This window comes from Suncus etruscus, chromosome X, assembly GCF_024139225.1.
Source record: "Suncus etruscus isolate mSunEtr1 chromosome X, mSunEtr1.pri.cur, whole genome shotgun sequence".
Taxonomy (NCBI): Eukaryota; Metazoa; Chordata; class Mammalia; order Eulipotyphla; family Soricidae; genus Suncus; species Suncus etruscus.
In genome coordinates, this window is record NC_064868.1 from 26,539,351 (window position 1) to 26,611,439 (window position 72,089).

The 72,089-nt window shown below is 36.0% G+C and overlaps 1 pseudogene; it reads right to left on the minus strand.

The window, feature by feature from the left end:
* Positions 1 to 23,006: 23,006 nt before the first annotated feature.
* On the minus strand, positions 23,007 to 23,766 carry LOC125998795 (profilin-1-like; annotated as a pseudogene).
* Positions 23,767 to 72,089: the final 48,323 nt, after the last annotated feature.

Below are 72,089 nucleotides of genomic sequence, written 5' to 3' on the forward strand. Positions count from 1 at the left end.
TTACTTATTAAAATTATCATAAGAAACAGAGAGCTGCTTTCAAAGATTGTGAAAATCCCTTGACAAATGTAAAAAAATGAGTAATCTTATGAAAATAATATTGAGCAAAAGAAGAATGACATAAAAGAATACATTCAACATGATTTCATTTTTATAGTTCTGAAACCAGGTAAAACGAAACTATTTTATGAAAGCACACATATAGAATTTAATTATAAAGACAACTAAGGATATAAGCATCATAAAACCCATGTGTGAGAAAAGTTGTTATTTGGCAAAATGTATTCGATGGTAAATGAAAAAATTTTAAATGCTATATCAAACTAGGGAGGCCTGTAAATAGCTGGCCTGCTATTCACCTGACAATACACCTCTCTGCATTCTCATAGCAAGATACTCTGGTTTCCTTTAATGTTTTTATAGTGTTTCAAACCCCATGCATATGTAATGTGTCAGTGCTCATTATGTGTCAGGTTAGAACAGAAGTTCTTTACCTAATTAAGAAGTTATAACAACTCCTTCCCTCACACATTATGAACTACTATTATATAAGAAAACATATGAATATGGCTATGCTGAAGTCTGGCTCTAAAGCATTCTGGTGTAGCATTTTTTACACAAGAAGTAAAGACTTAGATAAAAAATATATAGAAATAAGAGACCTACAGGCATATTATGTGAAGGCAAGCTACATATTGGCTTTCTAGGATAATGGAACCCAATATGCTAACAACTTGACTAATAGGGAGTTTCTCAATGTATTACTATTGGCATTTTTAACAGGACAAATTATTTAATATGGGGGCCGGAGAGATAGCATTGAGCTAAGGCGTTTGCCTTTCATTCAGAAGGACAGTAGTTCAAATCCCGGCATCCTATATGGTCCCCTGAGCCTGCCAGGAGCGATTTCTGAGCATAGAGCCAGAAATAACCCCTGAGTGCTACCGGGTGTGACCCAAAAGCCAAATAAAATATTTGATATGAATCATTTAGATTATAAATATTGCCTTATCAGGTGGGCATTAAATGTCAAACAAGTTATTTTGACATCCCATTGTCCCACACATTGCCAATTGCCCTGGGGGAGTGATGTGACACCCTGGTTTGAAAGTACTATTATATTCCTGACCTGTTATTTACAAAGGTTAATAAGTATAATGGTCCCCCAAGCCAGGAGTGATTTTTGAGCTCATAGCCAGGAATAACCCCTGAGCATCACCGGGTGTGGCAAAAAAAAAAAAAAAAAAAAGAAGTATAGACAACCCAAAATGGCCAGCAAAACAGAGTAGTGGAGAAACAAAGCATGTCATACATACAATGGAACATTGTTATTCTGTCTGAAAAAGGAAGGAAATTATGATACAAACTACCACCTAGAGAAACCTTGAACACATTATGTTATGTAAAATAAGCCCATCACAAAAAGAAAATTACTGTATGATTCCACTGGTATAATTTTTTTTCTAGAGTAAAGAGGCACTAAAGGATAGGGCAAAATAGGGAGTTAAACAATGTTTAATGTTTCAGTGTTACAAGAGAAGAAATATATTTTAGGATGAAACTTACATCTGAATTCATTATCATGTCTCCAAACTAGTATTTCATTTAACAAAATAGTGTCAAAATTTTAGTGTCCTAAATGTGGCAGTAGAGGAGAAACAAAGAAATGCATTTCAGAAACGATAAACTTACAAAAAAGTTTTAAATTTACTGAAGTAGGTTTCGGATATATTATAGATCATATTAAAAATAAACCATTCTATGTTCCAACCATCAATGTAAGATTTTTCAGTGCTTGTTGATTCTAGTTCTTCGACATAGGCCATTTGCACTGGGATGATGTGATATCTTATTATGTTGTTGCAAAATTAGCTTATAATAAATATAAGTAAGCATTTTTTCTTTTTTTTCTTTTTTTTTTTTTTTTTTTTTTTGGTCACACCTGGTGGTGCTCAGGGGTTCCTCCTGGCTGTCTGCTCAGAAATAGCTCCTGGCAGGCACGGGGGACCCTATGGGACACCGGGATTCGAACCAACCACCTTTGGTCCTGGATCGGCTGCTTGCAAGGCAAACGCCGCTGTGCTATCTCTCCGGGCCCAAGTAAGCATTTTTTCATTTATTTATTGGGCATCTGTATTTCTTTCTTGTTGAATGTCTGTTTAGCTAAAAGATATTTTGGAGAAGTTTCAGGAGGCATACATGATTACAATATGAAAATACTTCTCTGTACATGGAATTAATGTCGGGTGGTCGAAATTTGTTTTAAGACTTGTAAAAATAAATTATACACATTAAAATTTAGTACATGAACAAAAATAATTTTCATTCAATTTTTTGCTACAATAATGATCTGGAGAGCCTTGCTGAGTTCAGTTCCTTAGAGGAAAGGGACAGATACAAAATAATATCCCTCGTATATGGGAGATAAAGACACATAGAATGTGAAAAACCCATGGCCATAGGAAACAGAACATGAACTGATCTACAGAACTAGTTTATAAAAGTGTTGGGAGGTGGGAAGCCTGCATAGAGACAATAATGTGAAAAAGCAGACATTTTGGTGAAGGTTATGGTGAATTTAAACCCTGTATACATGAAACAGTATCATTAACCTTATCATTATTATTAACTCTACCATTATTACTTACTGTATTGTAAATCATTGTGCCTCAAATAAAAACTTTAAATATTTTAATTAAATCTTTAATCAAATCACCATGATATACACAATTACAAAGTTGTTCATGTTTGAATTTCAGTCATACAATGATCCAACACCCATCCAATGTCTTCGGTTTCCCTCCTCACAGTCGCTATGGCAGACATTTTTCTTTTCTCTCTCAATCCCTCTCTTTTCTCATTCTCTCTTTTCCAAAAAAAGAAAAATATTTATAAGCATTGCGTTTTGCAATACATTTTCTGAAGGAAGTGTCATGCATATCATTTTATCAGCACTCAAAAATTATCCAGAGTAATAATTTCCAGCTATCATTGTCACAGTGGTGTTCTCTCTTTTTTAAATGCAACCTCCTAAAACATTTTAAACAAAATAAAAGTAACCGTTCAGTTGAGAGAGAGCTAAGATAACTCTATAGTGCCCAATACTGACATCTGAAGTTGGCCCTGTCATAGTATTAAAATGGATCCTTTGTTTCCTTGATGCATAAAATATCTTTAATGTGTACCCACAATCTTTTCTTTATTATATTTCTCTATTCAGAGTGGCAAAAAAGTGAATGAAGATGTGTGATAATGTGTAATTTGAGATAAATTTTGAGTCAAGAAGAGTCAAAATATTAAGTCTTAATTTGTAAAGAGAGGTCATTTGAAAAATTATTGTTCTTAGAGAAAAAGAACTAACTACTATATTTATGAAAATATTGACTAATTTGTAAACATCACAAAATTCAAATATATGAATTTGCTTTTACAGGGAGAAGTAAATAAGTCTAGAAAAAACTGCAGGTGAGGCCAAGGAATAAAACAGTGAAATAATGACTCAGTTAACAGGAAATGTTTTACTTTGAGATCGAATTTTGGTTGGGAAGGACCATGAAGGGAGTTGATTATACAGTTGATACTTATTTAAATTCAAGGATAGGCTACTCTTCTGGCAATTGGGAGTAAAAAAAGCCTAACCAGAACATTAATATTTGAAAATATTAGGAAGTTAGGAACTATTTGTCCATTTTCCGGTGCAGAAAAAGTTTTCCTAATTATTTGCACCAAAAAATGGTAATTTGGAGGTCTGTGATTATTCTTGCCATTGGTAACCAACAGAGCATTCTGGGGTTTTCTGCAAAATCTTTTGGGGGAATGTGGTTATGTGTAATAAGCTCTTTCCCAGAAAATATAATAATAATAATAAAAATAAATAAAAATAATAAAATAAAAGGGATCTTGTTTGTTACTGTTTTCCAGTAACACAGGGTTCAAGGAAAGCCAAAAGAAGGCATACAGATGACTAAACAAAGCATCTTGTTGAAATTTTAGTTCTTCAGCCTACTGGGGGAGAAACCTTGATGATGTTTATAGACTGAACTGCAGTAAATATCACCTGTGCATTAAAATTATATTTTATTTCTTTAAGATGCTCATCTTTCTCCCTCAAACTATTTTCCATCTTCTGATTTCTGGTCCAGTGTATACTTGTTAGTGTTCATCATTTAGGTGAAGGAAGGGAGGTGTCTTTTTCAATCACTGGTATGCCCCTGTGTCAGTTAATAGTTGGTCTTATTGAAAGCTAGGCTAGCCTGCTATATATATGTTTATAATGTACATAGAGTATTTACCTGCAGTTGGAACAGTTCAACCTCAAGAAAGGCAGTTTTATGCTCAGAAGAATCCCAACCATTCATCTTGTCTTCTTCTTTTCTTTATTTTTCATATTCTGGATAGCTTGACTCTGCAAAAACCACTTGACATTCTAAGGCCTTTCTGTCATTAAAGATAATGATACTTACTCAACTTAAGTGGGGAAAATGGAATGACAAGAGGGAATACACTTAGTCAAAGACATACACATACTATCATTCATTTTACTGTGGGTATCTTTCAAGGAAATATTGCTTCAAAATTGTCATTTGGTAGTGAAAATATCTGTTTTAAAAAAATTTGTTCAAGCTGTATACAGTTGCTATGAAGCCCAATAGAGACACAATGATTACAGAATTCCAGTATTTGGGCTCACCATTCTCACCTGTGCACAAAGCAGAGATATTCTTCCAGGGCCACATAAACACTGGCAAGATTACATTCCTAATCTATTTATCCCTTTATCCAACTGTGAATAAAGATGCGAAATGAAAAAATATTTAATTGTCTCATCTTTATTTTCAATGAACTACTTTCATGGGTTCTCAGAAGAAAAATTGTATAGACAAAGAGAAAGGTTGAGCTCAATGTCTCATTGATGGAGGATAAAATAGCCATGGTACAGGTTTCATGATTGAGCTCTTCCAGATCCTTACACCTGTGATAAAATCATTTTAAATTTTAGGCCTAGTATTTATAGCAAAGCATGCAAGGAAACACTGCTGTGAATATAAGACTTTAGTGTCTAATACAGTATTACAGTTTTGGGATAAAATTGATCTAAGCTCTTTTGAGGGGCACCTGAAGTGGTGCTTAGGAGATAGCTGAGATAAAGGAGACGTCCTGGAAATTCTCTAACAGGCAGGCAGTCCAATTATGAAGGCTAGAGGATGTGATGCTTCATGGGCCCTTTACTTCAGGGGATTACCTGGGCCACTCTGGCAGTACTGAGGAGTCTCCAGAGTCTCACTCAGTGTGCAGGTGCTGACAAGTTTCCAGGGATGTTGCCTGTGATATTGGGTGAGTGGGAGGACCATATGTTGCCAGGGATCAAATTGGTTTGAATACATGAAAGACAAACACTTTCATTCCTGTACTATCTCCCTATCTGGCCCAATATAAACTTTCATAATTTTATTTTATCTTAATTTGGGGGACAATATTTGGTGGTACTCAAGAAGACAAACCTGGCTGTGCTGGATGGGCCACATGTGGTACTGAATGGTATGAACCATAGTTGCAGTTCTGTGGTTTCATCAACATTAATACACTGGTAACCCCCTTTTCTATATGCTCCTATAACTGCCGACATTTCCTTGGCTCTTTGTTCACATTAAACTTTTCACATGTATTGTGGTTTTGGATGTGGCCATTTTCTTACTCCCCATTCACTAACCTATTAAAACTACACTTGTTAATTCTAATAGTTTTCATGTTGCTTTTAACCAAGTATTCATTAATTATGATGGAAACACTTCACTCTGGAACATACACTCTCAATGTGATCACACTCATTGCTCTCATGGCTTCTTTTCTGTTTTCACATCTTTTCACCCACATGATAGTAACACTGAGGGGGCCTTCTTAAACTTTTCCATTGGTGACCCCCTTTGCACCTTAGAAACTTTTACATGACTCAGGGTATAGACATAAAAGATAAATATCGAAATCAAATATTTATTAATATTAAATCATCAAGAAATTTATTTTAAAACAAATTTTCAGAATTTTTGCTTTTGTGGGAATGACACCCAACAAACTCAGGGCTTCTGCCTAACTTTGTGAACAGGGATCACTCCTGATTTGGGATTAGCCCAAGTTGACTGCATTCAAGGAAAGTATCTACTCAGTGTACTATTGCTTAGGCAACTATATATATATATATACATATATATATATACACACATATATATGTATATATATACACATATATATGTATATATAATGTATGTATATATATGTATGTATATATATATTTTTTGATGCTCAGGGGTTACTCCTGGCTAAGCGCTCAGAAATTGCCCCTGGCTTGGGGGAACCATATGGGACGCGGGGGATCAAACCGCAGTCGCGATCTTTCCTTGGCTAGCACTTCCAAGGCAGGCACCTTACCTCTAGCGCCACCTCGCCGGCTCCGTAGGCACCAATGTTAAAACAAATTTTTAAGATTTTCCATAATAACACCTTCATTGAATCAATATAGTTTAAGATGCAAGGAGCCAGAGCAAAGCCTGATGTATGCTTTTTTTCTAGGCCAGTGGCTCTTTTATTTGTTATTTGGTTTTATGGATTCAATCCAGAGCCTCATACTTATGAAGTATGCGCTCTTGAACTGAGCTGCACCCCTGGCATACAACCTTAGTCCTAAAGCCTAGATTTAAATGATTTCAAATCATTTAAACACACTTAAATATAAAGAATGTGAGATAGCTCTTCAAAAGTTTGAATTTAATTTGCCATGGACAGAGCATGTCATATATATACATATATATATATTCATATATATATGTGTGTGTGTATATATATATATATGCTTTGGGGGCTACACCGTGACACTCAGGGTTTACTCCTGACTATGCACTCAGAAATCTCTCCTGGCTCGGGGGACCATGTTGGACACTGGGGACTGATCCCAGGTCCGTCCTGGATAGACCACGTGCAAGATAAATGCCCTATCGCTGTGCTATAGCTCCAGCACAATTCCATATATTTTTAACAATATTCCTCAGTGATTTCAAAGTATAATCCATACTGAGGACCATTGCCCTTAAAAACACTGAGGGCCTAGCGTTACATTACCAGTTATATACTGATGACTCCAAATAGATATCAACAGCTCAGGCCTTTCCTTTGAGCACTGAACTACATATACCTACTTACTATCTCCAATTTGATGTTAAGTCTATCAAAACAGACATTTTCAAAATGGAATTTGATATTTTACTTTTTTTCTCTCTAGTATAACCTCTCTAGTACCATTGGCTTTCAATTACAATATATCTTAACTATATCCCTTTATATTCTTTCCCACTACCACTTATTTATTCAATCTGCTTTGACTTCATTCCTTGATCATTACAATGGCTTTTCAGCCCCTCTCATTCCTTCCATGCCCCATTACCTTCTGTTCTCCATACAGTCCACAGACTTCATTAATGTCAATAAAGTCTTATATATTCTTTATCTTACTTTCTTCTGAGTGCTTTGCATTGTTCTTATAATAAGATATAAACTGCTTTCATGGCTATAATGCCCTATGTGATCTACTCCAAGGTGCTCCTCAAACCAATTTCCATTTGACATTTTCAATTACTATAATCCAACCTTATTACTTTCTATTATGCAAACACATTATGATCTTTCTTGCCTTTAGGCCTTCTCACTTGCTGTTTCCTGTGTCTATAATTTACCCTTTTCCAAAACTTCCCATCCCACATCTATTTGCTGAGAGCCCAACTCCATAATTTATTAATATTATGATCTTTGAAAAGTAAACAAGTGTCTCATATTATACATATGTAAAATTAAGATAAAAATTAATTTTAGGGGCCAGAACGATGACACAGTGGTAGGCATTTGCCTTACACATGGCCATCACAGGACGGACCCTTGTTCGAATCCCAACATGTCATATGTATGGTCCCCAGAGCCTGGCAGGAGTGACTTCTGAGAGCAAAGCCAGGAGTAACTCCTGAGCATCACTTGGTGTGACCCCAAAAGTGAAAAAAAATTAATTTTAAATAATCATGATCTAATACATAGATGAAAAATTCCTAAAATATTCAACATAAGTAGCCAACTTTCAAGTATAGAGTACATAGAAATGTTCTGTAAATATTGACAATTATTTAAATTCTCTATTCTATATGACATAAACTGATCTATTACCTAATCTTTTGTCCTCAAGACATTTATCATTTTATACCTTAACAATTATTTAAGCAATTCAATATTTACTCATTTTTAATTATCTTTTATCTCAAACCACACTGGCCACTAAAATATACTATAGTGAAATTTAAGTTCTATGATGGCAGGAATATTAGCTATTTTGTTCAGTACTAATTGCACAGAACATAGAAAACTGCACAGAGTACATACACAGTAAATATATTACTGTTGATTTGGTTTAATCAGGTATATTTTTTATTCGTGTTCTTCTTAATAGGTGAACATGTAAGAATAAAATCAATACAGATTAGTGAATTCAGATGTTCTAAAGATCAATAGCTTTTGTATAATACTGCATAGATTTGTATATGTTTCTAAGGCCTTCAATAACTTAGAAGTTGGAAATGATGCAATACTTCCATAAAATAAAAAACTTTTTCAAAGAATTTGTCTTGCATTATAGTCATGTTAAAACTATTTTATTTAAGTAAAATATAGGTTTAAAATTTAATTTCTGGTTGTCCAGAAGAAATAAAATAAAATAATTTTTCACCTAAATTTGTGAATAAAATTCTTTAATATAAGTAACTATATGTTTAATAATTTCAACATGCCATTATGATTTCATTGTAAGAAAATAAATAACCTATAGTTTTCCTTTTGTATAATATTGACAAGTATAATCTTTAAACTTATTTTTTATTTCATCTTAATTATGTAAAGTTATCTTGATTACTATTGCTTTTTTTCAAAGTAACCATCTATTGTTTGCTTAGTAAAGGATATGAATTGCTGTGGTAAGATCAAAGACTGTTAAATAAATTTAGTATCAGTCATGCTGAAGGGATGCATTTTCAAGGTACACTATGTTCTTCATCATTTTCTCACTATCTTATTTGAGTGAATTTTGAAAAATAAAATGGGAATTTCAAAAACAAATGTATCTTTTATCACCTTGTAAAAATCCCATAGGTACATTCCAAAACATTGTTCTATATGTTTTACTGAACTTGAAAAAGTGAAATGAAATGGAATAAAAATCTCTCTGTTGTGATCGTAAAGTTTCAAACCAAAGCTTATTTATTGTCACCAAATCTCAGCATTGAGATTAATGAATCTCTGCTTTGCTCTGTTCACTCTTCCTGTAATAATGTTGAATGGAGGAGAAGTAGCAATTGCTCATTTATTTCAATCACGATAGCTACCCAAAAAAAAAACACCCTTATGTAAAGGTAATTGATGCATGGGTTTTCTCTTCCTATATTGTTTTCTTGGATTCCTATGCCTTCTTTAAATGTTCTCAAGATGACAGCTAAAAGAGTTTAACTCCTATTGCTAGTTTAATTTCATTTCACGGACTCCATCTTATCAAAGACCATGCAACCCTACCTTGCAATTAGTTTGGTATTTCTAATGATTGGTGAAAAGAGAATTGCCTATCTCTCACAAATGTGAAATGATCCTTTGATGTGAAATATTCTTTCCATTGAAGTTGTTTTTAAAATCTTCTAAAATATCAGGCTTTGCTTTATCACATTAAGAGTAATAGGAAAGCGACTGGGGCACACAGATTTGCATATTATCTGACAGTAAAATCTAAATGTTGTTTTAGGAAGCTTATATTAGGGTAACTTTATAAATAGGCTACTTTTTAGAACCCGTTTGAGGAGGGAAATAGTACCTTAAACAATAATTTAAACATTAATTTATATATAAAATATCATAGGGAAATACATAATTCATCTGACCCTAATATGTTAACTGAAGAGGCAGGGCCAAGAAGATGGAAAACGTAGCAATATGAGACCACATAGTCTCTGGGGTCACCACAACCAAACTGCATCAAAATCAGAATTGAATACAATATGCTGTTTAGAGTCTGGCCAAGAAAGTTCACTGGAAAACCCATTTTCTCTGCTGGGAACAAAAAGCAGCCAGGCAGCAATTTGAAATCACAGGACAACAGGAAGAGGTGCAGAGCAGAGAAGGTGTGCAAGTAGGGAACCTTTCCCCAAGAAAAGGGGGAGGTGAGCAAAAAAACTTGGGCTCTTGCCTTAAAACTCAAGTTTTACAAAACTGCAGGAAGAAAGCTCTGTACTGGAAAAGATGCTCAAGTTGCTACATCAGGAGCACTTACACTTAACGTAAAAAGGGCGTAAATACAAGACTGGACCATTGTACACTGGATGTTACCAGGATGTTGTACTTTGAACAATTACAGACGTGAAGGATGAGATGATTAATACAGTATATGGAGGAACCAGAACTACATATTTACACTCTAAATTAACCTTTAACCACTTAAGTATCTGAGGTCTGTATAAAAGTCTTTTATATAATTTTAAAGAACCCACAAGCACAGGGAAATTCTACTTTTGTGTTAGCACATTCACATATTGCTCCATAGAATGAAGAATACAACTTATGACTTATTTAGCAAAAGTACATTCTTGAATTGATGTGAAAATCCATAAAACCAATGCACAGGGCATAATTACCCCAATGGGACATGTTTCCATGCATTGTAAGAGCTTGAAGTCTCACTTGTTTCTAGTTCAGACAATAAGTTTATATACAGAAAAAGCAAAATGGAATATTCTTGGTAATGCTAATATTATAAACGCAAAGGTTCTGTTTCATGACCACTTGAGTGCCAATCAATAAAAATTAGATAAAGTGTTGAAAAAGAGGTTTGAGGGAATTATACCAGAAGGTTGGAAAATGAACTTATGTCCTCAAAGTAATCATCTTGACTTCAGGGTCACAAGAAGCAGTTTTTATAGCAGAAAAAGAGGAAAACTTTTATTTTGTTTATTTGTTTTGGAGACAATGCCCTGTAGTGTTCAGGGACTATTTCAGGCTCTGTGGTCAAGAATAACCCTCTGCAGTGCTCAGAGCCCATGAGCCCATATCTGGTGCTTGGATCAAAAGGGGTCAGTCATAGGCAAGGCACTTGTTCTCACCCTTGTACTATCTCTCCAGCCCTTTAGAAGCACAATTTTTAGAAAGAATGGGTCAATAAACACCCTCAAAGGCTAAACCCCTCAAGCATACTACATTGGATCTATAAATCTAAACAAAGGTTTCTGTTTAAAACTTCAAGATGATCTTCCTTATCTTAGGCTTTGGAGGGGTCTTGTTAAAATAAGGTTAGCAAACATCCAAGTCCAGAAGAGCTTCCAGGGTTTGGTTTGGTTTTGTTTTGTGTTGTTTTGGTTTGGTTTTAGTTTTTAATTCAGCTCTGCATTTCTTTAGGCTGGTACTTTTTTACATTTGTAAGATTTACATTTTGATATAATTAGAGGAGTTCCCAGTTAAGGCAAAATTAGTACTGGTTAAGGACACAAATTGGAAAAAAAGTATGTAATATTTCTTTATGAAAATTTGAAGAAGTAAATGCAACTTCAAATGTTCAAGAAAGATGTCTTTCTAATGTGGGCACCTGGGTTCTGAATGAGGAGGGACACTATTTTGTAAAGGCCACATGGGAGGCCATTTTGTAAGGACCACAGGGTATAAGCCACATGCTAGTTTTCCACAATCCTATTTCCATTGACACTGCCCTAAGCTAGCTGGCCATACTAGGCAGCCTATCAGGGAAGAACACAAAGGAGCAGTAGGAAGGCACTCCTAGACAATAGCCTATAATTTTAAAGATAAGCAGAAAGTTAGAACCTCCTTATATCCCTTCCCTATATAATCCTCTTCATGACCTTGGACAGAGTTTGTCTCCTAGAGACTATCCTAGAGGTGACTCTGAATGGCCAGTTTGTGGGCTGTTGGTAGATGAATTAAAGTATTCAGCTTTACTCCAATTTGGGGTCTCACCCATCAGCTCTGGACTCTAACACTACCTTAGTTTAACTGCCAGATCCTGCACATGATATATATGTATATATGTATATGTATATATGTATACTATGTATACATATATATGAATATATATATATATATATGAAACTCTAAAAGAATAAAAAATTTTGAGATTTTCTTTTAATTTTTATAGGGAGGTGGGCAGGCTGTGGTGCTTCTGATATACTACTGAGATACTACACTTATATGGTGCTTGGGACATTATCTAGTGCTGGGGATCAAACTATAATCTCCTATGGGCCAAGTATATGCTCCAACCCAATGAGCTTGCTCTCTGGCTCTCAAAGTCTTTGTTTTCTAGGCAGTCTCAACTTGTTTAACTCTTACTTACATTGAATTATCTAAAAATATATCTATACTTCTGGGTCCTGGTGCGGTGCAAGTTCACTTCTGCCTTTGTGCTTATTAAGCCCTGTAAGTGAAAGAACTGTGCATCAACATCTTGGTCTCTCTTAACTCTAAATTAACTGTAATATTTCTTTTATTGTGTAGGTTTGGGGGCCACACCTACACCTAGGAGTGCTCAGTGCTCTGTGCTGAGGATTGACCTCTGGCAATGCTTCCAGGACTGGGATGTAATTAGTCCATACTTTGTAGAACTAGAGATTGATCAAACAAAAGGTAAGAGGTAGGCAAGGCAAATGCCTTAGTTCTTGTACTATTTCTCCAACAACCTAGTGTTCCCTTAAGGCTAATAATTTTACAGAATATTTTAATGAATAAATGAAAATTTTGTATCAAAATCTACCATGCTTATTTAAATTTATACATAGTGTAAAAATTCATTGTTTATCGTCTAATAAAGCTAGAAATTTATCTGAGATGACTGAAATAAACTTAAGGTTTTTGGGGGGAAGGAGACCACACAGGGTGGAACTTAGAGGTTACTTCTGGCTCTGCACTCATAAATAACACCTGGCAGTCTCTGGGGACCACATGAGATGCCAGGGATTGAACACAGGTCAGTTGCATGCAAGGCAAATGCCCTACTCTCTGTGCTTTAGCTCTGGCCCCAAAATAAACTTAAGTTTTAAGAAAAAAAGGAAAGACAAAGAAAGAATATATTCCATACTTGTAAAATAAATGAGGGTCAATGATCAAATTATATACTTTATATGCAACATTTCATCAAATTCTTTTATTCTTATTGAAAACAATCTTTAAATGCTATTAGAATTCATGGTGATAAATCTGAAAGTAAACAAAAGTATCAAGAGAAAGTAACATTAAAGACAGCAATAATATAATTTACAGAAGTTCAAAACCTACAATTTTAAAGCATTTTGGCATGTTGGGTCATCCCCAAGTGCTCAGGAACTCTTTGGTGCAGTGCTCCAATCAACTCTGAGATGTCGAGGATACAACCCATGAGTCCTCCATGCAAATTATGGATTTCAATCCATTTTACTGTCCCACAAATTACTACTTCCATTTTGCTGCTAGTAGACTCTGCTTTGGGGTTATTTTCTATATGGATATTGCTGTTTCACAGGGATACTTATTTGAGAAGCAAGTAAGAAGAAAATCTTCTTTTTCAAATATCCATTGTTATATATATTTTTTCTTATCTAGTTGGTAGAAGCTATCTTTGCCTTAATGACTACAGTATGGTTCATTAATTGTAATAAACAATATGGTCCATTAACTATAATACTGGTTGAATTTTGGGAAGGGCCCTACTATTTTATTTCTTGGCTATATTCTAAGAAATATGCTCAAGTTTTCATTTTCTATTTTTTAAAAAAATGACCTGAATTCAGTTTATCCTTTGTTTTTTATGTATAATTGGAAATGGCATGACTTTTCCTCTTTAGTTCAAAAGTTGTGTATTATCTATGAGAGAGTCTTACTGATATTGAGACATCTTGTGTTGTGAATACGATTTCTATGAGAATTTTCAGACTACTGAGAGATTCAAAGGCCCAATATTTTGTTTAGGGTTTTCAAAGTGCACCTATTATGAAAATCAGTAAATAATTTATTTTCTTTATTTTTACTGTGAATTGAGCAGTGATTTCTTTTTCTTTGTATTTTATGGGATAAAAAGGTTAAAATTTCAAGAAAATTTGCTAATGCTTATGGTAAATGTCATCTAAAATTAAAACTTTTGGGAAGAGTGAATATGAGTTAAATATAAGTGAATATAAGAAGTGAAAAGAGAATCTTTGGGTAGAGAGAACCACACATGGGTAAATATAAGTGCAGAATTACATAAATTTATATATTTATTCTGGTGTTTATATTTTCTGCATTTCTGCATTTCATTTTTTTTTTTTTGGTTTTGGTTTTTGGGTCACACCCGGAAATACTCAGGTGTTACTCCTGGGTCTACACTCAGAAATCGCTCCTGGCAGGCTCTGGGGACCATATGGGATGCCGGGATTTGAACTACTGTCCTTCTGCATGCAAGGCAAATGCCTTAACTTCATGCTATCTCTCCGGCCCATGCATTTCATAAGATTTTTGTGTATATTTGCTTGTAACTTCAAAAATTATATATATTTTGAGGTATCTGCCAATGAAGATGTTGGTTCAATGCAAGAGCCTGACGATGCAATGCTATGTGAGTCCAGTAGTGCTACAAATACCAGTCACACCTAGAAGTGCTGAGAGTACTTCAGACTGCTCAGTAGTGCTCCATGACTATGTGGTGCCAGAAAGCCAACCAGATAATGTTGTACTATCCTTGGCTACTTGCTTGTAGCTTTTAAATTCTTTGATGTCAATTGTCTCTAGGAACTTTTTCTTTTTATTCTAGATTTTCTTATTCACATACTTCCTTTTTTTCTTTACTAATCTCATTGAAGGCTTGTATATCTTATTAATCTTTCTATACTAACATATCACTGAACTTTGTTTATAAAAATTAAAAATTTCTTCAATGCTTGATTTCCTATGCCAAAAAAGAAGAAAAAAGCCACACCTGCCACTCCCCACCCTTTTTTCTTTTCTTCTTTTAATTTTAATTATATTCTAGATAGGGTTGCTAGCTTTTTCATATAACCATAGAACTTGAATCGCTTTGTTATGTCTCATATTTCTATGTCTTTTTACAAATTGAGAAAATAAAAAATGTGGATGGGGCCCAAGGACGAAGTAGTATGTTGAGTTGGAAAAAAAAGAGGTCAGTTCTAAATACCCAAGCCATAGTCAATGACAAGATAATCAAGAGACCCAAACTATAACAAGCTAAACACAAAATGGACCTGTTATACTTGTAGTCCAGGGGATTTGGGGGTGGAGGTTTGGGATACATGCAGGGAACTATGGTGGAAGGAGGTCAACAATAGTGGTGGAAATGCCCTAATTCACTGTCGCTAAACACCTGAAATACAACTCTGAAAGACTTATAATTCAGAATAGCCTCAATAAAAAATTTTAAAAATTAAATTAAAAAAGATTGTTTCTATTATTTAAAAATGTACAAATTTATAGCCTCTTTTAGGATATATATTTAAACATCTTTAATTGTATCATATTATGAGATCATCTTGTCTGATCATATTAAGTCTTATATATTAACAGGTAACCTTGATTTTTGTTCAATTTTGTAACTGTTTTTTTTTTGTGTGTGTTTAAAAAGAACATTGTGTTTTGGGGGAGTAAATGTTTCTACATATGTACATTTTTTTCAGTTCAAGATAAATAACAAAATAATTCAAGTAGTCCTTTTTATTATGATCCATAGGTTTACAATCATATATAACTTTCAGATATATAGCTTCACACCTCAACCAATTTATATACCAAGCCAAACCTATCATCAAAGGTCTAGTTAAATAGATCTTTGTTATCCTTTCTGCTTACACTTTTCCTATTGTTTCTTCTGTTGTCAGTGTAAGAAGGGTTTGTTTATGCTCTCCTTGTTCATTTGCTTTGTTTCTTTATGTACTACATTTGAGAGAATTCATATGGCATTTGTCTTTAACATCTAATTTATTTCACTTAGCATAATACCCTTAAGAACCCTTTAGTGCTTATATTTTTATTGCTTTCTTACTCTATCAATGTTAAATAAAAATGTGTAAATAAATTGTTTATTTCCTCATTTCTCAGCCAGAGCAATAATACAACAGGTAGGATGTTTGCCTTTCATGTGGCCAACTCAGGTTGATATCCTGGTATTGCCTATTAGCCATTCAGGACTGATCCCTGAGCACTACTGGGTGTGTCCCCAAACAAAAATTTATTTTAAATATTTTAACGTGGGACTGGAGCGACAGAACAGTGGGAGGGTGTTTGCCTTGTACTCGGCCAACCTGGGTTCCATCTTGGGTATTTCAAATAGTTCCCTCAAGCACCACCAGGAGTGATTTCTGAGCCAGAACCAGGTGTAATCCCTGAGCACCACTAGCTGTGGTCCAAAAACAAAAAAAAATGTTTTAAATTATTTATTAATTTCTTTGTTTAGTTCTGTTAATTACAGATCTATCTTTTGGCATTAAGGTTAATGAGAATCAGACTATTTTATTGCTATCAATCATGTTTTGTTTTGTTTTTTTTACAAATTTATAGAATGTTCAACTAAAATTTGAACTAAAATTAAAACTGTTCTAGCTTAGGGGCCAGAGTGATAGCACAGTGGTAGGGCGTTTGCATTGCACGTGGCCAATCTAGGATGGACCTGGGTTCAAGACACAGTGTTCCATATGGTCCTCCGAGCCAGGAGTGATTTCTGACCATTTAGCTAGGAGTAATGCCTGAGCATCAGAGTGTAGCTCAGAAAGCAAAACAAACAAACAAACCTGTTCTAGCTTACTTTATTTCATATTTATCTGCTGTGTCTTTTTTGGCTCATGCTATTATTATTATTAATTATTATTATACTATTATAATTGGAGAGGGATTAAGTAATGCTTAGAGGACCAGAGACACTCCCAATGATACTCAAATAATTGGATAACTCAACGCTAGAACTAGACAATGTGGTAGGTACAGCATTGGTTTAGTGTGCTGGGGACCTTTAAGGCCACCTCTGGAGGTGCTGGTGAAGGCTTGTGGTGACAGGAGCCAAGTCACGGTTGCTTGCACATAAGTGTCGCTATTGTTTGAGGCCACTCTCAACACTGCTAGAGCTTATTTCTGGATCTGAACTCGGGGATTACTCATGTTGGTACTTGTGGAATGATATGAAATGAAGGGGATCAAACCCAAATTATCTGTATGCAATACAAATGCCCTACTGGCTGTACTCTATCCACATCTTATTTTACTATCTAGCTCTATGTACTTAGTTTCTTTTTAATCAAAACAAATGTAAGTTAAAAATTAAATACAATAATACCATGTGTACATTTCCCTTTCACTCAGTTTCTTTCATGGATAATCATTGAATATTTTGGTTTTATTTTATTTTGGGGCCAGACCTGGCAGCGCTTAGGGCTTACTTCAAGCTTTAAGCTCATCGCATATCTGGTGGGGTTATGAGATGGAACCCAAGTCAGCCTCATGCAAGGCAAACACCCTTCCTAAAATTTTGTAGAGATCACAAATTTTGTTTGTGATGGAAACTTTATTTCCATCCAAACAAGTTGGATGCACAAGCACAGATGAGAATGTAACCCTTTTCTATTCATCTAGACCTTAAAGAGATTTGCAAAACATAAAACAATGTCAATCCCAAATTGTTTTGCTTTAGATGTTTTCACGAAAAATGTCATTTGTGTTAACTTAAAATTAGTTTATATTGTTCTTTTGTATAGTTGATATTTTATTTCATTTTTTCTTTTGTTATTTTATATTATTTAATTGCTGTGTAATTAAATCATTCATGCTTGGGGTTAAGGCAAAGTTTCAACAGAAATCCTTTCACCAGTGTCCTGTTCCCTCTAATCATGCCTCCTCCTCTATTTGCTTCCCACCAACCAGTCTGCTTGTACAAGAGGAGCATTTATTTTTAATATAAGATTCTGCACTGTGGTTTACAGTATTGTTACTGTTAGGGTTTTGCATATAACACTTTACTACGTTTCAACACTGTCTCCTCTTCCCGGCAGAACACTTTCCTCCACCCTAGTACAAAGACAGCCAGCAGACTGAGATAAATTATTTTCTTACCACTCATCTCTGATAAGAGCTTAACATCAAAGATATAAAAAGCACTGGAAGAATTTTATAAAGTAAAAAGGAACATCCAACCCCATTTAAAAATGGGGAGAAGAGATGAACAGAAACTTTCTTTACAAAGAATACAAATGGTCAAAAGGCATAGGAATTAAGTGCTTTATATCATTAATCATCAAGGACATGCATATCAAAACTACTGTGAGATATCATCTCACAACAAAGAAAATGGCACACATAAAAAATGGACAAAACAGGACCGGAGAGCTAGCATGGAGGTAAGGCATTTGCTTTGCATGCAGAAGGATGGTGGTTCTAATCCCGGCATCCCATATGGTTCCCCGAGACTGCCAGAAGCGATTTCTGAGCATAGATCCAGGGGTAACCCCTGAGCATTTCCGGGTGTGACCCAAAAACAAAACAAAACAAAACAAACAAACATACAAGGACAACAGCCGGCACTAGAGTGGATGCGAGGAGAAAAGGACTCACAATCACTGCTGCTGGGTGTGTCCGCTGATCCAGCCTCTCTGGAATACAATACGAACCTTCGTTATGAAACTATAAATTGAGCTTCCATATAACCCAGCAATTCCACTTCTTGGAGTACACCCCAAGGCCTCCCCAAAATGGAGAAAAGACACCTGTACCCATATTTTCTTTGCAACAATATCCGCAATATCCTGAATCTGCAAACTCAAGTGTCCAAGAACCAATGACTGGATAAAGAAACTTTGTTTTTGTTTTTAATACCATAGGTAAATACTGAGGAATATAATCCACATTTATAAAATTCCTTGACATTCTTAAAAGCTTTTTTCCCTAGAACAGATTAAAATATGTAAATGGACTCTGATCAAAAGATTAGAGTATTTCTAAGTTGGAAAATTGTTTACAGATGCTTAAGAGATACAGGTTTAAAATCATTATTTGCTGATAGCAATAAATCATCACTTAGTTACTCACTTCCAATCATGTTGGTCATTGCAAATTTTAGAAAATATTATGTTAAATGAAGTAAGACAAAGAAAGATAAATACAGAATAATAGCACTTATCTGAGGTATTTATAATATATACCATATATACATTTAACACTCCATGAAGAATCACAATGGTCTAAAATGTAGAAAATCCAAACACCATAGATGTCAACATATAGAAATGTTCAAATCAAATGGAAGAGAGGCAACACAAATCCTCAACTATCTATTATACCATAAAGAAACCAGCAACAACAGAAACAGTGGTTTAGAGTGAATAGGCATGCAATCAACTTCTACCTTCAAAGGCCTATAATAATATCCTGATGTATTTATCCACAGAACCAGGTGTAGAATATTATTGGAAGCCAGGGACACCTGCTGCAGTGATTACAAGCAATATGTTTTAATGCTTTAATTTTATCAGGTATAAAAGAACCCATCAGCTTCTTTGTCCATAGTGATTCCTGAAAACAGGGTGGACACCATAATTTTACACCTCAGTGCTCAATCATGCTAGATATCATATACAATGCTCATTATGACAATGTCTTGATAAAATACTCCAATTTACCTATATACTTTTGTTTATGTCTTCTATTAGGACCTAAAGCATATGATCATTCAGACAACTGAAATAGTCAACGGCACATCACAGACTTATGCTACAGGTCCCACTCATCGAATACATTTCTGTAAATTACCATTTCTTCTTTTTCTTTTCTATCTCATTTTTTCTTCCCATTTCTTCTTTCCTTCTCTACTTCCTTCTTCATCAATTCAATCTATGTTAAATAAAGCCTACTTTGGCGGTTTCTCTTTATTAAAGGAACCTCGATACATAAGATGTTGCATATGATGCTTCATAGGAAGCCACCTCTTATAGTCCTCAGTACCATATTGTGTAGTACTCTAGACATGAAAACTATTCTTATCCTAAAATGTTCTGGCCAATATATAACCCTGACACCTTCACTTAGCAAAGGCTACCCCCATCGTTGATGTAGGTGCCTAGAAATTGGAAACCTTTCAACTCCGATGCACTGTCCCAATTTATTTTTAACTTATTTTTTACTGTATTTTCTTATCTTTCTTTTCTCTCCTATCTTTTGTTTTCCCTTTCTTTATCTCCTAATCTATATATTAGCTAATTATTTGTTTTTCTTGATTCAAGTATTTCTGAAGAGCTCAGACCAGAGTGCAGAGCCAGAAGTAATCCCTGGACGCCTCCAGGTGTGACCCACCCCAAAAAATCCTAGAAAAAAGTCTTTCCTGGAATAAAAGCTCAGGTCAAAACTAGGGCACAGAGATTACATAGCCTGTCATTCTTATCCCCAAATGCACCAGCAATATAATATGGCACCATTTCTTTTTGCATAGGCACTTTAAAAAGGGTGAAATCTTATGCACAGAAACAAGCTCTTATCCACTAGGTATAAGAACCCATACATTTTATAATATAGGGGCGCCTCCCACCCTAAACATGTATCATGTGAGCCCAACTTAGACTCCATGTGATTGGACAGTGACTGTCCAACCCCAGATCCCAGACATAGAACCAACACAATTCCCTGTTCTGGCACCAACTTCTACCAATTGATATGATAGCCTGACAACAAGGAAACAGCAACAACTTGATCTAAGAGTGGGATGCCCTATCTCATCACCTAATGGTAAGAAGAAATCAGAAGACACATCATCCTTTGATCTGTGCAAAAATCAAGATCGCTAACTACAGAAGACTGACTGTGACAACCATGACTGAGCAGAAATTATCATGGGACCAATAAAAAAGATCTTAGCCTAGGCTTTGGCCTAGGATTTGTACAAAAACCAAGATCTCTAATTCCAGTGGTTTGACTTTAACAACTGCAACTGAGAAGAACTTCTGGAATCATAATGAAAGATTCCTCTAAGGCTTTGTCCTAGGATCTGAGCAAAAACCAAGAGCATTAATTACAGAAGACTGATTATAACAATGATGGAACAGAACTTCTAAAACCTTTAAGAAAGACTCTATTCTAGATATTGTCCTATGGCCAGTGCAAATACCAAGATCTCTAGCTACAGAGGCCTGAAGATATCATCCACAACCACAACTGAGTGGAAAGTTTCCTGGCACCATAAAAAGACCTTGGGGTATGAAAATGAGCATGTAGTTGTTCCCATGGCAGTATGCTTCAAGGGCAGAAAAACTCTTTATATCTTAGGCCAAGGGAATTCACTTTCTAATTTCTTTAATACTTACTGTGCTTATGCAAAAACAAAGACACAAAACCTTGCCACACCAGTCCTCCTTCCTTCTATTTTTATTTATTTATTTATTTTTCTTCTCTTTTCTATTTTTTCCTTATTTCTTCCTTTTATTTTTATTTTTTATTTTCTTTCATTCTCATGGTTATTATATGATGGTGGTTGTTTTTAGAAGCTGGGTGCTTTTTTTGTAGTCGCTATTTTTGTTGTTTTATTTTTTTGTTTTGTTTTTCTTCTTTTTCCCTTACATCTTTTAAATTGACATTTATAACCTCCAGACGGTATCCCTCCATTTTTTTCCTAACAGAACCACAATACTAGAATCATCTTGTTCTACCTCATGAATTGAGGGGGGAAATTGAGGGCACCAGGACCAAACAGTCATATGAACATTTAGTGGAAATAAATAATGATCAGACTCAAACAACAAACTCAAAGTCAATGATAACAGAATCAATACCCAAACTACAACAAGCTGTATACAAAGGGGACCAGTTACACTAGCAGTCCAGAAGGGAGAATGGGGGAGATATGGGATGAATTCTGGGAACAGGGGTGGAGGGTGGACAACACAGGTGGTGGAAATGGACCTGATTCATTGTCACTATGTACCTTAAATATTACTGTGAAGGATTCATAATTCACTTTGATCACAATACAAATTGTCTTTAAAAAGTTTTTTCCTCCAAAAAAAGTGTAAAATATGTAAATGGACTCTGATCAAAACATTAGAGCATTCTTAATATTTTTTGTACTTTTTTATACTCCCTTATTTGTTTTTTGTTTCATTTTGGTTTTTGTCTTCTCTATTTTTATTTTTTGTTACTTTTTTCTTCCTTTTTTCTTCTTTCCACTTTCTTCTTCCAAAGGGATACTTACAGCACCTAGACAGACTCCACCCATAGCCCTTCTTATATCTCAAATAGAGCCACATAACTGGAATCACCCTGATCAGCATCATTTTTGGAGGGAGAAAAATGGATGGTACCAGACCAAGTCGTATGTCCATTTGGTGGAAACAAAAAATGATCAGACTTGAAAACAAAATCCAAAGTCAATGACAACAGAAATGATACCCAGTCTATGTCAAGCTCTACATGGGGGAGTAGCCACACTAGCATCACGGAAGGTAGAGGAGGGGGAAGAGGGATGCATGCTGGGAACAGGAGTGGAGGGAGGACAACACTGGTGGTGGGAATGCCCCTCATTCATTACTACTATGTGCCTTAAATATTACTGTGAAAGATTTGTAATCTAATTTGCCCACAATAAAAAAGTACAAAAAGGAAAAAAAAAGATTAGAGCATTTCTAAGTTGGAAAATTGTTTATATATGTTTAAGAGATACAGGCTTAAATCATTATTTGCTGATAGCAATAAATCATCATTAAGCTATTCAATGCCAATCATGTTGGTCATGGCAAATTTTACTCAACTATCTTCTCCAAGAGTTCTGTGTACTAGTGTGTCTTAGTAATAAGTTCCCTAAGCATTGTATTTCTTTTTTGTTAGAATCTTTTTTATTCAGAAAATAAAAAACGAAAAACCAACAACACAAAAAAAGTTTTCCAACCGCACAAAGGAAGGGTATGGGAAGGGGGGAGTCTGACCATCCAGACCAGCCCTAGCCCATGTGGTTTGGGAAGCAATAAAGGGAGTGGGGTAATGGCCCCAAAATAAAAATGGTGTACATATATGGGAAGGGAGAGGGGTGCAAAAGCAGTGGAGAGTGATGGGGTGGGGGCGAGGGAGACAAAGTCAGTACTGGGCACGCCGCAGGTGGAAGGCCATTTCATAACATTTCTTGTTGATCCGTAGACACAGTCTTTGCCCATCAGCAATACTAGCGTCTTGGCAGTCATGATGGCAGTGATGTTGAAAGTGGGTGCTCCACCAGAGCTCTTAGTATGAAGATCCATGGTAAATTCCCCATCCTGCAGCAGCGAGTCCCGAATAACAGAACATTTCTGGCCCCCAAGTGTAAGCCCATTCACGAGAAAACTTGACTGGTCTTTCCCAGCCAGGACACCAACCTCAGCTGCAGTGATGTTGGCAAAAGTTTTTCCGAGATGGCGGCCCAGACAGAGGGCAAGTTCTTATAGTCCACAAAAGCTACTTCCTGACAGGTCACGTCTGCCATGAGGTTATGGATATAGGTATTCTACTGGGCTATGACACTGCTGCTATGACACTGGGGCCGCTTGGAGCACTGCTCGTGTCTGTGTGTGTGTGGGGGGGTGCCTCATTGGTGGGGCTCGTGCTGCCTGAGGCTGAGGAGGGGCCGCATGGGAGTTCGGGGTACACGCTGCCTTCCGGACCACGGTTCTGCTTGCTGTGCAGTAGCCCTCGCACCACCAGCATTGTATTTCTAAGAACTTTGTATGCTTCCATATTTCTATATTTTACAGACGTTCTGAAACTTATTTGGGCCCACTCTCACTTTCTTAAGCAAAACACATGACTTAGCTTACCACTTAACTGAACAAACAGAAAGCACCTACTGATTGCACCTGAGGCTACAACAACCCCCTGGATCATTCCAGCCCCAAGTATTTTGGGGCAAAGGGGTGGTAGGGGAAGAGCTGTGCTCTCTGGAAATGTTGCTTAGTAGAGTGGGTAAGGAAATAGTACAGCGGTGAGGTGCTTGCCTTGCAGATGTTCACCAGAGTTCAGTCCTTGGCACACATAAATGTGGCCCATAACCAAATAAATAAGCAAATACTGTTCAGTGGATACAAATTTCTAGGCCTAAGCATTTGCTTAAACACGTTGTCACCTTTCAAGTAGCAGTTTTCATATAAAGTCTGAGAATAGTCATCTAAATTGTGTTCCTTTAAACTTTTACATAATGTTTTAAAAGTCTTAATATTTTCAAAGTTTTGAAGTATTTATATGGACATCAAAGATGGAAGGATGAACAAAATTTTACAAGTTTGTATCTCTAATTGGTATGAGCATATGCGTTTTAAAATTTTCTTAAACTTCTCCCTATTCAAAATTTCTTTTCTAATTGGAAAAAGTAATTTTTCTCTTTCCTTTTTTTAGGTTTTGGGTCACACCTGGTGATGCTTAGGAATTACTCCTGGCAGAGCTTAGGGGACCATATGGGATTCTGGGGCTCAAACTTCGGTCAATCAAGTACAAGGCAAGCACCTTTCCTACTGTATTATCTTTCTCTGGCACTCAGAGGAAAGTAAATTTCTCTACAATATTCCTGAACAAGAAAAAAGGGAAAGTGAGGCAATTACTATTATTTATTAACTACCAAGTACCCATACTGGAACCTTTTCATAATTTTATATTTTAATCTTCACATGAAACATATAAAATAGAAATTATTAAAGATGTATTGTCATTTACACAAAGCTTAATATTTTAGGCTTATAGGCACAAGTTTTATATAACCCTTTTAAGTCACAAAAATAAAATAGCCCAATTCTGGATAATTTTTAAAATTTTTCTGGCTCTATGCTCAGAAATGGCTCCTGGCAGGCTCAAGGGACCATACGGGATGCCAGGATTCAAACTACCGACCTTCTGCATGCAAGGCAAATGCCTTACCTCCATGCTCTCTCTACGGCCCCTAAAATATTTTCTTAAGAACACTTATTTCAATAGTGATAATTTGAGAATTTTCTTGGTTTCCTATTTTGCCTGTTATTCTTAATACAACATTATTTTTACAGTGAGTTACAATAATCATTATTCCTGACCCCCATTAAGTTCTAAAATACTTTTTGAAAAATAAAGGGACACAATGATTCAACATCATTTTGTAGTCCAGAACCTTTAACTGATGGCTGTGATTTAATGTAAAAGGAAGTGGTAAGAAAGGTCAATAAGTCCCACAAACATAAAAAAAGATATTACCAAAGTGTTTTTTAAAACAGCAATGAATGACAAAACAAGAGAGGATGTGAGCCCCCAAATCTTCATTTATGGCCTATATTTATGTTCATTTATATATAGTATCACAAAACTGACAAAGAAAAGTGATTACAACAGCAAAAATGCAGCAGAAACTTCTCACATGTCAAAGCAACCTTAAGAAATTAGCAGCTCTAAGACAGAAGTGAAGGTTGGTAGAATATTGAAGAGCAATCTTTACACGATAATTAGACAGTAAAATACTAAAATACATACAGAAGAAGCACAAAATCAAAAATAAATTCTCTCACTCAAGTGTCATTGTCTATTGCACATTGCTAAGAAACTACAGAAAAAATAATAATTTCTTGGAGTAAAACTGAGCAGCTTTAAATTCAAAGCTCATGTTCTATTCCTGCCAGGAACCTGAGTCATTGTTTTATCTCAGGCTAGTAAGTCATTTTGCCTCAAATTACTTGTCTATAAAAATTATACTTTCGGCACTCTTACAGACCATCCCATCACACTTTTAATCCACTGAGTACTGGGTATCTACCCGAGAACAAATTGTGTAATTAATTTATAAATCAACTCTGACACATAAAAATAAAGATGAAACATAATGAACCAGCTAATGCTGAAAATCCTAACTTGTATATTTCATGTTAGTTCATTATTGTGAGTAATATAACCTTTAAATAGCATTATTTCCTATATTGGAGATTCAGTATCACCTATGTTTAAAGTAGATTATGGGTACAGAATTCACATTATCATTACACTGCCATGGACAAAATAATTATATATTGTTCAATTAAATTTAATAACCTTGGCTTACTATTATTTTATAAGCATCAAATGTTTGTGCCTAATTGAGTTTTTTGGGAGGAAGGGGGTCAACCACATCTGGTGACGCTCAGAGGTTATTCCTGGCTATGCGCTGAGAAATTGCTCCTGGCTTGGAGGAACATATGGGACACTGGGGGAATCAAACTGTGGTCCGTCCTAGGCTAGTGCGGGCAAGGCCTTACCACTTGTGCCTCCACTCCGGCCCCTAATTGAGTTTTTTTAAACTTCTAATTTTCATCAATAAAAGAGAATTTTGCTTTTGTTTAAGGGAATTTCCATGGGTGCTGGGGCCAACTGAGTTATATCCAGGAGTACTCAAAAACTATAAGATGCTGGGGCCCAAGTCAAGACTATGTTCATGCTATATTTATCTCAACACTTTTAGCTATCTCCCCAATTCCCAAAGGATTTTTAACGTAAAGAAATCAACATTCCTTAAGGAAAAGAAATCTACATAGTCTCACTGCTTGGCAGACAGTTTTCTTATATGATAAAATTCACCTCATATAACAAGCCTATGTCATATTATGAGTCACTGAAGTAAATAAATGAAAAACATGAGAACCAAAATGTCAAATAATTTCCCTGAAGTTACAGAACAAACTCAAGTCATAAACAGGAATCGTGTTCAAATCTAATTGGCTGCAATTCTCCCCATTTATTTTCTATTCTTACTTCTATTTGTAGACTGATTCTGTTGAGTTTCATTACAAAAAACTACTGGGGTGGAAGCAGTGGCACAAGTGGTGAGCATTTGCCTTGCATGCACTAACCTAGGACTGACTGTGGTTCGATCCCCTGGCATCCCATATGGTTCCCCAAACTCGGAGCGATTTCTGAGTTCATAGCCAGCAGTAACCCCTGAGCATCACCAGGTGTGGCCCCAAAACAAAAACAAACCAAAAAAGAAACTACTGAAATGATACATGATCTTAGTTCACAAACAGACAAAAATCCTTATTCTTCTGAGCTCTAATAAATAAATAGTAGTATTTATTAACTGTATGTTACTGCGTAGCTTTCCCTGGTTGTACACTTTCTCATATTTCTGATGGAAAAAACTGTTGGGATAAAATCAAAAGACTAGTCGACATGAAGAAAAAATTCATAGCAATCTAAATTTTTTTTTTTTGGGCCACACCCGTTTGACGCTCAGGGGTTACTCCTGGCTATGCGCTCAGAAATCGCCCCTGGCTTGGGGGGACCATATGGGACACCGGGGGATCGAACCGAGGTCCTTCCTTGGCTAGCGCTTGCAAGGCAGACACCTTACCTCCAGCGCCACCTACCCGGCCCCAGCAATCTAAATTTTTTGTTTATTTCCTGGACCACTTCTGGCAGTGCTCAGGGCTACTTACTCCTGGCTCTACACTCAGGAATAACTCTGGCATGTTCATGGGACCATATGGGATTCTGAGGAATGAACCCAAGGCAAATACCCTACCTGCTGTACTATAGCTTCAGCTCCACATATGTAAAATTTTAAAAAATTTTTATAGGCGCATATTTTCCCCTGTTAGATGCATGGATGTCGTTGCCTTTTTCTTTTATTTACATTCTTCAGTTCACATTTCACAGTTTCATCTTCTTTTAAAAGATCTCTTCTCAAAATAAATGCATTACTCTTAATTTCAGTCACAATTCTTTATTTGTGTATTTTTAATGTTCTGTTGATATCACTAAATACAATCAGAAATTAAAGAGGAGACATTATAGTGGATTCCAACTAAATGAAAGAACCACATGAGACTATGATAAATAATTATACTCAAAAATGAATAATCAAGAGGCTTTCACAGTTTTCTGCACCAGCACCAGGAAACGAACTTCTACTGGGGAAGACCCAAATGCTGCCTTGGCCCCGACTTGCTCAAGATTGGGTTCATATGGCACCCTGGCATCTTGGAAACAGCAACAACTTGCTTTCAGGACAGAGTTTCCTACTTCACCACCTAACGGTGAGATGAAACCAGAATATGCTCCATGACATCCTGACTTCGACATAGGATCTGTGCAAAAACCAAAATCTCTAATAACAGCAGTGCTTCTCAAATAGCGGTGCATGCCCCTCGGGGTGGGGGGTGCGAGGCTCTGAAAAGTGGGGACGCGTTTGGCCTCGGCAAACACTGTCATAACAAGCTAAGCCCCGTGTTTATGTCTCTGTATGTCTCTGGAGCTGAGAGGTGCTGTGTCCTGCTTCAAACCCCGCTTCGAAAAGCTATGCATTGCAAAACGTGCTCATTGTAGCCATTAATCCAGACATCACCTCTGATTAAAAAATCAGCTCAAACTATTTTATATATTTTTGTTTTGCAGGTTATAGTTTTTTTAATAAAGATACTATTTACAGTCGTGCAGGAGGCGCAAAAAATATTTTCTTCTTCCTGGGGGGGCATGACAGAAAATAACTGAGAAGCACTGAATTACAGAAACTTGACTGTGACAACCATGATTGAGAAGCATTTTTACTGGGACTATGAAGAAAGACTTTGAGGTTAGACAACTTCGTATGCATGGAGCCTGCAGTTGGTCTTATGGGTGGCTGCTTCATGGGTAGGTTCTCCCTGCTTTTAGGCCAAGGGTATTTTTCCTTTCTATTTTACCCAACTTTTGGTGAGTCTATGCAAAACAAAACAAAACTAACAAAAATCTGTCGCACACCTCCTTTTAATTTTATATTAATTTTTTTCCTTTTTTATCTTTTAAATACAGGTTCTTGCCTTTTTGTAGAAACATAGGATATGGATTACTTTCTTTTACATCATATTTCTGTATTTTTTCAATAAAATTAAGAAGAAAGGAAAAAAGAAAGAACGTGGGCAGGGACCAAGTGGTCTCAGGTGCATTGATGAAGAAAAGAAGAACAGAACTAAATACCCAAACCAAAGTCAACAATATAATCAAGAGACCTAAACTTTAACAATCTAAACTTAAATGGGCCTTTTATACTGGCCAACCAGGGAACAAATTTTGTGGTAAAGGATGCACTCTGGGATCATTGAAGGAAGGAGGTTATCACAGGTGGTAGGAATGGCCCTGATTCACTGTATATGAAATTCAACCATGAAGAACTTTGAAGATAACATGGTTTTAATAATATAAATTAAAAAAGAGAACTTTGAAATACTAAAACAGAACTATTTAAAAAATCTAAATAGATCAATAATGAATAGCTAGATTGAATCAATAGTTCAAAAACTCCCAATTCAGAAGAAAACAAAAAGGCTAGGATCAGAGTATTTTTTCACAGATGAGTTTTATATCTAATTTAAAGAAGAATTATTATGAAATTTTGTATCCTTCCAAAAATATTAAAAGAAAGTAATATTATCAAACACATTTTATGAGGATACCATTCCTTTCATACCAAACCAAAGACATTACAGAAAATTGAAGTGTTCAAGGGATATTGGCCTTTGGTGTTGGGCATAGTGTGGCAGCATCGCAACCCCAAAACATACTAGCATTTTCAAACATATGACAACTCAATACATTTTTAAAGAGAGGATAAAAAGAATAAAGATGATATTAGGCCATAATCTTTAGTGACCATATATACTATTTTTGTTCTAGTGACCAAAAATACTAAAACTTTAGTTTAATATCTTAAAAGGATCCTATAATATGATCATGTAATTTTTTTCTAAGAAATAAAAATGTTTATACATTATGAACCAGTGAAATGCAATTTAAAAGCCTCTATTCAAATGTTTATTGACACTGAAACATTTCCCTTACCACCCTTTCCCAATAAGTTCATCATTCTTAATTTATTTTTACCATATTCCACCATCCTAACAAATTAAAAACAAACAAAAAGGGATCATCACAATGCAAGAAAAACATATTTAAAGAAATTCAACTCTCTTTGATTATAGAAATGCCCTACAAACTACATATTGGAGAAATGTAGTATCTATAATAAATATACTATAATATAATAAAAACCCATATGTGGCAAACCACAGCTAAGAGACTCACTGTTTTAAAACATAAAGCTATGTTTCTAAAACCAGAAAGAAAGCAAAACTGCAACTTTCCTCTTTCCTTGCAGTATACTAGAACTTCTACCCAGAACAAGAAGACAAGATAAAAATTCACATTGAAAAGAAGAAATAAAATCATTCTTATTCACAAATGATATGTTTTTCTGTGCAGAGAGCAATAGATCTCCTAAAACAACTTTTGGAAGCAATTTATAAACTGAGGAAATTGTATAATATAGAGTCAGTATATAAAAGTTAATTATATTTATATGCGAACAATAAAGTTTATAAAAAGGACGTTAAAAATCAGTTACATTTACAATAACATTAGAAGATCCCCAAGTTACAACACTTATAAAGACCACATAGGGGGCCAGAGAGACGGCACAGTAGTAGGGCATTTGTCTTGCAAGCAGTCAACCCCAGACAGACTCCGGTTCAATCCCGGCATCCTATATGGTCCCCCAAGCCTGCCTAAAGCAGTTTCTGAAAGCAGAGCCAGGAGTAACCCGAGTTTTGGTGTGACCCCTAAAACCAAAATAAATAAATAAATAAACAAATAAATAACCACATAGGAGAAAAGCTTCTTTTCATTTATCTAGGCCACAATCATTTCCCAACTGTGGCTCCCTTCTGACCTTGTTTACTTCCTATGCCCATCCTCATCACTGGTTGATCTCATAGTCTCATCCATAGCCCTCAATTTATATATTTTTTTAATTGTGGCCTCCTTGGAATATCTTGAAGGCTCCCAGTAAAGAAACACTGTTCAGTATCACTTACCATCAGAGACATGCAAATCAAAAAAATGAGTTACCAATTAAAGGTTGTCAGGATGTGAAGAATGTATAAGTTTTGTAAAATGATGTAGCCTCCAGGAAAAACAGTATAAGGTTCATTAAAAATTTGAAGATAGATATATTGTTAGATCTAGAAATCTCACTTCTGGTTATATATACAAAGGAATAGAAATCAGACTCTCAGGAGATATCTGCCCACACTCACAGTAACATTATTCACAATAACCAAGGTATGGAAATAACCCAAATCCATACTTGTATTGGTGGATAAATTAGGTATGGTATATGTATATACACAGAAATATTATTAATCCTTATAAAGAAGGAAATTCTGCCATACTAGTAGTCTGTGTGAATAAGCAAGCAACAAAAGGAAAAAAAACAATGTAAGATTTTGTGTATATAAGAGATATAAAAAGTCAAGAGACCCAGAGAAATAACACAAGAACACTTGTGTTGCAAGCATATGGGCTTAAGCTCAAATCTCCAGTGTCTGACATGCTCCGAACACTATTCTTGCAGCCTTGCTGTTTAAATCTGGCAGTTTTTCTGTCTGTGATCTCCAGTGCTGAAAACATTTTCTAACCACACTATATGTGAACACCATAAAAAGAAAGGTGACTACTAGGTAGCATCGCAACTAAAACGATGTATAAATTTCAAAGCCAGGAATTGAGACTTTTACAACTACATGTGTGAGCACTACAGTGATCCCACCCTCGTGGCCATCACAGCTATAACTTTTGATTATCAACTAAGAGTATGAGCCGCAGTAAACTTGAGTGCAAGAACCACAGTTAAAGAAATGAACACATGCAAATCTCAAGGAGTACTGTGGTCATTTGGGAAAGTACTAACAACCTGATGCATGAACCCCAGCAAGTACCACAACTAGCTTATGTCCAGGTGAGCGTGTAACCCTACAGTCATAACAACAAATGGAAGAGGGAAGAGAGGTAGGAAATTGTTTAAATAATTTAATATATATCATTATTTTATTTTTTAGTATTTCTTTATTAATTTTTTGAATAATTTTTATTCTGACCAAAATGAATAACAAATCTTTCACAGTAATATTTGAGGTACCTAGTAACAATTGATCAGGGCCATTCCCACCACCAGGGTTGTCCTCCCTCCACCCCTTTTCCCTCCTTTGCCCCCAGAGCGCTACTGTAACTGTTTCCCTCTGTGTATAGCTTGTTGTAGATGGGGTATTGATTCTGTTGTTGCTGACTTAGGGTTTGGTATTTAAATCTGATCATTTTTTATTTTCACTCAATGTTCGTATGGCTATTTGGTCTTGGTACCATTTGTTCCCCCCCCCCCCCCGCTCAATTCATGAAGCAAAACAAGATGATTCAAGTTGTGTGTTTCTGCTCTGAAAAGAAAAAAAACAGAGACAAAAAGAGAAAAACATAAAAAACAACGAACAGCAGTTAAAAAAAGACAGTAACTGTCAAAAAAATAAAAAGCACCCAGCAACAACAGCAACAAACCCCCCCACAAATCATCAAATAATAACCAAAAGAGTGAAAAAGAAAGGAAAGGACAAAAAAAGAAAAAGGAAAAAGAGAAAAAGAAAAAATAAATAAAAAGGAAAAAAAAAGGGAGGAGTCCTGATTTGGATAAGTTTTGTGATTCCCCCAACCCATCCCCCTTTTATTTGCATAGGCACAGTAAGTATTGGGGAAGTAAGAAAGGGAATTCCCTTGGCTTAAGATATTCTGGGTTTCTCTGCCCTTGAAGCATACTGCCATGGGAACAACTATTGGCTTTGTACATGCTCATTTTTGGGGGGGCACACCCATTTGATGCTAGGGGTTACTCCTGGCTAAGTGCTCAGAAATCGCCCCTGGCTTGAAAGGGACCATTTGGGATACTGGGGGATAGAACCACAGTCCTTCGTTGGCTAGCGCTTGCAAGGCAGACACCTTACCTCTAGCGCCACCTCACCAGCCCCAACCGTACATGCTTATTACCTATTTTAATGAATTAATATTGACTTACAACACTGTTTCTAGTGAAGCTTCATATGTCAACTCCAGTTCCATCACTAATGACCTAATTATAACCCACCACCATCCAAACAACCCCACATTGCCTAGTTCACTCACCAGCTCCTCATTTGGTAGTACCACTACCTGTCTCATTTATAAAGGTTTCTTACTGTTTTAATTATTTTGATCTTTTTAAAAGTCTTTCATATTATTGAAATCACTTATTATATGTATTTCATTCCCTAAACTTATTTTACTTATTATCTCCTCAAGTAGTATATCACTGTGTCTGTTTCCACGTTTTATTCACCCATTCATTCATTGATGGTAGGTAGTTGGTTATTTAAAATAAATCTTTTGTTGTTGTTTTGGTACCAAAAGCAGGTAGCTTAGCTCTGTGCTCAGGGACTACTCCAGCAAATGCCCAATCATTTACACTGCTGGGACTGAACCAGTCAGCTGTAGGCAAGAAATCCTTAACTCCTGTACTATCGCTCTGACTCTAATAATTTTTAAAAAATGTCGAATTGACAGAAACAGTGTAGAATGGTAGTTGCCATGGTATAATGCTAAGCAGGAATAAATGGAGAGTTGCTTTTCACAGTATAAAGTTTCATACAAGATGCAAAAGTTCTAGAGATCTGACAGCACATAGTGCCTAACGTTAACGGCACTAACAACACTGTGTTGTATAAATATGAAATCATTTGTATTTCATGTCATGTGTTCTTGCCACACCAACAAAAATAAAAAACAGAATGCTGGAATAAGAAATGTGAGTGTGATTTGTTTTTTAATTTTGAATGAATAAAGACTGGAAAAGTGAAATGGCTTCCAAACATCTCCAGCCCCATGAACAGTGAGAAAGATGGCAATGACCGAAACATATTTGGGTATAACACTGAGGATAAAAATATCACTCAGATAGTCACAGAGATCTCATTTCCAAATGTTTATGTGTAAAGAAAACAACATTAGTTTCTTAGTGTTAAAAAAATAGGAAAATAGGGGCCAGAGCTGTGGCGCAAGCATGCTAACCTAGGACAAACCGCAGTTAGATCCCCCAGCGTCCCATATTGTTCCCCCAAGCCAGGAGCGACTTCTGAGCGCCTAGCCAGGAGTAACTCCGGAGCATCACAAGATGTGGCCAAATTAAAACCAAAAACAAAACAAAAACAAAACAAAAAATAGCAAAATAACTATATTTAAATAAGCAGTGCTAGGTTGGAAAGATAGCAGTCTTGCATCTGGCTGAGCCAGCACCATATATGGTACCTGACCCCTGCAAGGAGTGATTTCTGCAAACAGAATCAATAGAAACCCCTGAGCATCCAGTAAATGTGACTCAAAAACAAAACAAACAAAAAAGAGGCATTGCCACACAGTGAAGAACAACAGATGAATCAAATGTGGTCACATAATAAAGCTGCTGCTGAACTTAGGAGACAAATTCACTCATCTCTAGACTTCTGATTTATCTGAACAAGAAAAAAACAGTGTAAAGGTCCTTTGCGACTTTTGTACTAAGAACATATAAGGTAGTACAAAATCTCCCTAGAATATGAAAGGGAAATAGGATAGGAATTCTAAGAATTCAAATAGACCAAAATAGACCAAGATATTTTGTTGGTACTCAACTAAAACCATCTGTCCAATACTGTAAGACATCACTGCTAAAAGGCAAATACTCCCAAAGCACTAAAATTTATAATTGTATATTTTTAAATATTGTATAATAGATCTAATCCACTAATGTTCTCCAGAAACTAAAGAAATGTCTTGGGCAAGAGAGAATATTACAGGGGATAGACATTTTCTTGCATGCAGCTGAACCTAGTTTTATCCTTGGCTCTGGATATGGTTCCTTGAGCACTTACAGGAATAGTCCCCATGCACTCACCTGGTGTGGTTTTTTTTTAATAACTACAAGAAATGATCCCCCCAAAAGGAAACAACTTATTTTCTTTACCTTTTGGGGAAGAGATGCATACCTGGCAATGCTTAGGCGTTACTCTCCACTCTGGACTCAGAAATTACTTCTGGTGGTGTTAAGGGGATCAAATGGAATGCCAGGAACCAAACTCGGGTCAGCCAACTATAAGACAAACACATCACCCACTGTATTATCTCTCTGGCCCCAGAGTGTCTTTTCTGACTACTCTATTATCATGCATTCTCAGTTTATATAATTTTAACATAAAGTGACACTCAATAATCTGAAAACTCAGAGTCGGCAAACTGGAAGGTGAAGATCTTCTGTAATATTGGTATGAGATGTAGATTTATTGAGATTTTGATAAAGCTTAATCTTTAAAGGTAATCACACTCCTGGGTATCTTTTTAAAGATCTTTACATAACACTATCCACATTTTGTATTGATTTTATTTATAACACCTATCATAAATTATTTTCTTTTTAAGGGCTCTGAAATTCTGAATCATGGACCAGCGAGAGAGCTCAAAGGACTGTAGTGTCTGCTGTGAGGAAGCTCCTGTTTGATGAATTGCTTCCCTGATAGGACTCAACACCACTGAACTCAAGCATCACTGGATCTGAGCATTGAACCATTTGGTTAGTCAGATATTACTATGACCCTTACAGCACTGCTTGAGAATTCTGCCCCAACTCCCCATAAAAGAAAACTCAAATCAGTTTCATAATTTCATACTCATACTGGCAGCCCATTCTTGATGAGTAAACTTTGATGAGTAAATTTTGATCTTTGCCTAGTTTGCCCCGGGTTACAAAATGACTTCTGACAGTTAATTTGACAATGCCTTTTTATTGAGATCTGTGAATTCAATTCCAGGTATTTACTTCCAGAAAAATGTATAGCAAATGATGAATTTTTTCTTAGTTTCTATGAAGATGTTACATTAGAATAGTTAGCCTGGATTTCAGAACCAACTTAGCAGAGGATTGTGGGTTGTCTAATTGAGATGAATATAAATCCACCTTGGCAAAGGAGCTGGAGTTAGCATACCTCATGAGACCATTGGCTACAGAGAAGATAAGAGTTGAGTCAGCTTACATAGGTTACCCTAGGAGGCTACTCATCCATGAACAAAATTCAGCAGTTATCCAGTCATATATAGAGTAGCTTGAGTATAAATATGAACATAGGCCTTGCTTAGGTAATCCTATAAATAAATCTATTGCATAAGAGAGAATCATGGCCAAGCAATCATCTGCTCTCATTGTCACTCTTATTTGGTTAGTATAAACATTGTTTTATTCCAGTGATTGCTAGCCAGCACCTTGCTTACTATAAATAAAAGTAAACCTACACAAAGTTCTTGTGTACCAAAAAGTAAAGCTTTTATAAAAATCCAGAGAGAGATACCACTTCAGTAACAATATTGCAAACCACAGAGTCTAAAAGAAAAAAAAAACGAATGAAAAGAGAGAGAAAATGTCTGCCAAAAAGGCAAGCAGGGGAAAGGCAAGGGGGAGGACAGGAAGGAAATGTGGCATATTGGTAGTTGGAAATGTGCACTGGTGAAGGGTACTGTATATTAAACAACAAACTCAATCATGAACAAATCTTTAACTGTGTATCACAGTGATTCAATTAAAGAAATTATTTATTAAACTAACAAACAAAATTTCCACAGATAAACAAACCAAGAGGTCTATTGTTTTCTGTACTAACTATGGCTTAATAGATATGATAAAGGTCTATGATTTAATAAAAATATGTACACTACTGAAACTTATATATAACATTGCAAATTAAGATATTATCAATAAGATTAATTAATTACTCAATTTTAATTGCTTTTCTACCATTTTCAGAAAAATACAATATAGTTATAATTTCACCTTATTCCCATTCTTCAGCCTCCATTTGAAAACAATTCTTCAATTCTAAGCAAGAACTATTTTCTGTATCTGTGAAATTTTTAAGACGATGAACTTTCACACATTTTCAATTTTGTCACAAATTTCCTCTTGAAGCCTTTTAGATATCTAAGTTAATATGCAGGAAGGACTTGACGGACAGTTAAAAGTCAAGTTTACAGATGTCTCTGGGAAGAGATATCAATTGCCTTCCAAATAATGCTGACATCTAAAGGAGCTCAGATGGGATCACTTCAGATGTGAATGCACACAGAAATGAAAAAGTGGTCTATGAATGGCATCTTTCAGGGTAAAGTGAGGCAACTGGAGACCTAACAAAAGTGACATCAGCACTGGCTCTACTGAGTCATCCGCCCAGGTCCTCCTCATATACTCTTCGATTGCCCTTTCTAGACAGGGTCAAATTCTCTCACTGGCTGCCAATCATAAAGGGGAAATGATTGAACAGATGCTTCCGCCTTACTCTATGACAGGTCTCTGTGACAATCATGAGCTATTCGATCACTAACACTGGTGAGAGAAACAAATAAAGCAAAAATAATGCTATACTAAAGGAAAGTGGTGAATCAAAAGGAACAGGATTAATGGGGGTGGGAGGTAGGTATCCAACACAGTAGAGTGAAGAGAGATAGATAAACACATGAACCCCTGATCAATCATCTTGAATGGCCAGATCAAATAGTAAAAAATAACTAACAGTATTTTAAAAAAATATTGTATGAGCCTTTGTATCCTAGTCATTATTTCCTTTGTGGTGCAGAGGCTTATCAGATTAATATAATCCCATCTGCTTATCTCCACTTCCACTATTTTGGATAGTATTGTTTCCTCCTTGACGATGCCTTTGGTCTCAATGTCATGGAGTGCTTTACCTATGTGAACTTCTATATACCTTATGGTTCCAGATCTGATATGAAGGTCTTTAATCTACTTAGATTCTACCTTTGTGAATGGTGTTATATGGAGATCCAAACTCACTTTTTTGCATGTGGCTGACCAGTTGTCCCAGCACCACTTGTTGAAGGAGCTTTCCCTGCTCTATTTTGTATATCTTGCCCCTTTATCAAGATTAAATGATGGTATGTCTGGGAAAGATTCGCCAGTCTACTCCACTGATCTGAGGGTCTGTAGTTTTTCCAATACTATGTTGTTTTAATGACTATTGCTTTGTAGTACAATTTAAAGTTGGGGAAAGTGATGCCTCCCTTATCCCTTTTACCAAGGGTTGCTTTAGCTATTTGCGAGTGTTTATTGTTCCAAATGAATTTGAGGAGTGTTGGAACCACTTCTTTGAAGAATGTCATGGGTATACTTAGAGGAATTGCATTAAATCTGTACAATGCTGTGGGGAGTATTGCCATTTTAATTATGTTCATCCTCCCAATCTATGAACCTGGTATGTGTCTCCATTTCCTAGTGTCCTCTTTTATTTCTTGAAGCAATGTTTTGTAGTTTTCTACGTATAGGTCCTTCACCTCATTAATTAAGTTGACTCCAAGGTATTTTAGATACAAGGTATTGACTGAACTTAGTAAGGAAAAAAATTTAACTCCATCAAAAAATAAGAAGAAGAAATGAACAGACAATTCCTGAAAGAATAGCTACACATGGACAAAAGTCATATGAAAAAATGCTCACATCACTAATCATTAAGGAGGTTCAAATCAAAACAACAATGATGTACCATCTCATGCCACAGAGACTGGCACACATCACAAAGAATAAGAATGATGAGTGCTGGCAGGTATGTATGGAGAAGTCAACTCTCATTCACTGCTGGTGCAAATGCTGTCTAGTCCAGCCTTTATGAAAAACAAAATGGAGATTCCTCAAAAAACTGGAATGTGAGTTTCCATGTGATCCAGCTATACCACTCCAAGGGACATAGCATAGGAACACACACACACACACACACACACACACAAATACAAAGATGCGTTCTGCACACCTATATTCATTGCAGTGCTATTTACAATAGCCAGAACCCAGAAAGAACCCAGATGCCTGACAATAAATGAGTGGCTACAGAAACTGTGGTACATATACACAATGGAATAATATGCAGCCATCAGGAAAAATAAAGTCATGAAATTTTCCTATACATGGATGGACATGGAAACTATTATGCTCAGTTAATTAAGCCAAATGGAGAGAAATAGACATAGAATTGTCTCACTCATCTATGGGTTTTAAGAAAAATAAAAGATATTATTTTAATAATACCCAGAAACAATAGAGATGAGGGCTGCAAGGACAGGCCACAAAGAGTGGTGAGTGCAATTGAAGAAATAACTACACTGACAACTATCATGATTATGGTAATGAGTGAGAGAAGTAGCATGCCTGTCTCAAATACAGGCAGGTGGTGGGAGAAGAGTAAGATGGGTGCATTGATAGCGAGAAGGTTTTATTGGTGAAGAGGGATGTTCTTTTTTAATAACTGAACCCAATTACAAACATGGTGCTTAAATATATTAATTTTTTAAAAGTATCTATAAGATATATCTTATGAACAATTGTTTTTCTAAATAGAATATGTATGATACCAAGTTAAAACACTTGTCTCTTACAAAGTGGATCCCAGTTCAATCTCTAACACTGAACATGGTCCCCTGATCATCATCAGGAATGATCCCTAAGCACAGAGGCAAGAGTAAACCCTGAGCACAACCAGGTGTGACCCCAAAACAATACAGAAAAACAGTCTCTTACCACAGAATGTATTCAAAATAGGCTTTGAAAAGTTTTCTTTTATTAGGTAGCATTTAAGTCACATGTTGATGCTTACCTTTTAAAGACGCAAAGTGGCATTTCAAAGAGGCAACTGAATCTAGAACACAAAGGATCACAAAACAGGTTAGCAACACTAGAGTTCAGGATTCTTTTTGTAAAAACAGCTACTTGTATTTTAGAAATACACAACGAGTAATTTAAGAGGCCTTTTTTTAAATAATAAAATATATGTCAAGCCCACATTGCAAACCAGATTTAAACTTACTGAAGTGATCTTTCATACATTATACAGTGGCAATTACCATGTAAATAGATTTTAAATAAAGTGATGTATTATTTAAAACCTCTGTTATATAAAGCAAGCACGGGAAAGTGCTTGATGTCTATTTTATTTTCAAATCAGAAGCCCCTTTCCACACAGAAAAAGGAAGTGATTGCACTAGATAATTTCAATTATATTTCTCATAATAAAATTTCAAAGCCCCTGTGATTATACATCTCCCCAACATTTTGGGGAAACATTATAATATTCCCTATAGAATCATAAGTCTGACAATTTTTTCATTTGAAGGCATGTTCCTTTCAGAAATATTTTAATGAGATCTTCTAGAGAATACCTTTAAGTCAGACTATTATAAATGACCTAAAATAATAAAACTCACTATAAATGAGAACCAGAATTCCCTCTCAGATTAGAGAAAATCTGCAAGGCAACCTATGTAGCAGAGATTAGAAGGAAGAAGATAAAAGAGAATGTAAGGAGAATTTCACGAATCCTGAAGAAGAATCTCAGGGACTAGTGGAATACTTGCCTCAAACACACCCAACCTAGGTTTGATCCCTGGCATTCCATATGGCTCTTGGCACCCTGCCAGCAGGATCCCTAGGAGAACAGCAAGGAGTAATTCCTGAGCACTTCTGGGTGTGCCCTGAAAGTCAAAAAGAGAAGAAATTATTTGAGAGACCAAAGCCAGAGCTCACATCTTCTGACCACTAAGCCTCCAGTCAAAAGGTGCTACTTCTACTACGGGGGAATTGAATAATGACAAGAGTTACATTTGGGCTCATCTAGTCTCAGCTTCAGAAATAGCTCTTCTTGGATGTGTAGCAACTACAAGGTTCCTTCCCTTCCTGGGACTCCCCTGTTATTCCTGACTCTGGGCTCCTTACCCACCTCCTTAGTGCAGTTAGGCCACGCCCATTAGTAAAGGGTGCAAGTGGATGGGGATGGATGGGATCACATGACAGTGATGAAGAAGAGCAGATTGTGGCTACCTTACATGGGGATGACTAACAAGGCCTTGCTCTCCCTATGCGTGTTCACCCACAAAAGCATTAGAGACAAAGGGACACGCATTCAGAAACATGCATTTCTTAAAACTCTAGTCTTTTCAAAGCAGTTGCTATACTTATATTGTCGAAATTGGATACATGACTCTAAGAGTTCAGTTATTTCTCTCAAGTAATCCCAGCATTCTGTTTCTTTCATCTACTATTCACTGTCTAAATTTTCAGTTAGATTCCATCTGTCTTTGCTCCCAGTGGTGCCCTTCTGTCCACTTTATCTCAGATAACGTTAGCCAACTCTGTTTCCCTGATACCAAATGTCTTCCTGTTCTACAGATGTTCTTATACTAGAGATCCTGCAATTGAAGAATATTGCCAAGGGGCCTGTTGCATCATTTCTTAATGTTTTCATTTCTGTATGCATGACCAAAGTTTTAATCCAGCTGCCTTATGTTTCCCTTCTACTTTTTAACTATAAATTGCTTTATAAGGGTTTTGTTTTTGGTCACACCATGTAGTGTTCAGGATTTACTCTTGGCTTTGCACTCAGGGATCACTCCTGCTGGGTTTGAGCAATTTTATAAAGTACTGGGGTAGAACCTGGGTTGATGCATGTAAGGTAAATACCCTCTTTACTGTACTACTGCTCTAGCTCGCTCTAAATTGCTTTTAAAAGCAAATAAATATGAACATTACATCCTTGGCATTCAAACCAGCTTGCAGTGACTCATTGTCACCTCCAAACTGCCAACTCCAGAATTACTCACTAAGCGAACTTAGCTGAAAGAACACCAAACTCGAGTAAGAACTTTGCAGTCTTTCCGAAGAGGAAAAGAACCAGCAGTGCTCAGACCTTACTCTTGGCTCTGTGCTCAGAGATCACTCCTGGCAGGGATTAGCCCTGAACTCGTATTTCTGACATGCATACAGTCCTGGCTTCTTTATGATTCTGTTTCCCAGGGCAGGAGAGATAGTACAGTAGATAAAGTGCTTGCCCTGAATGTAGATCACCTGCTTTTGATCCCCAACAGTGCATATGGCCCCCTGTGCAATGCCTAAGTGATACATGAGCACAGAATCAGGAGTAATTAAGCCCTAAGCAACAGCCAATATGGCCCCAAAATAAAATAAAGAAAAGCAGTTTCCTAAATTGTAGTTTGTTTTTGTTTTAGTTTGTTTTAGTTTGATTTGTTTTTTGGGTCACATCCGAAGGCGTTCAGGGGTTACTCCTGGCTCTGTGCTCAAAAATCACTCTTGGCAAGCATGGGGACCATATGGGATTCCAGGATTCGAACCATCGTCTGTCCTGAATGGCTGCTTGCAAGCAAACGTCCTACCACTGTGCAATCTCTCTGGCCCCAGTTTCCTAACTTGTAGCAGGAGGTATTAATTATTTTATAAAATTACTGCCATACTGCAGAGCTTCTCAAATAGTGAGGCACACCCCCCAGGGGGACGCGAGGTTCCATAAAGGGGGGCACTTTTGACCTCGGCAAACACTGTCATAACAAGCTAAGCCCCGTGTTTATGTCTCTGTATGTCTCTGGAGCTGAGAGGTGCTGTGTCCTGCTTCAAACCCCACTTCGAAAAGCTATGCATTGCAAAACATGCTCATTGTAGCCATTAATACAGACATCACTTCTGATTAAAAAATTAGCTCAAATTATTTTATATATTTTTGTTTTTCAGGCTAAGTTTTTAATAAAGATACTTTTTACAGTTGTGCAGGAGGGCGCGAAAAATGTTTCTTCTTCCTAGGGGGCATTACAGAAAATAATTGAGAAGCACTGCCATACTACAATGGCAGACACCAGAAAATAGTTATTTTGAAATCTGAAAACTACAATATCAAGATAAATTATCAAATTCAGTAGCCTTTTACTTTTTTCTAAATCTTTCAGAACATGGTAACTGCTTTCCTCTTTCCACAAAATCCAATATATGATAATGACGATTCAATCCAAAGACAACTTCAAAATTCATTTAAAATACTATTCCTTAATATTCATAATAAGGGCCAGAGAAGGTGTAACAAGTAGAGTACTTGACTTGCACACAGTAGGCATTACATTGATCCCTGGCATTGCATATAATCCCCCGAGATCCACCAGGAGTAATCCTTGAACACAGAACATGTAGTAAGCCCTGGGCATGGCCAGGTATGGTCTCCAAATTCAACTAAGCCAAATAAAATATTCTCCTGTCGTCATCGTTGTAGTCATCATCATCATCATCATCATCATCATCATCAGTAATCCTACTGGAGACTTACCATATGCCATAAGTAATGTGTTTCAAATTCATTACTGGGCGGTTGGTGATGGATGCCTGGTGGTGATCAGAGCTTACTCATTACTCTATGATCAGATATTACCCCTGGGAGTGCTTGGGGGATTATATGTGGTGACAAGCCACATCAGACTGACACCTTAAATCCCATCAGCACGTTTCAGTCACAGAGAATGGGACAGAATTGCATGTACGGAAATAAACAGACATTTATTGTCCAAGCTTTATTCATATGGGCAGCCATCAGGGGTCTCACAGGTAGGCCATTTATTCAATACAACATCTTCCCTCCAGTTTCCCTCCCCCTGGGTCCCAACAGGTAAGCCATTGTTGAGAGACATTAAGGACAGTTAGTGAACACATCAACATTCAATAGGTACAAGAAGATATGTGCTGGGGTATTTTACTTAGCTTTCATAAGGCACCCTGAAAAAACAATGTCTTGACAGTTTCCTATTCTATTTTTTCACAAGTAATGCTTATATTTGAAAGACCTTAACAGTCTGATTCTATAGTTGCCTGGTGCATTTTTGCAACCAGAAGATATTTGCTATCTATTTTATTTTTTTGCTACGTCATTATGCTTTCCTGGGTGCAATTTTTCAAACTTTTTGCATTCTAAGACCTAAATTAACTTACCTCAGGATCTCTCACATCCTTGTGGTTTTTAGTTGGGGGTATTCCCACAACAGGCATCTAAAGTCAGCCATAAGACAAGCACCTGAACTCCTAGACCTTCTCTTTATCATCCCTCCTACACACACATATAATCTTAGTTCATCTTTTAAACAAACTTATCACACACAACAATCTTATTTCATATTTTGTTTTTATTTTATATTTTAAACAACCTTATGAGGTAATAGTCATAGAAATAATATTGTAAATAAAAATACTAATGTTACCTGATTTGAATTTTACTTTAGTGGCACAACAAATAGCCCTTAGATATATATTTCACCCCTTTTCTGTTCATAGCCAATGTTTTACTTTCAACATCTGCAATATTCTAATATATCTCTTCCTGACCTTGACTTCTGATCTTTCACTTCTGTGTAGCAAAATTTGTGTAGCAAAGAAAATTTTCTATTCTTCATTTTTTATAGCCCTTACATTGTAAGCTTAAATTCACCATAAAAGCTATCACATCCTAAGAAGGGGTTATGGATTTGCTATCACTTAAACTTTGCTCCTGTGCTTTCCTGAGTGAAAAACAAAAAACTAATAAATGTCTTGACATCATAAAGAGATCAAGTAAAAGATGTGTGATAGTGGGGCCAGAGCAATAGCACAGTAGATAGGGCATTTGCTTTGCATGTGGCTGACTAAAGTTTGATCCCTGCATCCTATACGGTCTTCCAAGCCTGCCAGATTTAATTTCTAAATGCAGAGCAAGGAGTAACCCTTGAGAGCTGCCAGGTATGACCATTCAAGAAACCAACAAATTATTTGTTTGTGTTTCTGTGTGTGTGTGTATGTGTGTGTATTCAGGTTTTGCAGGTGTAGTTTGATATCTGGCACCGCATGGCCCCTAGTACTAGCAGGAGTTCCATCCAAACACTACGCTGAGTAATTTCTGAGAACCGCTGGGTGTGACCCTAAACCCAGCCAGAAAAAGATATATACCTATAATATAAATAATGTATATTTATAAAGTTGAATTAGCAATACCTGATCTTAAAATAATTTTAAAAGCAGAATCCAAAGAATTTTCATTTTATTCTCTTTTAATCATTTATGGCTTGGGATTTCGTTAGAGTTGAAAAACTAATCCAGCAAAAGTAAGCACAGTTTGCAACGACAATTTATGTTTCTTGCCTATTCTAGCATATAATAAGCAATATATCTCTGAAGTTTGTTGGTAGTGACCCACTTAATGCTAAAATCCTTTTCAGTGCCCTGTTAAGAGACTTAGTAAAAATTGTGTTTAATATGGTAATGAAGTCATAATCTTCCATGCTATTTAAATAGCTGATTTGTAGGGTGGTTTTCCAAGTGTATGTGTTTTAGTGATATGTCTGGTGCTATTTTAGGGTGGTTTTCCAAGTGTATGTGTTTTAGTGATATGTCTCGTGCAATTTAAAATTGAGCTAGTTATCACTGAATAAGGGATTACTAGTAGTACTCTCAAGGAAATGCAAGAAAATAATTTTCTCAATTTTTATTTTATCTACTAGACTTGGACATCTGTTTGCTTGAATTTAATTTATAAATCCGCATAAGGGAAATACCATAAAATATATGCATTTAAAGTTCTTCATGTACATATTTTCTTAAGTCTAAACATGCTCATAACAATTACTGTCTTAATTTTTAAAAATCTACAATACAACTAAGAAAGATAAATGAAGAAAACACACATTTTCACATCGTTTAGCCTTCAGGATCAATTTTCAACTTTAAAAGGTAGATTATTGTTTTCAGGGCTGAAGAGATAGCCCAGTGGTAGGGCATTTGCTTTGCACACAGCCGATGGAGGGCAGAAAGTGGTTCAAATCCCAGCATCCCATATGGTCCCAAGCCTGCCAATAGCAATTTCTGAGTGCAGAGCCAGAAGTAACCCCTAAGTGCCTCCGGGTGTGACCCCCCAAAATAAAAACAAATGTAGATGTATGGATTTGATCCCAATATTAAGGGAAAAATAGAGGAAGGGGCCAGAGCAATGGCACAAGCAGTCGTGTGTTTGCCTTGCACAGGCCAACCTAAGACGGACCATGGTTCAATCCCCCCAAGTTCCTCCATGCCAGGAGCGATTTCTGAGCACATAGCCAACAGTAAGCCCTGAGCATCACTAGGTGTGGCCACCCCCCAAAATAAACAAAAAAAAGAAAAGAGAAGAGGGAGGAGAGCAGAAAAGAAATAAAGAAAACATGAGGTAAAATGAAAAAAAAAGAAAAAATATATAATTGATGAATCCCACCTAACAAAACTGTATATATAACAAACATTTTAAGAGATATGGAAATACATGTCTGCACCCAATTAGTACCCAATAAATGTTGATTCATTCCTTAAAACAATTCCAAATCCAATTTTTAAAGCTCCCATATTAAGACAAGAATAATGTCAAAAGTTAAATGATTTCACCTTATAAAATAAGAAAACAAAGTAATAAACCTATTCATGACCTTTAAGAGTAATCATCTATAAAATATTATTATCCTTAACAATCTTATGTCATTGTTGATGTCTCTAGGGATATCAACTTATGGAAAAGAAAATATTTAATCAAGCAGAACTATGGGAACAACTTATATGATAACATCCTCAGAGCAAGCAACCATATTTCCTGCTCCTCTGACTTGATCTCTTCTCTTTTGTCCCAGCACCGAATGTGAGGAGTAAATACGAGGAACTAAGACTCAGACTTAAAATACAGTGATAACTATCTATATCTATATCATTATATCTAAATATTACTATTAAAAACATCACTTTGTGAAACATTTACCTATCAAACTGTCTTAACATCCAGGTTATGACTAATAAAGTAGGAGTATTAACTAATAATAACTGGCCAAAAGATATTTGAGTGAGACCTTGCCCTACATGAATAATGATTCTAAGTTCTGTATTGAAGTACAAATCAAAATTAAAGGCAGTAAATTCAATTCAACAAACTCCAATTCAGTTATCCACACATACAAGAAGACAATGGTAAAATATTTCACAGGAGATACGAAGATGAATCAAGACACTCCCATTGCTCTCAGGAGTATAAAGGCCCCATAAAGATTACAGGCATTTTGACGGCATAGTTCTATAAGAAACCTATCACTGAACCCAAATGGGATTTTGTAGTATTTCATTATGTACATGGGAATTTCATTTATCTTTAAAATTGTAATACTTTAGTGGATAAAATAGATTGGGCCTGGTAATAGACCACCATAGAAAAGTGAACAGAAGAATGAATCTGACAGCACCCTCATTATTGCTAAATCTCATTTTAGAAAGATTGCGGGGGAAATGCTCAGTGAATATGATAGAAAGTCTCAATTATGGATTGGTTTGCTTTGTAGTTTGTTTCTTGCAGTCAAACTTTGCTTATGGATTAAAAGTATGTTTGTTTATGGTTGACATGAACACAGGAGTTCAGAAAATCTGAATATGAATGAAAGAAAATTACCTACATAGCCAATGGCTCATGACTCTATCAAATGAATTATAACTTGAACTAACCACCCATATTTTGGAATATACCAGCTCAACTGAATTAGATGTTGTGGGGATATTGTTATGTTGTTTAAGATATTACAAAGTTTCAGAAAATAGAAAAGGGCGACTAGGTTTTTTAATTTCAAATTATTATGATCCTAACTCTATACTATCATTTGCAGAGAAATATGTGGTTTTCAAAAGAAAGTCTAATGCAGATTGTAAATGAGCAGAGATGTGCATTCTCTCTGTATTCATTCTTTTTTCTGTATTCATTCATTAATTATGTTTGTCAAACTATATGACAAATCCTTCATTAATGAATATAATCATTTATTCTATAAAGAGAACCTGACAACATAATGAACATAACTTCCTATTTTTAATAATATCTTTATTTAAACACTGATTGTAAACATGATTGCAGTTGGGTTTCAGTCATAAAAAGAACACCTCCCTTTACCAGTGCAACATTCCTACCACCAATGACCCCCATCTCCCTCCTCCACACTCATTAACATTGTCATGGTAGTTAGTGTAGTTATTTCTCTAACAGCATTCACCACTCTTTGTGGTGAGCTTCATATCGCGAGCCAGTCCTTCCGGCCCTCTTCTCTGGGCTGGAATACATTATTACAATAATGTCTTTTATTATTCTTAAAACCCATAGATGAGTGAGTCTAATTCATTGCAGCACTATTTACAATATCCATAATCTGTAAACAACTAAGATGCCCTTTAACAGATGAATGGCTAAAGAAACTGTGGTACATATACACAATAGAATACTATGCAGCCAATCTCAATTTCCCTAGAAACATTTTTAACGCTGGTTATGTAGGATGTCATCAAAAGTGCTGGGACACTTATTTGGAAATAAGTAAAGAGCTTTCAGATATGAATAAGCCCACATTATTTATTCAGAGTTTGGCAATAAGTACCATAATCATTTGCATTAATCAGAGACTCAAATGCAGGCAGGCTAATAGAAAAGCTTTATAGTAAAAACAAAACAAACAAACAAAAAAAAACAGAATACTTCATCCCATAATTAGAGACTGTTGGTATGATATGCTGGAGATAGCCTAACAAGTAACTGGGCATCCAATGTAGTAGGTTAAGGTAGCATAGGTGGCATGCTGTTTAAGAGTAAAAATTAAAAGGCATCAAAATTTTGGAAGATGGTCCTTGATGTTTCTGATAATAGAGGAATGATGTCTAACAAATTTCCATTTGGTTTCTTTGGACCATTTTCTCTTAAGATGCTGGGTTAGAAATCTATTTTTTATATGTTGTCTAGACATTCCTCTGTATCTTCAGTTTATAATTCCTGATAATCAGATTATTTCAACTTAATGTTATAAATATGATCTACCTAGGTAAGCAGAAAATTGTGCTAACATCATCATAATATACATTCTCCTTTCATCCAATATATTGAGTCATGACAAGTCCCTTTTCTGTTAATGGCAGAATCTAAACAATCACTAAAACTTCATATGTAAAGCAATGAAGTGTCAGAATTATGGCAAATTATTCACAATTTTCTCATTGAAGGAAATTAGCTGAAAATAATAAGCTGTCCATTTAATTTTTAAAATCTTTAGAAAGTCAGAGAAATAATACAGATTTTGAAGCACTTGCTTTGCATGCAGTAAATCATGGCTCAACTTGAGCATCATATATGAGCTTCCAAGCTCACCAATACTGACTTCTAAGCATAGAAACAAGAGTAAACCCTATGTAATGCTGAATATAGCCACAAAGTCCCATTTCAATAATACAATTATAATTTTAAAGAAAGAACAATTTATCAATCTATGAATTTACTTCAACATCTACAAGTATTTCTATTAATATGAATATTGATACAAATGACTAGGAATATAGCTCAAATAGTAGAGCACATGTGTAGCATGTGCAGTGTCCCAAATTTAATCCCAGACACCAAATAATACCCAAAGTGCCTTTGTGGTCCTGACATTGTCCAGCACTTGGATGATGTTTTTATTTAAAACCCTTTCATAGGGGAAAAACAAAGTCAAGATGAAATAAGAATATTTCACAGCTTAAAGAATTCCCCACATATAGTTTTCTGTAAGAAAATTACGAAAATGAAGCTTTCTGCTTTTGAAAATTGAGAAACTGATGATTAAGGAAGCACATTTACTTGCCAAAGATTTAAAGAGGGCCAATGTTATTAATTAGACATTCCAAATTCTCGTTCCATATCCTTTTTATACACCATCTATCCTCTATATAATTCTGGAAGTGAATGCAATTTTTCATTTCTACCTAAGACATTAAAGAAAAAGAAAAACATCTTTACGAACATACCTGACATTACAAGCAAATAATGCTGATGAAAATTATACAAAATCGCAATTTTGCTTTCTCTTCTTTCACTTACAGGGTAGAACTCAGTGTACTCCCAGTTATGAAAAAAAAGTTGACTAGAGTCATAAAATCATTTTGTTTGTTTCTTTTTTTGTTGCCTTAGGTCACATCAGTAGTGCTCAGGGGTTACTCCTGTCTCTGTGCTCAGGAATTACTCCAGGTGAGCTCAGGGACGATAGGGAATACCAAATATTGAACCCAGGTCAGTCACTTACAAGGCAAATGTCCTACTTGGTGTAATATTATTCTAGTCCCTAGAACAAGAGAATGACTGTAAATTCAAGCATGAAGATAGATAAAACAACAATATTGATTAGAAATGAGAATGAGAAATTAAATCAGGTAGGGCTGTCTCCAGTTCATTTTCGGAGCCCACATCTGGCCCTTTGGCTACCATCAGGAATTGGTTCTGGGCACCAAGCCAGCAGTAAGCTCTGAGTACAGCTAGGTGTGCCCCCTCCAAATAAAAAACAAGATGGTGATGAAGAAAGGAAAAACTGAGAAGTAATGAGTATATACTATTTAAAAAATAAAACCTATTACAGAGAGCAGCTTGAAGAATCATTATACTATAAGAACATGACAGATAAAAAAATCTAGATCCTTTAATAGCAGAGAGTAAGGTAACTCTTAAAAATGATAACAAGTTAAACAGTGTGTGGGTCAAGCTGCAGGCGCCGAGTGGCTCACACTGGTTAAGCACTTATCTTGGGGTTGGGGCTCTTTGCTCTTGCTGAGACTAGGGGGTTGATTGAGGGTGGGCATTTTCTTAAAAATGGGAAAGTGGATGAATAAGGCTACTCAGGAAATAGGTGGCTGTGGCTTAGAGACAAGTCTCCATTTCTGTAAGACTTTATTTCCCTTTAGAGTTGAGGGTGTGGGGAGGAACCTGGTGGGTGGGGTTAATGGGAAAATGGTGGGAGAAGGGGACATTGGTGTTGGGATGGGGTCACTGGTGAGGGAAGGGGCACTTTGGGGGAAAAGTGGATACTTGGAGGGATCTGAGGTTGTAACATTGGATGCTTAACAGGAAGAGGAGAAGAATTTGGAGGGGTGTAGACAGAAAGTAGAAAAGAGGAAGGATGGAGGGGGAATGGAGGAGAAAGGATGGAAACAGAAAAAAAGGAGAAGTTGGAAGACGTGAGGAGGTGGAGAAGTGGACGAATAAGAGCATGGGAGGATGACGTGGAGGTGAAGGATACTAGATAGGAGGTGGAGTCAGAGGACTTGAAGAAAGTAAGGAGGCGGGGCTGGAGAGGTAGCACAGCAGTAGAGCATTTGACTTGCACGTGGCCATTCCAGGTTCAATCTCTAGCATCGGTCTCCTGAGCCTGCCAGGAATGATTTCTGAGGCATATACAGGAGGAATCCCTGAGTGCTCCCGCTGGGTGTGGCCCAAAAACAAAACAATAAAAAAAGAAGATAAAGAGGAGGAAAGGGGGAGGTGGAGAGAAAGAAGTAGATGGGATGGTAAGTGACGAGGAGGGGAAGAGGAAGTAGTGGATGAAGATGAAAGAAGTAAAAGGAAACGAAAAAGGAGATGGATTGGGCTGGAGTGATAGTGCAGCAAGTATGGCAACTACTCTACACAGATCTGATCCAGGTTTGATCCCTGACACCCCATGTGGTTGCTAGAGTGCTGCTTGGTGTTACCCCAGAGTACAGAGCTAGAAGCAAATCCTGAACACCAAAAATAATGAACTGATTTTACTCTTGAAAATGTTAATTTATAAAAGATAAAGAACAATTTAGGAGCTCTATTAACTGAGGAAATAAAGAAATATGAAAACTTCACATAATGTAACATACCGGATTAACTCCAGACCTGAAAGGAAAGCTTCTATAATGGATTGTAAGTGAGGCAGGAGAAATCGGATTCCAGGAAAGTAGAGAGCTTACAGATTCAAAAACCATCCATGAACCAGCCACTTTGTGAGGGAAAAACATCAACCCTTTATTTTAGGTGGGGATGGAATATTTATACTGTATCTCAGCCAATCAGTTTAGGAGGAAAACTGGAAAAGGAGAAAAATAGAATAAGTGTGCAGTTTAAAGGAACAACAGGATGTGAGCTCTGTTAAAGGGAAAAACGGGATGAGGGGCCCAATAACGGTAAAAAAAAAAGGACATATTCACTGTCTAGGGAGAAAAACAAGATGTGTGCTCTGTTAGGCTGTGTGTTTAGCTACAATGTACATTACTAGACAACCTAATGATTTGGTTCAACTGAGCACATACCTTGTATGTACAAGGCCCTAGGTTTGATCCTTGACAACACTCTAGCTCCACCACTTCCACCACCACCTGGTGTGCCTCTAGTGGTACCTAAACTATGCGGGCGAGGAGTCGTTAGAACAATATTTTGTGGAGTTTCCCAAGCAGGGGGCACAGGGGTCACTGGAAGCGATAGCTTTCAATGATCAGATTCAGTGAGCATTGTTGTTCAGGTCTTTCATTCTAGGGGTGGGGACTGTCTGCCAGGATCACCCCAAAAGTACTTAGGGTTAGGTAAGGTGGTGTTGGGGATTGAACTTGGGCCCCTCATCACCAAGACATCTCTCTTTTGTTTTGTTTTGTTGGGCCACACCCGGTGACCCTCAGGGGTTACTCCTGGCTCTGTGCTCAGAAATCTCTCCTGGCTTGGGGGACCATATGGGATGCCAGGGTTTTGAACCTTGGTCTGTCCTAGGCTAGCACAGGCAGGCAGATGCCTTACTACTTGAACCATTGCTCCGGTCCCAACCAAGACATCTCTGACTCCACAGACATCAATTTTGGAAAGATTATATTATGCAATGAGTAGGCTGGTTAAAAAAGACCTCTATTTTGAGAATAAGGGGTGGCAGTTATAAAACACCATCGTTTAACAAATGTCTTGTTTCCAGGCACAAGTAAAGCAACAGTAGACCCATTTGGAGCTTCAAGGTATAAATACCCAGACAAACATGATGATAGATAAGCCCTAGTGTTGTCTCAGCAAGTTTTGAGTCTCCTGAGACAATGCTCACAAGCTCAATAGAACACTTATTGACAAGATACAGACAGGGCAAAGAGAAAAGTGCACGTTGCCAAATCTCTAACAATGAAGACTGTCATACTCTGACATTAGGCTTGACTTCTAGGACAAATTACATGCATGCTCACAGTCAGTAAAAGGTATGTAAACCTGGATAAAAAACAAATCCTGGTAATAATTCAGGGATATTTAAAAGTAAAGTTCTGTTTATACCACAATGGCTTGATCCATTTATCTGTAGTCTGGTATTTGGATTGTTTCCATATCTTGGCTATTGTATTTAGTGAGTTGATGAATACAAGTGTTCATTTATCTTTTCAAAATTAATGTCTTTGTGTTGGGGATTGATGCCAAGAAATGCTATTACTGGATGATTATGTCATTTTTGTTCTTATTTTTGCAGAAATATTCATATTGTTTTCTTTGATGTTGAACCAGATGACATTCCCACCAACAGTGGATGAGATTCATTTCTCCCCACAACAACCCTGCCAACACTATTTCTAGGGCATATACATAACAGAACATTATGCGGCTCCAAGAAAGAACAAAATATGCAGTTTGCAGCAACATGGATGGAACCAAACGATAACACATGCTGAGAGAATTCAATTAGAATTAAAGGGACAGAAACAGAATGACCTCATATATGGGACTACAGATACACAGCAAAGTAGTAACAAGTATCAGTGACAACATAATGGGGAAAGTGACTCACTCAAATGATGAAGAAGTGAGAGGACCATAGAGGGGAACTGGATTCCTTAGGAAAGGAAGATATGTACAGTGTTGATTAGTGAGGTGTTGGGATGTCCATAAGAAGCCATTAGTAACAGTATTGTAAAATAAAAAATAAAAATGATATTTTTAAACTAATAGAATTACTTTATCCATCTAAAAATAGAGGCCTACTTTCCTTTTTTGCTAGCATCCTATTTCTTTTATAAACTATCTGACACCTGTTATTCACTCAGTGATTTCTTTCATAAACTTACACATCCACTTGTCATCACCAACATTATTTGAATAATTGGACTAAGAATACAAGTATTTCATTTTGATCATTCTACTATGCTTATATATGAAATTTTTGTTTAGAAAAAAACTAAATGTGAAATGTTGAGAGAACATGAGAAATAGTATCTAAAATTAAAATTTTAAATATACAACATATAAATATATTTCAAATCTATGTCTACCACAAATAGGTATAAATTTTCTGATATATTTTATATAGCTTTATATCTATATGAAGAGGAAAAGCATGTGTGATACACTATTAATAGTGAATGTGAGCCAATATGAGATATTTAATAATTATATGTATGAATATATGCACTTCTGATGATTTGACATTATTTTAATATTATTTAAAAATAAAGTTGGACCTGCTCTAGGGTAGGCCCATAAGACACCCTGATGATGAAGAAACAACAACAACTTGACTTAGGGGCAGATTGCCCTATCTCACTACCCAATGGTAAGATGAAATCAGAAGACATTCTGCCCTATGATCTGTGCAAGAACCAGTATCTCTAGCTACAATAGACTGTCTATAACAACTGCAACTAAGCAGAACTTTTCCTGGGACCATAAAGATAGACTTTATCCTAGGCTTCATCCTAGGATCTGAACAAAAACCAAGGTCTCTAATTATAGTAGACTGACTTTATCAACTGCAAAAGAGCAGAATTTTTTCTGGGACCATAAAGAAAGGTGTAGAGGCTTGACAACCACGATGCCCAGAGCCTGTAGTTGGTCTTTTGACAGTATGCTTCATGGGTGTTGAAACCCTGTATCTCTAATGCCAATGAAATTTTTTTATAATTTCCCCAATGTTTGATGTGCCTATGCAAAAAATAAAATAAAATAAAATAAAGAGTCAGACCTATCCCTTTTTTCTCTTCTTTTCTTCTTTTAAATTCACTTATATTCTAAATAGGGTCTCTCACTTTATTATAGAACCACAGAACTTGAATCACTTTGCTCTGTTTCATACTTCTATTTTCTATGTATTTTTACAAATTGAGAAAAGAAAAAGGTGGATGGGGCCCAAGTGGTCTCAGGAACATTGAGTGATAAAAAGAGGTCAGATCTAAATACCCAAGCCATAGTCAATGACAACAGAATCAAGAGGCCTAAACAATAACAAGCCAAAAACAAAACGGATCTGTTACACTAGTAGTCTAGGGGGTTAGGAATGGAGATTTGGGATGCATGGAGGGAACTATGATAGAAGGAGGTCAACACTAGTGGTGGGAATGGCCATAATTCACAGTCACTAAACACCCGTAATACAACTGTGAATGACTTGTAATTCACAATGGCCAGAATAAAAAAATAAAAAAATAAGGTTGGAGTAAACATAACAAATATCATAAATGAAATCTTTTCATATTAGCATTAACTTTCTAGTTAACTCCTGAACTTTAATTAATCTAACAGGCATTTCACCTTTTCCAAATTTAGAGCCCCCTAATAGTGTCTTAAAATCAATGCTACTTGTGAATTTATTGGTCTTTTTTCTGTTTAGATTTTAGACCTTACCAAGAAATAATCAAGGCTGACTCTCTGTGCTCATAAATTATTCCTGGAGGACTCGGGGTATCACACGGTCCCTAACCACTGTACTATCGCTCAGACCCAGTCTGTGAATTCTAGAGGTGTGATACATGACTAGGACCTAAGTAACAAACACATCTTATCCTCCCAAATCCTTATTCTTTTGTTGAGCTGTACTACTTATCCTGTCCACTAGAGGGAAATAGCACTGGGGTTATTGTACTCTGTCTATTATGATAATTTAACCAGCAGTACTTAATTTTCCTGGTTTACTGACACTCTCTACTATCTAGCCCTGTAAATTCAGGGTCTTCACTTTCATGCTCCTTTCCCTGATATTCAGTTTTAATAACTGAACAGTTAGTTAATACTCACCGTTTTCACTTCATGCTCAATGTACCCCATGAAAGAAAGAAACTAAAATCAGTTTGGTATCCTGAAAACAACAGGGGACTGCAGAATTTTTTGTAACAACATTCCACTTTTCTTACTATTTATGTACCGTGGGATATAAGAATGAAAGCACTGATACTTATCTCTCCTCCCCGTCTCCCCAATACATAAGCATATATTCCTGTGTTTAGTAAGGGAGAGGAGAGGAGGGAAGAAAGTCATTATTATTGAACACTCCCTCCCCTGCAATGTATTGTAGCTGAAAGTAGGGCTTTCCAAACTCTTTTAAGCCTGTGAACCAAAACTGTTCCACTACCACTGGCAGTGGAAAACCACTGGGATAAATGACTCACTCATTTAATACTAAGGCAGATTCTGTTTTGTGCGCCCAGCCCCGCACCTACAGGGGCTCAGCAAACTTTAAACTAAAGGTCCAGAGAGTAAATATTTAGGCTTTGTGGGTCAGATGGCGTCTGTTGCAATCACTCAGCCTTGCCCTTGTAGAGCAAAAGCCGCCATAATCAGTACAGAAATAAATAGGTAAGACCATGCTCCAACCAAACTCATTTATAAAATTCATGAAAGGCCACAGTTTCTGACCCCTAGATTAGAGAACTAAATTGGACTTTCACGTGTAGAAGATATTAGTGATGGGTTGGAACAGACTGAATTTTCCTCTAGGTTTTCTCCTCTTTCCTAACTTAGCCTGTTGTGCTTCTGCTGCTTCTTGGTTTCCTACACGTGTAAATTCATTCCCTTCCAAAAAAAGTACTGCAGAAAATCAGGGACTGATAGCAGGAACAAGGTTGGTAATTTCCCAAACAAAATCTGCTTCTTTGATTCAATCTGGATTCAGGGTTTTCGGTCTTTCATTTGGATTGGATATGGACAAAGTTATCTTCTTAATTACCAGAGGTAAGCAGATGCTTTTTAAAGAAGAAACTAAAACATGATATGTGAGTTATTTTTTATCAAGGTCCATAGCTTTACTTTATTCATAATTAAAAAGGCTACAAATCTGTAGTGTTTTTGCAGCTTGCAAGGTTTTTTTTCACACACATTATAACTTTGTGCGGTAGACAAGGTTGGTAGTGTTGTTTTCTAAAAAGATTGCGAAATTGAGTCCCTAAGACATTCAGAACTCTGCCCAAGTCTCTAAAATTAGAAAGCTTTCCTGTCTTCAGTTCTTTCCACTATAATAGAGAGTGCTTCAAAGCACACTCTGGGGACTAAAGACAAGCTCAACAGAATTTCAAAAGTTTCGGACCTTCATCCTCCACAGCCATGATGCAATCAGAAGTGAAACAAGAAAATAAGAGAGACCAGGCCCTCGGAAGACTACAAGACATCACTTCTAATTGCTTCTTCTAATTTGCAAACACACAACTGGCTTCTGGCAATAGCTGGAATTTGACTCAGAGTAAGCCTTTCCCTGGAAAACAACAGGCTACTGTTCAAATGAGAAGCCTCATTCCGTACTTAAGCAAACCAATAGAGCAAAGCAGAAAATAAGCAAAAACCAAAAAGGAAGCCAAGTTATTGCTGTTCAAAGAACAGCATAAACATGTTATTTAGGGGCCAAAGAGATAGCACAGCACTAGGGCATTAGCCTTGCACACAGCCAATCCAGAACAGACTGTGGTTTGAATCCCGGCATCCCATATAGTCCCCAGAGCCTGCTAGGAGCGATTTCTGAGCACAGAGCTGGGAGTAACCCCTGAACACCACCAGGTCTAACCCCCCCCAAAAAAAAAAAACGGAAAAAAGTTATTAAATCATCATATGAAAAATAGAGACAATATGAGGACATTTTTTAACTAAGAAAATGTAACTTTGGAGAAAAAATAATTTGGTTCATTCATGCAGATACTAGCCACAGATTCTAAAGAAATTACAGTAGGTACTCAAAAATACCCTTTCATTTCCTTTCTTATGGCTGAAAGAGATTCAAGACAATAAATCACATACTTGCAGTACATTAATAAAACCTTTTTTTCATTCAGTGCTGTCCATTAAAGAAAATTGATCTTGACTCAAGGAGTTTCCACTCAAAGAATTGTATTTAAAATGTTATTTTTCTATTTTTAATATAATTTTTATTGATTTTTATTTTTAATTATGAGAACAAAGATGCAAAGAAAGAAGACAAGGTAAAGTTACAGTGGAAGGACAATCACCCATAAACAGAATTCTCAGAAATCCCCTTGCTGATATCTGAACTTTGAACTTTCAGCCAAAGAACATTAAGAAAAATTAAACAGAACCTATGTACAATTGCTTTGTCCCTCAAGTCCCCAGATTGTAGTACATAATAATTCTTAGCAGCACATAAAGCAATCTAAAGACATAACACTTATGTAACTCCTTAAACATTGAAGGCAAAGTACTTTTTTACATTTCCATGCACATGCATATTAGTTTAAGTTAACCTCAAACGTTTAATTGGTTTGTTTCTCTTTAGGATTAGAGTCAAAGGAGCACAGTAAAAACGGTGTTAGAGTGGCAATTATTGTTTGCATAGCCCCACCAAAATATGAGGGACATGGAATGGAAAAGCTATGGCCTAAATACAAGGAGACCCTACCCCTGAATTTTCCTGACATAAGACCAACTCTAGGCTCCAGGCAAACTAGTTTGTCCAATACAGGTCATTGTCTGTAGTGCCAATATACTTTTATTTTTCACACAGTCTCTGTTGTTGGTATCATGTTTATGTGTTAATGATCCTGGAATCTGCATATCCTATACTGCAGTCAGGATGGTGCAGAGTGTCTTCTCATTTCATCTCACAATTAAAGGGCAATGCAGAGAACCCTATCCTGTAAGCAAGTCGTTGTTGTTGTCAAGTCTTCTTAGTGTTAAGGGAAGTCTCTTTTGAGCAGGTCGATGTCAGAGCCGTGGTAGTGTCTTCCTGGTAGAGGATTGCTTCCAGGTTTTGGTATAAAAAACCTGTTTAAAATGTTATTTTTAGGGGGGCAGAGATATACTAGGCAGGTATATAGAGTGGGTAAGGTGCTCGATTTGCATGCATCCTATCCAGGTTCAATCCCAAGCATTTCATATGGTCCCCTGAGCTCACTAGAAGTGATACCTGAACACAGAGCCAAGATTAAGCCCTGATCACAGCCAAATATGGCCTTAAAACAAACAAAACTACATCACAAACCCAGTAAGTTTATTACTAGGGGACAGATGAACATTTTCCTATCCCACTGGGTTCATTTTTGCTGGAAAAGCAAATGAATTAAGATCAGATTAGAAGGTTAAAAGACCAAATTTAACTACAAACTATGGAGAATTTACATGTTATAAATTCTAAAAGAAATAAAAATCCTGGGGACTTATATTGTCAGTTAAGCAATGGGATAGAGGTGTGATTTCAAGATTATCTCCTTTGAGATCAAGTGTGGCATGAAGGTGCATCTCCTTTGATAAGGAGAAAACTTTGTGTGACAGACCTCTGTGTCTGGGTTTTTGCCTTGCCTTCAGACAGTTATATCATATAGTGGTTTCTGAAGATGTCCCTCAAATTGAGCTAATTTGCATTATCTCTCCTTTTTTAGGCAACATGATTTACAAATCTATTAATGGCAGAATTTCTGGCATTCAATGTTCCACCTCTGTACCCACCTGCTATGGCCCAACTTCCTCTCCGTCTCTCCATACCTCACCTCCATAGTAAAATCTTCTAAATTTTTTCTGATTATAGTTTGTGTATTGACCAAGACTCTAGGAAAATATAACTACACTAATGTTGACTCCTATGGTTTTAATATATGTAATAATTTCACCTTTAATCTACTGAAATATTGAACACATTTGGCCAATGAATGCCCTTGGGTTCTTTATAGACAATTTCTAAGGCCCACAGTATCATATTTGACCTTAGTTCCACTGATCATGATGGTACATTTTAGGAGGAAAATAATTAACAACACCAAAGAAAACAAACCCTTGCATTTAAACTATGGAATTAAGGTGATCAGAAGGACAGAAGAGTGAGAGATTGAATAGAAATCAGAATTCAATTAATTGTTGTGGAGGGATGTTGGTGATGTTTGTCATGTGCTAACATATTTTGAAGAACTTTAAAATGACACTGAACAACATACAGTCTTGTAAACCAGTGTTGACACAATTACAACAAATAGAAAAGAAAAAAATCTTAAAAAATGAATATTTTTGAGAGATGAATTTTACTCAAATAAAGAGATATTCTTTCATCATCATGGAATAATGTCACTATTGTGAGGTTCTCTTTTAATAATCATATCAATTATCCTCAGATAACTATTTACTGTGTTCAATATTCATATTATGATTCAATACTATCAAGTAATAACTATTTAAGCAATCAGATCATTCCGCCTTTTTACTTTTTTTTACTCAAATTTTATTGTTCATTTCTGTTTGATTTTGGGAACACACCTGCTGTGTTCAGAAACAAGAGATTGATCTGAGGTCTGCCATGTGCAATGTAAGCACCTTAATCTTATAATCTCACTGGCCCCTCACTATACATAGTGTATACACTTGATTTGTGGTCCTATTTTGATAACATGGATTACATCCTAGAAAGTTCACTAGTATTTAATAAAATTCTGATTAGAAAAATGTTAAAGGCTAGAAAATATTTTAAATTTTTAGGGCTTTTTAAAAGTTTTTCTGTCCCAACTTTCATGCTTTCTGAAGGTCAGGAAGCCGAAATGTTCCATGAACACAATTACCATGTCTTCCCTCAGCCAGAATTATAGACTCTGTACTCAAAAAAGATGTAACCTACGTCTTGAAAAATCATGGTTACATCAGACATGCAGTTGAAAGCTGGCAATCTTAGAGGGAGAGGCAGACCAAGTCCCTGCCCTGCAAAAGCCATGGCAGCTACACCTACAACACATAATCACTGCTTCATCAATTGGCCTTGTTTCCCCTCCTCTACAGAGACACCAATCTTACCAAACCTCTAGGTATTCTGGCATTTTGGCTGACATCACCAGGACTTTTTGGAATAAGTGCTGGCACCCTCCCTATACCTTCATGTATTTCTGGAAACCCTGGCAGCCAAACTCATATGCCACCAAAGCCACAGTGTCAGATATTCGATCAGTCCAATTCCTAAACCCCGTTTTTTCATACTTCATACATTTAGGAACACACCATGTGTATTTGAAGCACCTGACGTTAAAAGAAGTAAAGGAATGATCAAGTAGCAACAAGAGCTTACTAAACCTTTTACAATGACTTAATGATCTCATCGTGAGATACAATAATTTTGTTTCCTGTTGCTGTTCTTTTTTATCTCCTTTTATTATTTCTTTCTTCCTTCCTTTCATTCTTTCTTTCTTATTTCCTTTCTTTCCTTATTTCTTCTCTTTCTTCTTTCCTTTCTTCTTTCTTTTTCATTCTTTCTTTTTTCTTTCTCTTTCTTCCTTCCTTCATTCCTTCCTTCCTTCTTCTCTTTTTTTTCTTTCCTTCCTTCTTAACAATTTTCTCCCTTACCTACAAACAAATGTATTATGATCAACTATGACAACTATGTGATATATGATCTTTAAATAAAGTAAATTATATTTAAAATTATTTTGGGGGGGGCTGGAGAGATAGCATGGAGGTAAAGCGTTTGCCTTTCATGCAGGAGGTCATCGGTTCGAATCCCAGCATCCCATATGGTCCCCTGTGCCTGCCAGGAGCAATTTCTGAGCATGGAGCCAGGAGTAACCCCTGAGCACTGCCGGGTGTGACCCAAAAACCACAAAAAAAAAAAAAAAATTATTTTGGGGGGCTGGTGAGGTGGTGCTAGAGGTAAGGTGTCTGCCTTGCAAGGAAGGACCGCAGTTCGATCCCCCGGCATCCCATATTGTCCCCCTTAGCCAGGGGCAATTTCTGAGCGCTTAGCCAGGAGTAACCCCTGAGCATCAAATGGGTGTGGCCGAAAACAAAAAAAAATTATTTTTAAATACTTAAAAATTTTAAACTTCAAATATTAATTTGAAAATCCATTTGGGGGAGGCAACACCTAGCAGTGCTCAGGGGTTACTCCTGGCTCTGCAGTCAAGAATCACTCCTAGTAGTCTTAGGGGAACATATGGGATGTCAGGGATCAAACTGGGTCAGCTGCATGCAATGCAAATGCACTATCCACTGTGCTATTGCTCCAGCTCCCAATTTAAAAATATTTTAAAGACTCAAATGGAGGGATTTTAGTTTGGAGTGATTTTTTTCCCCAAATACAAAATTGCATTTGAGCAAGACTGTGAGAGGAATAATTACCATGAAAGTTTAGACTCTAATGTTTAGGGGTCTCAAACTCAATTTACCTGGGGGCTGCAGGAAGCAAAGTCGGGGTGATCCTTGAGTGCAAAGTCAGTAGTAAGCCTTGAACATTGGGGGGTGTGACCCAAATAACTAAAACAAAACAAAATAAAAAAGATTTCTCTAGGTCAGGGCCACAAAATGTTGTACGGAGGGTCCGCAAATGGCCCCGTGGGCCGCAAGTTTGAGACCTCTGGAGAGGTTCAAAACGCCCATCACTAGGTATTCTGGCATTTCGGACATGCTCATTGTTTGTTGTTCAGTTTTTTGTGTGTATATGCTGTCAGGTATCAAACTAAGGGTCTCACACAGACAAGTCAGGGGCTCTACCACTGTTCCAAATTCCTTACACTATTTTTGTTTCCTTGTTTTAGAACTACAATAGGAAGCCTTTGGAAGAAAGGACAAAGAAAAATTAAGAGTTGGGCTGGAGAGATAGTACAAAGAGTAGGGCACATGGCCAACCTGAGATAAATCCCAGGCATCCCATATGGTTGCCAGTGTCTGCTAGGAGTTATCACTAAATGCAGAACAAGGAAAAAGCCCTGAGCACTGAAAAGTGTGACCCCAACATAAAATCAAAGTAGATTGAGAACTACTGTGATTATTATTCAGTTAAGAAAATTTTAGTGATTTTATGAGGCCTAAGAATCACAATTCTTTAGTTCAAAGATTCTCAGTCTCTATTGTCTTATGTCTTACAAATATGTTCACTGATATTTTCTCTGTTACTTCCTGCATCAACCTTTAATTGCCATTAGATTCCCATACCAAATGAGAAAGTGAGGCTTCACATGTTTAAAAATATTTTTCAATTTGTGACAATGGTAACAAAATATACGTACAAAACATGGAGAAATAGTATGATTTACTGAGAGAATGCATGCATACTTCTGATTGCCAATTGCTAATTCAATGACAGTATTAACAAGGTGCTGAGTCAGAACAAGAAAGCATAAGATCCACTTAGCTTGAGTTGCATGGTTCAACTGAGCATAGAAAAGGTCAGACATATTAAAGTTGCCTCATGACTAATGGAAGCATGCAGGTTAATTTTTGTGTGATAACTAACTCTGATTGAATCATAATGGTTCAATACACCAGGGGTTATCAAACTATGGCCTGCAAGCCTAACCTTCTAGTCTGGTAAGTAATATTTTATTGAAACATAGACATGACTGTTTGTACACTACCTAGGTCTGATTCTTGCTAAGAAGAACACTATAAAAGAAGTTTAAACGTGACAATAGAAACTTTGTGTTTGCTGCCCACAAATATAAAAATATATATATTCTGTCCATTTAACAAAAATATTGCTGCTCTAGAACATTTTGCTTAGAATTTTGAAAAGATTTTCCCTTTTTTTAATCAGTGTTGTGTTGTGAATCAAACCCTGGGTCTCACATATGCAAGTCAAGTGCTCGATAGCTGAGTCACACCCGCCCTTTGACAGGATTCTGAAATTATATTTAGTCTTTATAATGACCACTTTCTTCCATGGACAAGCAAAGATAAAAAGTAATCTATTACCTACATATTATTTGCCTTCAATAAAATATTTGTCTTTGTTAGGCTGACTCTTTGCTGGATACTTGTTCTGTATCCCAGTAAGCTCTTCATCTTTGTATTCTCAGGAATTCATTGCATTGACTTACCAATGATAAGGCCAAATGATGTGGTTCATGCTGACTCATATAATCCATTCTAAGTTAGTTGATTCTAGTAAGAGTTGATACAGGCAGTGAATCCTATACCAAGTATATGTTTATCATGTGTCCATGTATGTATTAAAATTATCATAGTCTCTATTTGGTGTTAAATACATCTCTTTAAAAGAAATACTTGTAGTATGAACCATGATACACAGAGCTAAAAAGTTATTTATGGTGAAGTTTTAGTCACACAATGCTCTCAACACCCAAATGACTTTTCTATTATTCTTAAGAAAAGAAGAGAATCCTCCAATAATTCTGTAAGTTTACCATGATTAAGGACCAATTTTCATAGGTCTTTTAATATCTAATTATAAAATTAGCCATAGTACTTCAGGCATTTAGTGAAAATGCACTGACCTAAAGTAACATCTGAGATGAAAAGATAAGATATCCCATTCCTTACTGAGCTAAAAACTTCTCACTTGGGGCCGGAGAGATAGCATGGAGGTAGGGTGTTTGCCTTGCATGCAGAAGGACGGTGGTTCGAATCCCGGCATCCCATAAGGTCCTCCGAGCCTTCCAGGAGTGATTTCTGAAAGTAGAGCCAGAAGTAACCCCTGAGCGCTGCCGGGTGTGACCCAAAAACAAAACCCTCCCCCAAAAAACAAACAAACAAAAAAACCCTCACTGGTGAAGGTGGGTGTTCTGTTTATGACTGAAACCAAACTATAATCATGCTTGTAATCATGGTGCTTAAATAAAGATATTATTTTAAAAATAAATAAATAAAGTTTAAAATTAAAAAAGTAAACATCCTAGACATTTTAGCAATAATTTGCAATTAAGAAACTAGAAGCAGGGCCGGAGAGAAAGCGTGGAGGTAGGGCATTTGCCTTGCATGCAGAAAGACGGTAGTTCGAATCCTGGCATCCCATATGGTACCCTGAGCCTGCCAGGACTGATTTCTGAGAATAAAGCCAGGAATAACCTCTGAGCGCTGCCAGGTGTGACCCAAACACCCCCCCCCAAAAAAAAAACTAGAGGCAAGGAACTTCTGAATAGGAGTTTTGTGGGTTTATTTTTTATTAAGGTTTTATATTTATATTCATAAAACTATAGACTTTTCTAGACAAGTTACATATGCATACCTATTGTTTTAAATATATATTAAAATTTCAACAACCCAGAACATGCAAAGTAAGCATCATATGATGACAATGGAAAATAGAATTTTGGGGCTTGATGGAAATGAGAAATAATAAAATTTTGGCCAGAGAAATAGCTTATGGACTGTACACCATGCTTTACATGTGGGAAGCTCAAATTTGATCCCTGGTCCATATTTCTGAACTTTGCAAGAAACAACCCCAAAGTACCAGTGTGTCCTAAATCACTCACCGAAGAAACAACCAGATTCCCTGTTATAAAAGTCATAAAAATCTTTTGTAATATTTATAGAAACAGAAACACAGTACATACATTCTTTGTAAAAATCTGAAGAGGAAAATAATTCAAGTTAGCAATAAATAGTTAATGGCTGCTAGCAATCTCCACAAATAAATTTACCTATAAAAAGGATTATTCGACAAATAAACTTAGTATCATGGAGTCCAGATATTGCAGGGTGCAACAGATTATGGGTGAGATTTGTTCCTGAAGAATCAGGGACTAATTCCTATGAGATTCAATCCCTACCTAGTGCTAATTTATGCTAACTTTCTGCCATATGGAGAATTGACTTAGGTAGTTCATTTTTCCACTGCCATCTAATACCCAAAGTTCAAAAACAGATGAATATTCAAGGAGTTATGCTAAAGTCAAATGACTGACTTTAAAAAAATGGATTTATTAAGTTGCCTTTGGTTTCACAAGTCACATTCCCAGCTGACTTCAGCTACAGATGGGCTTTCCAGAAGTTCAATCTCCCCTCTTCTCTGCATCATTTCTGGATTTCTCTAATCCTCTAGGAACTCATTCATTTGCCAGCAAGTCTAGTTCACAGGATAAGAAACAGAAGTTAACACTCAACCAGTAGAGGATGAGAACTAGTGTATAAATATTGACATCCTTTCTTGTAGACAATTGGGGCAATATTATACAAGTTTATCAGATTCTAATGAACTGAGTCCTGGTTGTCCTTGATAAAACAGCTGTTATACAGGCTTTTCCAATATTTTTATTTTTTTTTAATTTCTTACATTCTCTGCACTTAAGCTTAAATTTACCTAATTTATGCAAGCAAGCACCTTGCCTGAGGCACTGCTTTCAGAGATACCCAGATTAAGTGAGGAAATTATTTAACTTTACAAGTGCCCCTGAGGTAATTTACTTAAACTGAATTTGCCTCAGTTTCCTTTTCTTCACCATGGATAAAAAATAGATTTATTTTTTCAGACACAGGAGAGTGTATATCCAGGGTTTTAGCACAGTACTTTTGTAAATTCCATGAAAGCCATGATGATAACTATAATGATGGTAATAAGGCAAGGAATACAATGAGAGTAATGAATGTGAAATGCTGATTTAAAATTTTTGGATAGAAATAGCTTTGAAATTACCTTATTAATGTCTATATTACTATAATGATGCACATATCCTATATATGCAATTGATATATCAATACTTCAATTATCTGCATTTAGGTCATTAAACAAAAGGTTAAAATTTGTTTTAGAAACAAAGATATTACCTTTAACCACCAATCTAATCTCTAAGCACCAGAGTGGAAATATATTATTTATATAAAAATAACAGTATATAAAAGGCTAAATGACATAATTTATTCCATCATAAGTACCTTAGTCTGGAGAAGGATGACTCAAATTTAGTAAACATTAAATTAATTTATCAGATACATGGGACAAAAAGAAAAATCACAAATTTATATGGTAAAATTAAATATAACTTTCAGACATTAAAAATATATACATATAAAGTAGAAACAAGAGGATCATAAAATGGTGAAGCAATAAATATAACTCAGAAAAGACACTAGCATTCTTTTGAGACTCTTATGCAAATAATGGATTATTATAATGGAATATTTTTCTAGATACTATCAAACTTAGAAAAATTTTCAGGAGTACATTTAATAAGAAATTTGTATTTCTTGTAAAAAAATGTTAAAACTATACAAAAAGAACCTCAAAGAAGTATTATCAATAATGTGGGTCTTGATATTGAAAAGTAAATTTCAATAACATCTCAGGTTTGCTTCATTGATAGTTTCTATGTTAATCTCTGTCCTGATTGTTTTCCTAACCCAAACCATAAGATATTATTTCTGAATATGAGATAAATAGCTTTAAAGTTTCTTACAAAACAAAAATTCCAATGTAATTTTCAAAAGAGTGATAGTGTTATAGTGGAGGTCCAAGTGGTATTCTGGCACAGAATAATTTGGCCATTTTAAATATAACTTACAAGAGGGGTAGCCAGTCAGATAGAACATGGAAATCGATGAGGCACAGGGATATTAACATTTAAAAGAAGAAACACAGGCATCTTGATCCTTCTCTTCGATGCAGATGGTCAAAGCTTTCTTGGACTAAGGCTCATGCCCAAACAGACAGCAAGGTAAAGCAGCACAGGGTTAGGCAGAGAAGCAAGGCCATCTAAAGGAAAAAGAGCAGCAGAAAGAAGAGAGGTAGACTACAAAATCTAGGAGTCCAGTGTGGACTGCACAGGACAGAACACGGTGGAATTGTGTGGAAACCAACTAAGAAGGAGTGTGAGACTTGTACATTAAACAATTTCCTTCTTAAAGCTGTTAATGAATAAGTAACTGAAATTTTGTTAGAATCTGAAGTTTTTATGTGCTAATTTTACAAAACTCAAGGATCCACTCCAGAGTGAGTCAGTTTAATGGTAAAAATAAGAGGAGATATTTGCATAATTTATTATAGGACAATTAACAAATAAAATTGTAGGAATTGAAATAATGATCATCAAAATCAAAACTCACCAACTAAAAAGCACAAAAAATGGAGAAATAAGAATGCTTATTTTACCTTCAGGGCTGAAAACAAGAAATACAAAACCTCACCTTGTTTGACCTTGGCTGGGAATATATGTGATACAAATATTCATATTGTGCATGTGCACAGGTGACCACAATATTAAGTTTTAGAATTACAAATACATTTTAGTAAGAAGTCAAATTTACAATACTAAATCCATGAAGATCAACTGTAATAATGTAGATCTACAAAGACAGTCACAGATACTGAGATATAGATAGAAGGATTACCAAACCTAACTTCTGGTGCTTCCCTCTTAAAGGCCAATAACTCAAGAGACAAGGATTGATGCCAAAAATATATGGAGCTTTATTCAAGTAGTAGCAACCTGATAAAAGTGTGGGCTCTCTTAGAAAATCCATCTGCTCTAGGGTTGGGACTAGGACTGTTTGAGAAAATAAGAAGAAATTTATGTTCATGGGCAGAGCAAGAAGGATTTCTATCTTGAAGCAATCCAGGCTGTCAATGATGGTTAGCAATTCCTGGGGCATAATGGTCTGTTCTTTGTTAAACTTTGAGGAAAATGTAGATAAACAACTTCTGGGGTCTACGTAATAACTTTTAAGGGTCTTTTTCAAAAGAACTGGTGTTGTTTGTATCCCCTTCCATTCATAGCTGAGCCTTTTTAATATTAATATTAAATAATAATGATGTCTGAGAACATCTCTTAGGTCTAAAAGACAGGACAGAGCAAAAGAGGAATAAGACATTAGAAAAATTACCCATATGAGAAGCAAGCACTTGCAAATTCCTGTTCACCAACAGACAGAGAGATATATTCATGAACATAGGTATATGGATATAGCCATTCCATAGCCAAAAGGTGAACACATGAACATTGAAATCAATACATATATGCAATTTCAAGATGGACAAAGATTATTGATACTGGAGGAAATGGTTAGGAAACAAGCTTTTTCATAACCTTACTCAGGACTTAAATTAGTATCAACATTAGACAGGGTGTGTAGAAACTTCTATCAATAATTTGAATACATGGCAGGGGAATTGTTGTGCTATGTACATTTGTGGATGTGTGAAACTACACTCTTGAAACTTGCAGCTTTGCTAACAAATTTTACCTCCGCAGAAAAAATTAAAAGTGTGGACATGTTAGCAAGAAACCCACTTTCAGATATCTATTCTATAAAATAAATCTCACCTATAAAATGTTACAAATACAAGTAGCTTCAATCTGTCATTGTTTATAAGTATGAAAATTTTAAATTATCATAACAGCCCTAAAGAGGAACTGTGCAAATATGTTATTGTACATCTATACAACAGAATATTGTGAGGTTGTGAAAAAGAATTATCTGTATGTGGCAGCAGGGAAAACTACTCATAATATGTGTGAACCAGAAAAAGGAAATTGCATTATAGTGGATAAATAGTGAAATAGCCTTGCATAATATTTATATAGAATTTATTTTCTGTTCAACACAGGCAAAGCATGTGCTTAGCTCATTAAGCCATTTCTTTGACCTGCTCGGTCCTTTTATTCCCACACAAAGGAATTACGGTTTTATATGCCTTTCCCTCTGTTCTTTAGGGTAAGTTTACATGTTTGGCGGCAACACTGGAAGGCTCAGGGTGGGAGGAAAGAAGAAACAAGGATCTTTCCTCCTCTATGTCTTGGCTATGGGGTGTGTTTGCAGTAGCATCTCACCTGCTCTGCCACACTACTCAATCTTTTCTTTGTGGTTCTATGTACTACCAGATTAAGCTTTTAGACCTCTAAATCTTCTACCATCAATTCGTTCATTTTCAACAATGTCATCTCCTTCCATTATCCCTTTACCTCGGATCTGGCAGAGCTTTCTACTTATATTGAATTCTAGATTGCCTTTTACCTCTTCCTTTAGATTCTCTTTGGTAATGATCCTAAATACCTGTTCAAAATGCCAGGAAGGGCAGAAATGGTCCTTAGTTGAAATTTTGTGGGGGTGGGGAAGAAGGAAAGGTCAGGTAAGGAACCACTATGACTAGGTCAGAGGGAACTAGTTGCTATGGATAAGGGTTGAGTCCTAAAAGTAGATAAAGTGATAGGCAGGATACTTTTTTTTTATCAGTAACAATATTGTAAATCACAGAGCCTAAAAGAAAAAGAAGTGTCTGTGATAAACTGGTAGGCAGGAGGGAAACTGAGGACATTGCTGAAGGGATTGGTATTGGAACATCATACACCTAAAACCCATTCAGAAATACCTTTATAATATACAGAGATTCAATCAGAAAAAAATATACCCTGGATGCTTTTTCTTTTCTAACCATAACAGGATTGACAGCAATTCATTAGGGAGAAGGGAAAATAAATTTTATTCTTGTTTGTTTGAACAAATACTAGTATAATAGATGAAAGGGTATTTTCATTTTTTTTCTCCTCCTCATCCTGGCCAAATTCAAGTCTGAGGACAATCTACTCCTTATGGAGTTATCATGAATTAATGAAAGAAATGTCAACTACGAATAGCATCCTATAAATTATCGTGATCTCTAGTCCTTCGCCATTCTAAACTGACCTTTCCATCACACTCATTATTATTTCTTAGTCTAGGTACCATTCAAATCAAGGCACATACTCTTTGATTCTGTTTTGATCTATAGCAATAGATTTGGATTTAGTATGTTGTTCATTTTACCTATTTGCTTTAGGTGCTGACCTCACAATAAATTCCTGCCTACCTAGTCCTCATGTGCCACACCAGAATGGCCAAGACAAAAATGATGAATGATATCTACTGTGAATATAGGTATGGGAATACATGAATTTCATTAGTGGAACTGACACCTTGTAAGAATATTTTATGTATCATTGCCCTATATATTTTAGAAATCAAGAATTATGTCTAATTTTCTTTTGTAAAGTTACTTCATAGAACAAAATCTAGGATCTCACTTGGTTTTCAAAATTGCTGTTTTACTGTCCCCTGTATTGCTCTAAGGTATATTCTATCCTTCACCAGGATAGGAACCATATTTCTTCTCTAAGACCTTTAGGGCTTAAATAAACACCATCAAAATTAAAATAGACTGGATGGGTATACTCAATCCTCAGCCCTAGAGCCCATCAATCATATTTTGAACTGTTGAAATATCATTAGATTTCTAGTCCTAGCGTATGTTCTACCTGTTTCATGAAATATTGCTGATTATCTTAGCTAAAACTAATCTTTCTCTCTTCAGTATAAATTATTTTAATAGAATTTATCATAATCAACTTTAAATAATTTATACATCTCTCTTACTGAATGATAGGCTAGTACTGACTCTTCATAGAATAGACATTGGATCTAATATATTATGAGACTGCTTAAGTGCAAGTACAATATTTGGAAATATAATTTCTTTGCTAAATAGAGAAAGAATGAATGACCAAGAGGCAAACATTTGAATAACAAAATGAATTTAAATTCTAAGATTTGTTATATTTAGTTAAAACCTATGCAACATTTTAATCAGTAAAATATTTAATCATTTTGGTGGCATATTTTTTCATAATTGCATGAATTCTCACATTTTTATAATGCTGTTAACGTTTTGAAAATATTTTTAGTATCATTATGAAAATGTCACAAAGTGAAAATTGTTATTGCCTCCCACACCTATAATTTCTAAACATGGTTAAAATTATAATAACAGAATTTTCACTGAATCTGGATTATCATCTACAACAAAACAAAATTTCTATTACAAAATTTATTTTATATCTAGAGTTCAATATTTTATGAGAATTTCTCTGTTATGATGTAGCAATGGTAATTATTTAAATACAATTTTGTCATTCAAAAACTTAAATATTGATTTCACGTCATTAGTCTGGAAAATAAGTATTAGTTTGTTGAGACTACTTACCTAATTCCAACCTACTATTTGATAAGTTTTCTCATGTTTTTGTTATAGGAAACATTATGGAAAATAGCCTGAATGAAGCTATATATAAGCTGATTTTATAGTGGTTGAACAACCACACTTAATAGATATTTATTCTGGATTGGTCACCATGGAAAGGGATCATTGCTTAACTGTCTATTTAATCAAGTCTTTAATCAGTGGGCTAGATAAATACAATCACAGTAAATACACTATAATACATAATTTTCATAAATAGTTAAATACTTTATTACTTAGTATGACTTAATTTTAAGTAATATTAGTTAACATTACTTAAGTTTACTTAATGCACTTATTCACATTACCTACTTATTTACATCAAGTATATTGAGTACCTAATACAGTACATTAAGTTTGTTATTTACACTAAGGTCATATTACCTACATTAAAGATAGGAGCAAGTTTTTAAATATCTTGTAATGCTTAAAAAATAATCAGAAGATGAGGTCGGAGCGATAGCACAGTGGTAAGGCCTTAACGTAGCTAACCCAGGACTCGGACAGCAGTTCAATCCCCCATTGTCCCATATGGTCTCCCGGGCCAGGAGCAATTTCTGAGTGCATAGCTAGGAGTAACCCCTGAGTGTCACAGGGTGTGGCCCAAACCCTCCCCCCCAAAAAAGAAAAAAATCATCACA